Source organism: Parambassis ranga, unplaced genomic scaffold (assembly GCF_900634625.1).
Source record: "Parambassis ranga unplaced genomic scaffold, fParRan2.1 scaffold_22_arrow_ctg1, whole genome shotgun sequence".
Classification (NCBI taxonomy): domain Eukaryota; kingdom Metazoa; phylum Chordata; class Actinopteri; family Ambassidae; genus Parambassis; species Parambassis ranga.
In genome coordinates, this window is record NW_021144778.1 from 1,561,396 (window position 1) to 1,633,484 (window position 72,089).

The 72,089-nt window shown below is 43.0% G+C and overlaps 6 non-coding genes across 6 annotated transcripts; 3 read left to right on the forward strand and 3 right to left on the reverse strand.

Moving 5' to 3' along the window:
• Positions 1-954: 954 nt before the first annotated feature.
• Positions 955-1,045, forward strand: trnay-gua (transfer RNA tyrosine (anticodon GUA)). Its single transcript is given in 2 exon segments — positions 955-991; positions 1,010-1,045. It is a non-coding gene; the product is annotated as a tRNA-Tyr (tRNA).
• A 4,498-nt stretch (positions 1,046-5,543) lies between these two features.
• On the forward strand, positions 5,544-5,615 carry trnaq-cug (transfer RNA glutamine (anticodon CUG)). Its single transcript has one exon. It is a non-coding gene; the product is annotated as a tRNA-Gln (tRNA).
• Positions 5,616-13,414: 7,799 nt separating this feature from the next.
• Positions 13,415-13,496, forward strand: trnas-aga (transfer RNA serine (anticodon AGA)). Its single transcript has one exon. It is a non-coding gene; the product is annotated as a tRNA-Ser (tRNA).
• A 9,532-nt stretch (positions 13,497-23,028) lies between these two features.
• trnap-ugg (transfer RNA proline (anticodon UGG)) lies at positions 23,029-23,100 on the reverse strand. The gene has a single exon. It is a non-coding gene; the product is annotated as a tRNA-Pro (tRNA).
• Positions 23,101-38,330: 15,230 nt separating this feature from the next.
• trnak-uuu (transfer RNA lysine (anticodon UUU)) lies at positions 38,331-38,403 on the reverse strand. Its single transcript has one exon. It is a non-coding gene; the product is annotated as a tRNA-Lys (tRNA).
• Positions 38,404-58,225: 19,822 nt separating this feature from the next.
• trnag-gcc (transfer RNA glycine (anticodon GCC)) lies at positions 58,226-58,296 on the reverse strand. The gene has a single exon. It is a non-coding gene; the product is annotated as a tRNA-Gly (tRNA).
• Positions 58,297-72,089: the final 13,793 nt, after the last annotated feature.

Here is a 72,089-nt window from a genome sequence, read left to right on the forward strand (position 1 = left end):
GTTTTAAGAGTGACACCATCAGAAAGCTAACTAGTGTTCCTTCGAGCCGATATACAAATTATCCCAGTTATCTCCACATTGAGGGAGAGGTTGTGCTCTCTGCACCACTCGGCCAGAAGGTGCATCTCATTCCTGTAGTTTGTTTCATCTCCACTGGAGATGTCGTCCACAAACTTTAACGTGCAGTCATGGGTCAGCAGAGTGAAGAGGAGGGGGCTCAGCACACATCCTTGGGGAGTCCCGGTGTTCATTGTGATGGTGTTGGATGCTGGATAGTGCATTGGACTTAAACAGGAGAAGTGATTCAAAGGTTGTGGGTTCGGGTCCCACCAGAGTCAAAGTGCCTTTTAACTTCCTGTGGCACCGTCCTTCAGGGTGGATACCTGGCTGGAGTGGCTTCCCCAGGAAGCATACAATGCAGTGATTCTGTCCATTCCCAGGAAGTTTGCACATACTCACAGCAAGAACAAAGGGCTGTCAACCAGTCCCCCTCCGGCAGTTTCATAGTCGTTAGCCAGTCGTTAGACACACCTGCCAGATCATCACAGGTAGTTATGGAAACATTTAGTGCTATTGTTTCTAAGTTTGACCCAGACCCACCCACTGAGGTCTGCAACCACATATAAACCATGTTTCCCACCAAACAGTTAGAACTGATGAAGCTGCTTGGATGAGCAGAGAAACGTCTTCAAGAAAACTCTACAAGTCCAGACGCCTTGCCTCAAAGTATATATTCTATTCTATTCTAGTATGGTCAAGATGTAAAGTGGTCATACTACCACAAAGTCTTAAGCTGCATTCCAGGATGATGAAAATCTGGTCTGATTTTTTTCAGGTCTTTATGAACACACAAATCCAATCCCCAATCCTGACTTTCAAATCAAGCACAGATGACCCGTGTTTGAGTCAACTATGAACGCTCGGCTGTGCTCGGGCATTTCTTTCTCAGCCCACCCTTTGATAGCTCAGTTGGTAGAGTGGAGGACTGTAGTGAGACAATAAAACTGAAATCCTTAGGTCGCTGGTTCAAATCCGGCTCGAAGGAGAGGCTTTTAACCCTCGAGAGTTTCATCATAATGTCACATCATTTTTTCACCGATTTTTTGGCTAAAGAGCCGATGTGACATATATGTCACAATGATTTTTATCTGATTTGATTTTTTATCTGAAGTGCATTTGTCCAATACATGTGTTTACAACACGTTTATGTAATGAAGGATGTGTTATGTAGTCATTCCAATCCTTGACTGGTCAAATCTTACCTTTAGCAAGTCGATAGAGCCTTTTTAAAATTTGCTAGCTCTGCGTCTGTAAACACAAAATCACCTACAAACAAACCAGCCTGTTTCCTTAAGGACCCACGGTGACATAGGTGTCACCGGTCCTTTAGGACCCCAATGGTACAGCAAATCACTCATTAAGGAATATGACATGCAGTTTTTATTTAGTAAACAATGTTTGGCTTTTAATCTTAGTGAAACTGAGGGAAAATCGCTGCATATCAATTTACGATGAATGAATTCCTCGATAATTTGCATCCCTATTCTGACCTGGAAGATTGAGAAGATCGGACCAGTTGTATTTTGGAATATTTGAATGCTTTTTTGTGGAATACTTGATGCGGCCCAGCCTCACCCAGCCTCGACCCCCATCGCCCCTCCGGGTAAGTTGAGTTTGAGACCCCTGCTGTAGATCTTTGTTTAAAAAATGTAGTAGTGCTGTCAGGGTTTTGAGTCTGGGCTTTTATTTTGGTAGTTTATTTTCTGTTTGCATTAATTTGAGTTTTACTAGTTACTTCCTGTTTTATTTTGGTACTTGTCTTTTCCCTTGTGTTTCAGGTCTGGTGACTTCTCCTTCCTCATGTGTGCTCCCTTCCCCCTCATGTGATTACCTGCTCCGCCCTAATGTGCTTCACCTGTGTCCTATTGTCTTCCCGCCCTCCCGCCCTGTGTATAAAGTCTGTGTGTTTCCTCCCTCTTGTTGCCAGTTCGTTTTGTGAGTATTCCTAGCGACACAGCCGTCCAAGTTGCCTTTCCGCGCTTGTGATTTTCCCTTCGAGTTTTTCAGTGAGTTTTGTATTTCCCTGTGAGTGACCTGTTTCTGGATCTGACTACTGTTTTTGCCTTTGCCCTTTTGATACCTTTGCCTCGCGGACTGAACTCTTGTGTACCGACCATTGCCTGCATTAAAACTGTGATTTGCCTTATACTTCCGGCTCCGCTGCATCTGTGTCCTCCATTTTGTATCGGCCCTGACATTACGAACTGGCCAGAAATGGACACAGCAGACGTCGAGCCAGTCCGATCGGCGCTTTCTGGGCAAGGCCGCCGATTGAGACAGCAGGAAGAACAACTCGAGTGTCTCCACCAGGCTCACGTGGAATTATCGGGAACAACCGAGCGACAATTCGCTTCCCTGAGTGATCAGATCGGCAGGCTCGCTCACCAGTTACAACAGCAGCACCTTCCCGTAAGTCCAGCGGCTATTCCAGCGCACCCCGACGTCGCCGCTCCTCCGGCGCCAGTTCAGACCCCCATCTTCCAGATTCCTGTGGCTCTCCCAGAACGTTTTTCGGGTGAAACGGGTGATTGTCGTCCTTATATCACCCAATTCCGACTCCTGTTCGCTCGACAGCCCTCCGCCTTTCCCACTGATGAATCGAAGATCTCCTGTTTCATCTCTCGTCTGTCCGGGCGAGCCGAAGCGTGGGCTACGGCGGAGGTGGACAACGCCACCCCCAGCTGCGATACCTACGAGACCTTCGTTGCAGCTTTCACCCAGGTCTTCCAACGATCCCGGCCCGGGAGGGAGGCCGCTCGGTCTCTCTTCAACATCTCCCAAGGGAAACGCAGCGTGGTGGACTACGCTATCGAGTTCCGAGCTCTGGCTAGCGACAGTGGGTGGAATCCTACTGCTTTGGTGGACGCCTTTTAAATGGGCTTTCTGAGGAACTGCAGGACCGACTTATTTCCGTGGATTATCCCTCAACACTCGATGAACTAATAACTCTGGTGACGAGGATCGAGTATAGACTTTGGGATAGGAATAAGTCCTCCATATCTCATACAAAGACTAATAACCGGAACTCCTCGCTAACCCCCTCTCTACCATCTTCCACAGGTGATTCCCCGCCTGCTATTCAGGCTGAAGAGCCCATGCAGCTAGGACGGAATCGACTCACGCAGGCCGAACGGGACCGACGGATGAGGTCTGGTGAGTGTCTTTACTGTGGTCAGAGGGGTCATGTGATTAGAGAATGCCCGGTTCGCCCTCGCTTGTCAGTAACTGTGGGTAACCTGGCGAGCGGGGGCCCATCTCCCGCTAACTCCTGTACTCTAAACGCATCTATTGTTTTTCAGAATGGCACGCTCCCAGTTAAAGCTCTAGTAGATTCCGGTTCAGAGCAGAACCTCATTGATCATGAGCTAGCCAGGCAGGTAGGCATCACCATCGAACCACTCAATTATTCTGTTCCAGTTACTTCTCTCAATGGCCGTGTGGTCTCGTCTGTTAAGTATCGTACAGCTCCGGTTCACCTTATAATCTCTGGCAATCACCACGAACACACTAGATTCTTTGTATTCAATTCACCCAATAACCCAGTTGTACTTGGCCACCCATGGTTTGTCCTTCATAACCCTGTGATTGATTGGCCCACCAGCCGGCTCATCGGCTGGGGGGACCACTGCCATGCTACCTGCCTGCGCTCAGCTCTACCCCCTTCCAGTGACCCCTCTGGCCCTGCTAAGGCGCCGCCCTCACCAGATCTATCCTTAGTCCCACCCGAGTATCACGACCTAGCTGAAGTTTTTAGCAAGGACAGAGCTCTCTCTCTTCCTCCCCACCGTCCTTATGATTGTGCCATCGACCTCCTGCCAGGTGCTACCTTACCCAAAGCACAGCTGTATAGCTTAGCTAAACCTGAGCGAGAGGCGATGGGAAATTATATCTCTGAGTCCTTAGCTTCCGGTATAATTCGGCCATCCACTTCACCGGTGGGAGCCCCATTCTTCTTTGTGGGAAAGAAAGATGGGACTCTCCGACCCTGCATAGACTACAAAAAACTGAATGCTATAACCATAAAGAACTGCTACTCTCTGCCGTTAATGAACTCTGCTTTCGAGACTCTACAGGAAGCTCGAGTATTTACCAAACTGGACCTACGAAGCGCCTACCACTTGGTGCGTATTCGTTCGGGAGATGAGTGGAAAACAGCCTTCAACACACCTTTGGGACATTTTGAGTATCTGGTAATGCCCTTTGGTTTAACTAATGCTCCTGCTGTTTTCCAACACTTAATTAATGATGTTCTGAGGGATTTTCTGCATCGTTTTGTTTTTGTGTATCTCGATGATATCCTGATCTTTTCTAAGAACATTACCGAACATCGGCGGCATGTTCGACAAGTGCTCCAACGCCTGTTGGAAAACAGGTTATTTGTGAAAGCACCTAAATGTGAGTTTCATTCCTCCACAGTGTCCTTCCTTGGTTTTGTTGTGGCTGGGGGGAGATGAGACCTGATCCAGATAAAGTCAAGGCTGTATTGGAGTGGCCTACTCCAACCAACCGTAAACATCTTTTATTTTGGTAGTTTATTTTCTGTTTGCATTAATTTGAGTTTTACTAGTTACTTCCTGTTTTATTTTGGTACTTGTCTTTTCCCTTGTGTTTCAGGTCTGGTGACTTCTCCTTCCTCATGTGTGCTCCCTTCCCCCTCATGTGATTACCTGCTCCGCCCTAATGTGCTTCACCTGTGTCCTATTGTCTTCCCGCCCTCCTGTGTATAGTCTGTGTGTTTCCTCCCTCTTGTTGCCAGTTCATTTTGTGAGTATTCCTAGCGACACAGCCGTCCAAGTTGCCTTTCCGCGCTTGTGATTTTCCCTTCGAGTTTTTCAGTGAGTTTTGTATTTCCCTGTGAGTGACCTGTTTCTGGATCTGACTACTGTTTTTGCCTTTGCCCTTTTGATACCTTTGCCTCGCGGACTGAACTCTTGTGTACCGACCATTGCCTGCATTAAAACTGTGATTTGCCTTATACTTCCGGCTCCGCTGCATCTGTGTCCTCCATTTTGTATCGGCACTGACAAGTGCATGCTGTTGTTTACTGAAACTTGGCTAACGGTGCTAACACTGAACTCTAACGTTGCGCTAAATGGATTTCAGTTGGCGAGGACAGACAGGACAGTGGAGTGCGGTCAGAGGAAAGGAGGGGGGCTGGTAGTGTTTGTTAATGATGGTGTAATCCTGGACACATCACTGTCAAAGAACAGATCTGCAGTAAGGACATTGAGCTGTTAGCCGTTAGCATGAGCGCTGATTGATTAATGATCTACTGTAGTGCTGTGTGAGTCCTCAGAGGACACTTCTGTCTTCATTTGAAGCTGGTAGGTACAAACTGCACCACTGCTAGCAGGAGCTCCTTTGTTCTACACCTGGACATCAGCTCACTCATTTTAACAACTGACAGACTCCATTTCTGGAAAGACAGACCATCTGGACAAGACAGGTCTGGTTCTCTTCCAGTCAGGTTTACTCACAGAGGAGGTTCCATGGTGTAATGGTTAGCACTCTGGACTCTGAATCCAGTGATCTGAGTTCAAATCTCAGTGGAACCTTTTGTTTGAACAGTTATCCTGGTGTCCTTTCTACACAGTTAAGTCTATGGAGAAGTCCACAGTCTGTTCATTGGTCCAGCTGTAGTCATTAATGGACTGAAGGCCATGAAGGAGGCTGTGGTGCTGAATCCTGCTGCTTGTGCTGGATGATCCAGTTATAACATGGAATCCTCTGCTGTCCATGCTGCTATGTCCTGCTAGTACTCATTATTCAGGAAACAAGAACAAGTATTAGGGAGTGCTCTCAAGTGCTCTCTAAGCAAAATAAAATAGCTTTGTTTCTATGGTGACCCCACAGGCTGCAACAAAACACCACTACAGGTGCTGGTCATATAATTAGAATATCATCAGAAGGTTGATTTATTTCAGTAATTCCATTCAAAAAGTGAAAGCTGTATAATGCAAACATTCATTCCACACAGACTGAAATATTTCAAGTGTTTATTTATTTTAATTTTGATGGTTATAATGGACAACCAATGAAAACCCACATTCAGTATCTCAGCTGGATGGATGAGGATGGATGGATAATGTAGTGGACTCCCACCCAGCAGATCAAGTCCCAGAGGTTACAGCATCATTTATTAGCTGAGTTTCCCCTCAGGGAAGCTGCTGTTTACAAGCTGTTTACAGAGAGAAGCAAGAAAACAACAGTCAGCATCATCTTCCATAAAACACATGTGAGACAGAGAGTTTATGATCAGTGCTCCCCCTGCTGGTTAGGACATATGATGACATTTTTAAATGTACCAGTCAAAAGTCACTCAGTGGTTTGTCTTTGTTTTTATGACTTTCTACATTGTAGATTCATCCTGAAGACATCAGAGCTATGAAGGAACACATGTGGAATGATGCAGTGAACAAACAGTGTTAAACCAAGCAGAATATGTTTGATGTTTGACATTCTTCCAAGCAGCCAGCTTTTGCTTTGATGACAGCTTCACACACTCTTTGCATTCTCTCTGGTGGTTCTGAACTGAACCACCAATGCTGACATCTAGTGGTGGAATCGCAGGTTACAGAATCAGAAATTACTTTTTTTTATCGTCGAGGGGAAATTCTTGTTTGTTACAGACAAATAGAAGAAAAGATAATTGAAATATGAAATAGAAATATTGAAATACCTAGACAGCATTTAAATCCCTGAGTTGTATCTAAAGAACATATTTACTATTGTGTAAAAACCTTTACACAGTAAAGAGCATGACATGAATGTACCAGTATGAATGTACAGTGTCTGAGTGACTGTTACAGTTCAGAGTTCAGTAGTTTGATAGAGACGGGCCGGAATGACTTCCTGTCTTCTCACCTGCTCTGTGGTGAAGGTGATCGGTGGAGGTGGGGAACCAGTAATTCCCAGGTGATGACTGTCAGCCGAGGGGTCAGAGGACGAGGTGCGAGCAGGGCCATCTGGATGAGCTGTGGGAGAGGAGAGGGCGGGTGACGTGGCTGGTCGTCGCTCAGCTGCTGAAGAGTCGTTAGCAGGGTGAACTGGGGTCACTAAAAAAACTGATACAGCTCATTGGCCCTTTCCACACTGCCATTAACTCCACCCCTGCTGCTCCACCTGTAACCAGTGATGGTCCTCATGCCACTCCACACCTCTCTTGTGTTGTTTTGCTGAAGTTTCCACTCCAGCTTCCTCCTGTACTTCTCCTTGGCCTCCCTGATTTTTATTCTCAGGTCCTTCTGTGTAGCTCTCACCTCCTGCCTGTCGGCCGCTTTGAATGCCTTCTTTTTTCTGTTTAAAATGGCTTTAATGTCCTTAGTCACCCATGGCTTGTTGTTGGGGTAACAATTCACTGTCCTAACTGGAACAACACTGTCCACACAGAAGTTTATGTATCCAGTAATGCACTCTGTGATCTCATCTGTCCTGGCTGTGGGGTTCACAGAGTGCCTGCCAGTCAGTCACTTCAAAGCAGCCCTGAAGTGTTGAAGCATCCTCATTCCAAAATCAATCCATCCTCCCCATAAAGTCAGAAGTTCTAAATGTGAGTCATTAAACTGTTCCTGTTTAGACAATAACAACAGATCATCATCTTCATCACCCTCAATAAGAACAGATCATCAGCTTCATCACCCTCAATAAGAACAGATCATCATCTTCATCACCCTCAATAAGAACAGATCATCATCTTCATCACCCTCAATAAGAACAGATCATCATCTTCATCACCCTCAATAAGAACAGATCATCACCTCATCACCTCTCACCAACCTCCCTTCATCTGCTTGGAGCCGCAGCCAGGCGGTGCCAGATCGTTCATATGGTGGCATATTAGTCATTCATTTATTGCCACATGTTTTCAATGAATGTTACATGTATTGATTTAATTTCTGCATTGTGGGTCAAATAAAGGTTTCCTCCATTTTAATTCATATTGATTCAGTTCACGCTGTGTTTATGTCTCCTTGTAGCTGACAGCAGCAACAACAGGGCTCAGTCTGTTTTACCACTGGATGTAGTGAAGTTTGTAGTTATCCAGAGAAGGACTGTGTACTTTATGATTTGTATCTTAACCCTCATGCGTTGTTCGGGACATTTTTGTCCTCTGAGAGAAATTTTTCTGTTTATTTTGGCCATAACTTTGTCAATATGTGGACAAATTGAATCATTTTTCCTCAATAAGCTTAATTTTACATAAATTTTGTTAATATGACTTTAAAATTTTTCATAGGTCAACGGTACACTGTGGGCAAATTTTACCCCCTAATGTGTTGTTCGGGGACAAAAACGTCCCCTAACTTTAACAGTTTTAAAAATATATTAGATAAATATTTTTTTGAAATTTTTTTGCATAGACCTTTTAATTAACTTCAGTTCTAATCAACAGTAGTGAATAAATCATTTTCCCCCAAGATTTTAACCCTTTAATCACCAATTTTATAAGGGGTGGTGCTGAAAATTGAAAAAAAAAACACAAAATGGCTCATTTTTAATAGAAAAGGTGAATGTGGACTGGATTCTTTTTAACCTTTATTACAGTCTTGGTCATGTCAAACATCAGTAAAAAAATTGACTTTATTGCATTATTAGTTTTTGCACAGCACTGGATTTTCTTTTTTTCTCCCATTTTGTCCCATAGACTTACATTATAAACACACTTTTTTTGACTGCACAGCCATGGCACTACATAATCATGCATTCTTGATTGTTGGTGGTTTACCCTGTTGGTAGGAGGTAACATTTGTGATTTTTACAGTTAACAACTTAATTACCATATTAACCCTTTACCTGCAGGCCTGTGCTCATGTACTGTAGTTTCTGGCTTAAGTATATGGAGTTATAGGGAGTATTTTAGCACATAATTGTGTGTCTACACACTGTGTGTGTATGTTAGAGAGGAAGAGAGCCATTTGCACACTGTCAGGGAAGGAAAGTCAGGAAAATAAAGTTACTAAGTAAGTGAAGTGTACCTAATTCAGACGTACAACGGCGATGCATAAGCATGTAAAATGAAAACATCCAGGAGTTCTGGCGTCTGAAGTTGTGGATGGGTAAAATAGCTGTTTTTTTTTTTTAGCTTTCGGAAAACACGTCCTCCAGTAGAGTGACTTTACTTTTAGGTTAGTGTCTCAGTTGAGAGCACTGAATTAGTCTAAGTGAAGTCTAAGTGCCCCTTTTCCATGGTGTGTTGCGCTCCACACGACCATACGTACATGTGCATGTTACTAAATAGACACCATAGATAGATAACTTGATAACATAATAAATAATCATTGACTAACCAAATCTAATCTACAGTTTAGTCCCCTACTAAAATTAGTATTAAAAGTAGTTTAGTAAAGTAAAGTAAAGTAAATTTGTTGCAGCCCTAAAAGTAAGTGCCGGGCCCTTTGATGCTGAGAGGTTCAGACTAAACAAAACAAAAACACTAGTGGACTTGCATGCATCCTCCTGGTCATTTAATGGTGACAAGAGCAGCAAGCAGCATGAAGAGAGGATTCACCTGTGCATGAGTGAAGGATTCACTTGTGAACGAATGAAGGATTCGCTTGTGAACAAGTGACGGATCTACTTGTGCAACCTTCACAGCTTCACAGCCTGGCCCTTCATAGAGCCAGGCTGCACAATCATTTCCAGAGATTGTGCACAAGTGAATCCTCTCTTCATGTTGCTTTCTGCTCTTCTCACCATCAAATGACCACAAGGTCACATGTAAGACCACTTGCCTTTTTGTTTTGTTTAGTCTGCACCTGTAGACATCAAAGGGCCACACATGCATAGCAACACTTTCTTTGTTTTTGTTTACTATGAAGACTCTGTGGTTGTGTGTACTCACAGACAACAAGATCAGTGTGCAAATGGCTCTCTTCCTCTCTAACATACACACACAGTGTGTAGACACACAATTATGTGCTAAAATACTCCCTATAACTCCATATACTTAAGCCAGAAACTACAGTACATGAGCACAGGCCTGCAGGTAAAGGGTTAATATGGTAATTAAGTTGTTAACTGTAAAAATCACAAATGTTACCTCCTACCAACAGGGTAAACCACCAACAATCAAGAATGCATGATTATTTAGTGCCATGGCTGTGCAGTCAAAAAAAGTGTGTTTATAATGTAAGTCTATGGGACAAAATGGGAGAAAAAAAGAAAATCCAGTGCTGTGCAAAAACTAATAATGCAATAAAGTCAATTTTTTTACTGATGTTTGACATGACCAAGACTGTAATAAAGGTTAAAAAGAATCCAGTCCACATTCACCTTTTCTATTAAAAATGAGCCATTTTGTGTGTTTTTTTTTCAATTTTCAGCACCACCCCTTATAAAATTGGTGATTAAAGGGTTAAAATCCTGGGGGAAAATGATTTTTTCACTACTGTTGATTAGAACTGAAGTTAATTAAAAGGTCTATGCAAAAAAAGTTCAAAAAAATATTTATCTAATATATTTTTAAAACCGTTAAAGTTAGGGGACGTTTTTGTCCCCGAACAACACATTAGGGTAGTGTTTGCGAACAATGCATGAGGGTTAAGAGGAGATTTGCATATTAGGGATGAAATAAATACAGCATGAAATATAAATAAATAAATAAATAAATTGCAAATGTCCCTTTCGGGGCTCCATAAATGTTAATCCTAAAAAAGGAACATCCAGTGTGGACTTGCATACACAGTGAACATAAACTGCTATAATAACAACTTTAAAAACAATCAGACTAATTCCACTGTGATCCTTAGTAGCATTATCCGTAATAAGATTGTCAGTGAAGAAAACAAATTTCTCAGGTCTTTATCAGGACAGCAGTCAGGTCCAGCCCTCTGGGGGGTTCTGCTCTCAAAGGTGATCTGGAAGCTGACAGCAGAGAGAGGAAAGCTTTAAATGTACTGCTACAAGCTGATTGGCTGCATGAGCAGCGAGGCAGCGCCTGATTGGTGGAGGAGCTGACTAGAGAGAGTGTCAGTGCATCAGTCATGTGACTTATCAGCTCTGCTCTTTCTACCTTTTGTGTTCAGCTCAGTCCAGCTGCTGCACACAGTGAGGAGCTGTGACTGCATCCAGCTCATCCTGCTATGAACTGTGAGTCTGAACTTTGGGGTCGACCCTGCAGGATCCTGCAAAGGCCCAACAGCCTGTTGTACTGATGCACAGGAAGCCTTTCCACAGTTGAAGCAGGCAGTGTGTGTGTCTGAAGCAGTGTATTGTGTGTGTGTGTGTGTGTCTGTATATGTTTGTGTGCATGTGTCTGTGTGTTAGTGTGTGTCAGTGTCTATATTGTGGCCCTGTGTTGGCCTCTCAGGGAGTGTTGTGTTGTTGCTGCTGTCTCTCCCCTGTGTGTGCAGGAGGTTGCTGGGTGGAGCTGATCCTGAGCTTATGCAGCTCTCCTGTGCTGACGAGCTGGAGACGGTTTAAGAGTTCCCAGTCTGCTTCACTCTCTCTCTCCCTGTCTGGCCTACTAGGAGGGCTGCTCTCTCTCCAGCCTGCTGCAGGCATGGCGGTGTATTTTGTTTGCACATTTCCTTGTTAGTCAATTGTTGGTATACAACTGTTCTTTCTTCAATAAAATGGTCAAACGGTTAAAGTTGTGTTTGTCCTCCCCAATGTGTCACACTTTCTGAGCCAGTGTGACAATATATGTGTGTGCATGTCTGTAAGAGTGTGTGTATGATTGTGTGTGTGTGTGTTGCGTCTATATGTGTGTGTGTGTGTGTAAGAATGTGTTATGTGTGTGTTTCTGTATGTGTGTTTGTGTGGTGTGTCTGTAAGAGCGTGTGTGTGTCTATATGTTTGTGTTATGTATGTGCGTGTGTGTGTGTTATGTATGTGCGTGTGTGTCTGTGTGTGTTATGTGTGTGTGTGTGTGGTCAGCCTTCATCCTTCCTGTCAGCAGAGCAAAGCTGTATCAGTGTCTCATCCAGGTCTCAGCTCCTCAGGCTTTCTTCAGAAGAGCTGTCACTGTTGGAGTATCTGTTGCACAAGTGCTGCACATATCTGATCTAAGTTCTTTCTGAATCCTCACATTTAAAGTTACAGAGAACTTTTACAAACTCCCTTCTTGTTGGCTGCTACAAGCCGACAGCCTCCACACATCAGAGGCCTGCACACCATGAGCTTCCTGCACTTCCTGCTGTTGATGACAGCTCTCTCTCCGATTGGGAGATTAGACTGATGTGACTGTGACATCATGACGTCACTATTCAGAGCCTGCTGTTTAACATGGTGCTTACAGAGAGACAGCAGCAGCAGCACTCTGTGAGCCAGGTCCACTCTGCTTGGAGGAAGTAAAACAGCCTCATTTCATCAAGATGGAGACACTGAAAGAACACAACCAGCAGCTGTGACACATCAGCTTTTCCTCTTAATCTACTCAGTTCATGGATGTTCTGACACACGTCCTGCCTCGTGCTTCAACAGGAAGACTCATCAAGTTGATAGCAGCTTCAAAATAAGTGTGTATAAGTATTAAAACACTAAACTGTGACTTCAGTGAGTCTCCTTTATTTGAACTGATTCATAAAATGATCATAAACACATGACAAATGAAATCCATTCAAACTCTGAAGTTCACCTCATCATATCCCAGTGGCAGACAGAGCAGGCCCCCTGAGTGACAGCAAAGCAGTGAGCCCCCTGCTGGTGATCAGCTGCATGTACCAGAAGCAGACAGAGATTTCTGATATGATGTTAAAGGTGTCACAGAGGAGGATCCGACTGTCTGACCTCTGATTCTTCTGTCAGCATCAGACACATCACAGTTTGATCAGTTTTCAGATCACACACAGCAGCATCAGTAACACTGAGCAGACATTACACACTCCATCAAACACACACACACTGCTCACTTATAACAGGGATAATAAGTAAAGTTCTTTACAATAAATTCACATTCACATTTTATTATCACTTCACACATGGCACAGTATATATGGCAGAGAGTTAAAGGTGGAATATGTAGTCAGAGTTAATACCAAATATTGACACTAGGTGGCAGCACTTCAGCCTCCATCCACTGCTGCACTACCAGCACCACTCTCAGTGCTTTTTGTTTCCATTGACTGTACAACATGATTCAATCCATGTTATTTATATGACAAACTATGTGTAGTGTTTCTATGTGTGTAGCTGACATGTTGCTCAGCTTCCATTGGACACATATACTAGATGGAAGCTGCAGCAGGATTGGCTGATGACTGATCACAGGTGTGAACAATCAAACCTGCGAATGAAATGGAAAACAAGTAAAGGAGCACCAACACCAAACTGGACAGGACAAACTGGACAAGACCATGCACTCATGGACAGAACCAACCTGGGTCGTCAGACTCTTCATCGTTACCTTTTGCCGGTTGTTGTGGCCGAGTGGTTAAGGCGATGGACTAGAAATCCATTGGGGTTTCCCCGCGCAGGTTCGAATCCTGCCAACAACGGTTCTTTTCATCTCCAAGATCACTTTATGCCCCTCCATCGTTTACACTTAACAAGTCTGATGTGTTAACAACGAGCTCTATGAAAAAGGTCATCTTGACCAGTCAGAGTGCTGCCATTTATATTGACTGTCTGAGGACCAAACCCTGGCACAGTCCATCTGACACTTCCAAAAACTATCATTTTAAAAACGCTGGACCGAGAGCAACTGGTGTGCAGTGAGGAGGCAAAGGATAAAACGTCCCAGCACATTTCAAACCCAGTTTCACCCTGAGGCAGAGACTGCTTCACCTTAAGGACAAAACACCTGGGGAAGGCAGATCTCAAGGTACTACAATAGTCAGAATGATTCATCATGTGGTGACCAGATGAAAAATCTCATCTCTGGCTCAAGACTTGTTGAGATAGCATAGACAGACACACTCTGAGTCTGTCCACATCAGTGTCAGTGAAGATTTCAGATTGTTTATTAAGTATTCATCCTTGAGATTTTCCAAACTTGTTGTGGACAGCACGCTTTTCATGTCAGGATGGCCGAGCGGTCCAAGGCGCTGCGTTCAAGCTGGGGAACATTCGTCCGTCTAAGATGGGGAAGAAGGGGGGAGAAGAAAAGAAGAGGAAAAAGAGGGGAAAAAGGGAAAAATGAAAAAAGAAAGGAAAGCTGTGGAAACATATCTAATTTATGTACGTATTTCAAACTTTTGAAATACTTAGGATTTTACTTTGGACCACAGCTTGGATTCGAACCGGCGACCACAGGAATGCTAGTGTTGATCTGCATCTGCTACATTTTTGGCATCATTTTTACAAATGGACATATGGATAAACGTTTTAACAGTCTGCCTAAAGTAAACGGAGTGTTGCTATTAAGCAGGGACTCTCCTGTGTTGTACTCTATTTACCCTTGTTGCATAATACAGACCACAGACACATGAAATGAGACTGTTTCGGGTTTATTAACTCAAAATCATATTTTCTTACATCCCAAATAACGCTGTAATCCGACCCATATTTACAAATAAATGTCCCTTCAGTCCCGATCAAAAAGTAACAGGCAAACAAACAAAAAACTCCTCCTGGTGAACCCCACACAGGATCCTCTCTCTCCCTGGGCGATCCTTGTCCATAAAAACAAATGGTTATTGTCCGTATTTTTTTTTTCGAATCACAGGTCCCTCTTACTCTCCCCGTTTTCCCGTTTTCCTTCTCCTGTCTGCCACCGCTGTCCTTCACGTCTCTCTCCTTTCACCCACAGCATGTCAGCTGGCAAAATAGATCACCCAACCCCCCACTGTCCTCTGACACGCCGTGTACCACAACATATAATATAAAATATAAAATAAAATATTACAAAGAATGCCGTAGCTTTAAGCAGCATTAAGGGACAATGTTTATTTACAGGAAGACATTTCTATATGGCCATACACCATAAAAATCTAAATAACTTATGTGGTAGTGCTGTGGTAGTGCTTAAACGGTGCTGTGGTAGTGCTTAAACGTGGGTGGAAATACTTTGATTCTCAGGTTTGGTGTTTAAACACTGCACCTTAAATAACATTAGTAAGCACCGAGTGGCAAAAACAAAATCCACTTTGTGTAACGACCGTAACTCAACAAATCTATCAATCTATAAAAACGTCAACACAGTACAAGAGTTTACATGACACACAAACGTAAAATAGTGTCACACGGCACTGTAGCAAGTGTTTAATTACCGTACCGACTGTTTTTCTCGCTAGCTAGTGCAGAATGAATGACGACCGGTATGCGCCATACTGATTCTCTGCTCCAACATTTGTCCACCGTGATTGGTCAAATGTTGGAAATGTTGGACAGTGGGGAAGAAATCCGCTAGCTGATTGGGCGCACCTCCAGCAATTGAAGGCTTGTGATTGGCTCTTGTGTCCAACATTTTCCAACATTGTACGGACGATCCTTCGCCAGCTGGACTTCGGATCAGAAGATTGAGGGTTCGAGTCCCTTCGTGGTTGAGGTTTTATACAGGTATGAAATGAGCCAACTTCTATCTGTGGTTTATCCGCAACTCACTTCCACTGCTAGAACCTTTAGTGCAGCGGTCCCCAACCTTTTTTGCACCACGGACCGGTATCATGTAAAACAATACTTTCACGGACCGGCACAGAAAAAAAAGTGCATAAAGAGACAACTTACTCTTATGCTTAATTAGTGGGAGCCTTTGAGCTTTCTCAGCAATGAGGCGGTCCCATCTAGGGATAATGGGAGACATGACACCCGAAGTGTGTTTCTTATGTCCAGTCCACTCCGTAATTTTGTTCTGGCCGTCATTAATTGCTTCAGTCGTTCTTGTTCATGTTTTCTTCCATGGCTTGTCTTTTAATGCAGGGTGCTCGGTCTCGCAGTTTTGAAGGCTTCGTTGCCTCATTTGTGAGTCTGTCGCCACAAATCACTCAGAGTGGACTTGGTGTGTGAGAATCACCTGTTGCAATAAATCCATATTTTAAATAGGACTCCTGATATAGTCTTTTAAATGCAGGTTTCTTTTTCTTTGAAGGGGTAGGCTCCTCTTCTTCTGTCTCCTCGTTAGGCCTTTCCCCTTTCCGAAGAAGCTCTCCAAAGACATTTGTTTTTTATTCATTGTTGCTGCTTGTGGGCTTAATTTTGGGGTGCCGTATCCCGTGACCGAGACAAGCGTCTGGGCAGGTGCTTAAAGGCACAGGCGGATAAATCTGATTGATTTATAAATGAAACAGCTGTCAGACTCAGATAATGAATAATATATGTTTTGCTCAGTCTTTCTGTGCGGCCCGGTACCAAATGACCCACGGACCGGTACCGGTCCCCGGCCCGGTGGTTGGGGACCACTGCTTTAGTGTGTCTACTACACTACTACGCCAGTTTCCTTCTCTCCTGATAACTGTCTGTCTTGATGGGTTCCCTCAGTGTGCAGGGTGATGAATGGGAGTCATATTCCCATTATCGCTCCTGAGGATATCCATGCTGACTATTTTTTATTTATTCAACATCTGTCCAGTCAGCAGTCTTCCCCATGATTGTGTCTGCTTTGCAGGTGTTTTGAGTTCATCATCTGATCACAGTGTGACATCATTAGTTTATAATATTGAACTTTTCCACAATATTCTCATTTATGGAGATGCACCTGTACATGGTGGCTGATTATGACAAACTAATGAAGTGCTACAAAAACTGGAGAAGGACCAAATCATCAACCGCAAGCTCTACTTTCGACTGTATCCTGGGGAAGCCACTCCACGCCTGTATGGACTCCCCAAGATACACAAGGAAGGTGTCAGGGTTTCAGGTTTGAGCCAGGGCTTTTGTGTTGAATTTGGTTTGTTATTTTTGTGCTTGTGTTACTTCCTGTTTTATTTTGGTGTTTCCTGTTAAGTTCTGTATCACTGACTCTCCTCTCGTTTCAGGTGTCTTGACTTCCCCCTCCTTGTGTTCTCCCTCCTCCTCCTGGTGATTACCTGATCCTCCCTCATGTGTCACACCTGTGTCTAGTTGTCTACCCTGCTCCCTTTGTATTTAGTCTGCGTCCTCCCCACACTCGGTGCCAGTTTGTCTCGTCACCTTGGGTAATGTGGGTGCACATTACCAGCCTTGACCTTGTGATCCTCTAGTTGCCTTGCCTTCCTGTGTTTTTTGGACTCCTCGCCTTGAGATCTTGTTTTGCCGTTTTTGTGTATTCCACGTAAGTGCGATTTTTGTGTTTGATCATTGGACTCGTTGCCCTCCTGGCTTTTAATAAAGACTCTGCTTAAGAGTACTGCACCGCATACTGCACCTGTGTCCTCTTTCACGCTGAGTCCTGACAGAAGGAGTCCCCCTCAGACCCATCGTCAGCAGCACAAACTCAGTCACATACAACGTGGCTAAGCACTTGGCTGAACTCCTGACACCACTGGTAGGTGACACACCACATCACATCCACAACTCACAGGACTTTGTGAACAAGGTGGAGAAGATCCAAATGGACCCAGATGACACCATGGTCTCATTTGATGTCACCTCCTTGTTCACCTGCATCCCTACATCAGAAGCCACAGAGATGGTAAGGACGTGCCTCACACAAGACAGCACACTCAAGGAGAGAACCAACCTAACGCCAGACCACATCTGTGACCTGCTGGACCTCTGCCTGACCACCACTTATTTCCAGTACAATGGGAACTTTTACAGACAGAAGCACGGCTGTGCGATGGGATCACCTGTGTCTCCTATTGTGGCCAACCTCTACATGGAAGAAGTGGAGAGAAGAGCCCTGAGTTCCTATCCTGGAACCACCCCACTGGTTCAGATATGTGGATGACACCTGGGTCAAAATCAAGACTAACGAAGTGGAACGGTTCACAGAACACATCAACGCAGTGCATAACAACATCAAGTTCACTCGCGAGGACACCAAGGACAACAATCTGGCCTTCTTGGACTGCACAGTACATATTGAGGAGGAGCCTCAATATGGAAGTGTACAGGAAACCCACACACACGGACCAGTACCTGTTGTTTGATTCACACCACCCACTGGAACACAAACTGGGAGTCATCAGGACCCTGCAGCACAGAGCACAAACTGTACCAACCAGCTCAGAGGGGAAGAAGAAGGAGCAACACCACATCAGGAAGGCCCTGCAAACATGTGGCTACCCGAAGTGGGCACTCATCAAAGCCACAAAAACAAGACCCCCCAACAACAAGAAGAAGGTCAACACCAGGCAGAGAAAGAACATCTCCATTCCATATGTGTCAGGAGTATCAGAGAAACTCCGCAGGATCTTCAACAACCATGACATCCCGGTCCATTTCAAACCGATGACAACACTGAGACAGAGACTGGTTCACCCGAAGGATAAGATTCCCAGGGAGAAACACAGCAATGTGATATATGCAGTCCAGTGCAGTGAGGAATGCTCTGATCTGTACATTGGAGAAACTAAACAACCACTCCACAGAAGAATGGCTCAGCACAGGAGAGCCACCTCCTCAGGACAAGACTCAGCGGTTCACCTCCACCTCAAAGACAAAGGACACTCCTTTGAGGACAACAATGTTCACATTTTAGACAGAGAGGAAAGGTGGTATGAAAGAGGAGTCAAGGAAGCCATCTATGTTAAGCTGGAAAAACCTTCCCTTAACAGAGGTGGTGGCCTCAGACATCATCTTTCTACCACATACAATGCAGTGATTCCATCCATTCCCAGGAAGTTTGCACATACTCACAGTAAGAACAAAGGGCTGTCAACCAGTCCCCCTCCGGCAGTTTCATAGTCGTTAGCCAGTCGTTAGACACACCTGGCCCAGTCAGCCAGAACATCACAGGTAAGTATGGAAACATTTAGTGCTATTGTTTGTAAGTTTTTTTTTAAGTTTTACCAAGACCCACCCACATAGGTCTGTAACCACATATAAACCATGTTTCCCCACCAAACAGTTAGAACTGATGAAGCTGCTTGGATGAGCAGCGAAACGTCTTCTAGAAAACTCTACAAGTCCAGACGCCTTGCTTCAATCTTCTCTACGTATGATGACCTGGATGACTGAGAATCTTCATCAACATGCTGTGAAAATGAGTCAAATATAAAAACATGAGACAGTGGGGACCTTGGGTGTCTCCTTCAGCCACAGACTTTTGTCCAGACAGGGGTCAGACTGTATAACATCAGTCCATCTGTACTCTAACCTCTGTACTTTATCACCATGTGTACACCCAGTGACACTGATGGGGAAACAGTACAGTGTTTTTTCTCTTAGTGCAATAACATCCTCACCTACAGTGTAATACTCAGAGTTTTTCATGATATCATAACAGGACATAATACATCTCTGTACATTTCTCATCTGTATATCTGCATATCTTATGGTTGCTTTGTACATGTCTTTATTTCTACTTTATCTATTGGTATGCTGCTCAGGACCTTGTTTTCATGCTGCTGTAATGGAATGGAAGGAATGCTGACAACCAACATAGGTCATAGCAGCAGTCCTGGTGCGGTCATGTATCAGCTGGGGTGTGACGCAGTGGCTCCGTCAGTAACTATGGGCAGTGTGTACGCACCCAGACACACATCATTGGAAACCAGCTTTAATGAGAGGTGAGGGTTGCAAAAGTCAGAACAAGAGCCTGTTGACAGAAAACTCTAAAGGAGAAGGTTGCCATGTTAGAAAACGAACGAGACTTTCTGCAGAAAACCATGACCATGACATCCACTGGTAGGTCATCTGTTCTTTGAACTCAAACGTTTGAACTAGTGCCGTCACATGATTACAAATTTAATCACATTAATCACTGCGTTGCTGTATATTTATTGTGATTAAATATCACTCATTTGTTTAACCTATACTCATTGGATGAACTCAATTAAATTGAGTTTTTCCATCCAATAAATACTGGTAGCTCCAACTCAAAACAAGTTAATGCAATATAATGTATTTGAATTGGACCAACATGATTTTTTTCATGTTGGTCCAATTCAACCTAAACATATCAATTAAATTATTTGTGTCAAATAGAGCTAAAATAAAGTACATTAGTTTATTAGTAATTAAAGTTATTTGTGTTTGTCCAACCTAAAGATATAATAAAATTATTATTATAAAATTACCTTTATATTAACCTACCACCCCTTAAGAAAAACATGACACCTGGTTGAGGTCCTTTTATTTAAATGCAGCAGAAATAGAAACAGTAAGGTGCATAACATTCCTCCAGGACATAAACCTTTGCATTTCAATATACCAAATTAAGTTGGATGAAACCCCCACATCGCTGGGCTCCTGTCTTCAGAACGTGTAAGCTGCCCTCCTATAGGGTTAAAAAACACAAACACACATAACACTCATGTTGATCCTGAGCATCACATAAACATGTGAATCTTTCATTAATATTGAAGTTCCTCCTTTGTTCTGGGAAACTTACAGAAGCTTCTTTGAGAAGTGGTTCAGCTGGGCCATGAACTTCAATGCAGCGGCTTTCTGGTGATCTGCAAGTCATCATTCACCTTGAAAACAGTAGTAGTACAAACAGTATTGTTAGTTGTAGTTACTCTCACACAGACTTGAATAGCTATAAAGAAATGTGAGTTTTCATTTTACATTCATTAATTACCATGGACAAGTAAAAATGTGATTTAGTAGTAGCATAATCCATGTATTAAAGTACATCTGCATGTAGGCGGTGTATGTGTATGATAAGCTGCAGATGCATAAAAGTACCTGGTTCCAAACTGCACTCTGCACACATCCACATACAGCATCCTGTAAAATAAAAGAGTCAGAAAAGAGTCAGATCTCATTGACCAAATAACAATGAGATGCTGTAATTGATTACCAAGTATATAATTAGCTACAGTCATTAAGAGCATAAGATGAGATTATATATTAGAGGTATGCATGTAATAAATATGTTAAAGATGTTATGCTGCAGCAGCCACTCCCAAATTTCACAATGAAATTTCAAATCTGAAAATCCTCTGAGGTCCACCCAAAACTTTAATCTGGAATCTCAACCCATTTTAATCAAATATTATTTAATAGGTATTTTTTAGGTTGAGTTGGACCAACATGGAAAAAATCATGTTGGTCCAACTCAAATACATCACATTGAGTTGGGGCTACCCATATTTATTGGATGGAAAAGTCTCCCACAATTTAACTGAGTTCATCCAATGAGTTCTTTTTATTTTATTTTTATCTATAGCGCCAGATCACAACAAAAGTCATTTAATGGTCCCTTACTATAGAACACATTTATACCTTTTCCTTTTACTAAACAAAGTCATTTCAGCACGTTTACAGGTCTCCCCTGCTCTGTGTCGTACGGCGCAGTTCCAGCCCGATGCGCAGGGGAGCAGGCACCCACCAGCAGACAAAAAATATATAAAAAATAAAATATATTGCGAAAATATGCCGACTGCTTCACTTCAATAAATCACGACTGTATTGTTTCACATTAACTACACTTAAGCACTGGCTGTACCCCTGCATACAAGTGCTGCTTAGGCTAACACAGAGCGTTAGCTCTGGGCTAACGTTAGCCTGTCAGCTACACTACAAAAGTAAAGCCAAGCACCTTTGGATTGCGTTAGCTGGCGGCGAGCTGTGCTCTCAGTGTATTAAGGATGAATTCAACGTGCCTGTGTAGAAAACTCCAAGTACTAACCGTGTTTACCACTTACCTCTGACAGCTATATGACGCGACCATAGACGTTAGCTACAACGAATGCTAACTAATCTTAGCTGCTTGTAGCCTGTCTACCCCCATGTGAACAATGACTGACACTTCTTCTTAAGCTCAATGTCCATTTATCTTAAGGCATGCACATTGTTTCACATAAAGATAATAAACTTATTGAATAGAAGACAGAAAACTTACCAACAGTAGTTTCAAGCCGAGGCAGATGGCGGGTAGGACAGAGGCTGATCTCCTGCTCATGCTCTTGCTCTGCTAGTTAAACTCATTCGGTTTGAGAGGGCCACGGGAGTCAAAGCAAATATATATTTATGTTACATCTGCTAAACATATTTGGGTATTGTTGGAATTAATAACATTTTCATAAGACAAACAAAATAATGTTTCACCTCTAAGAGGGGCTTGAATCAGTTTTTTGAGTGCAGTGAGTCTGCTCCCCTATGTCCTCAACATGTGTTTTTAGCATTACATCCCAGTCAGTGGTGTCAAAGCAGTCCCTCAGACCATCCTCTGCCTCAGCTGACCACTTCCTGATTGAACGTGTGGTTTTAGACATCCTTTTGACCAGGGGGTGTACTGTGGCTGCAGGTGAACCAGAACCATAAACGGGGTGCTTTGTCTGCAGTCTTGCTGTTACTGTGTGTATCTTCTCATAGGCAGCTGATGCGTCCACGCTCGGTGGGGCGTAAACACAGAGCACGATCACATGACTTAGTTCCCTCGGCAAGCAATATGGCCGCAGGCTAACAGTTCCAAGTCCTGACAACACAGTACCTTTTTCACTGAGACATGTCCTGGGCAACACCAACCTTCATTCACGTAAGTGATGAGCCCCCCACCTCTGCTCTTCCCACAAGCGTTCGTGTCTCTGTCGGCTCTCACAGCAGTAAAGCCTGGTAGATCCACGTTAGCATCCGGTCTCATATCAGTGAGCCACGTCTCTGTGAAGATGTATAAGCTGCACTCACAGTAACTCTGTTGATTGTTCAGCGCAAACAGCTCATCCATCTTATTCGGTAGTGAGTTGACGTTCATTATTATTGCCGAGGGGATCGCTGGCTTAAAATGTCTACGTGCAGCCTCTACTTTCACTCCTGCCTTACAGCCCCTGTACTTCTTCCTCAGCTCTCCCTGGACCTTGTGCTGCATTCTGACGTTAGTCCTCAGTGCAAAGACTTCTTCTCTTGAATAAACAATATCATTTGTAGATTGCTTCTAGGAGTTTGAGCAGACTGCTGTTTACAGGGTCTAAGTTGGACTAAGTTGAACTTGTTTGGGTTAAAGACAATTGCTATACATGTAAACATAAGACAGACCTTCAATCTACTGAAGTTGAAAGATGAGGGCTCGTCTGGGAATTGAACCCAGGACCTCTCGCACCCAAAGCGAGAATCATACCCCTAGACCAACGAGCCACATGTGACCTCTTTTTTTTCATGTTTCAGTCAGTGCAAGAACAACACAAAGCACATGTTCTTCTTAGTTTGACATTGGTAAAGATATGTACAAAGATTTCTGGTTAGGAATATATAGTGTTGAACAGGGACTTGAACCCTGGGCCCTCAGATTAAAAGTCTGAGTTCCTTCAAGATCCACCCACAGAGATCCTAAACACATATAACTCAGATTCCCAACCAGAATAGTAGCAGAACTGAAGACACCACTTGGAGGAGTGTCTTCAAAAACCAATCCTTGAGTCCAATGTACCAACCAGCACACAGTAAGTGAAACAGGCATGTCCACGCTTCAACAATGAAAACACAGATTGGCCGTATGGGGATTGAGCTAACCGGCCCTATTGACTAACTTGACTGTTATTCTGGAATTCTGCCTATCATTCCGGAATACTGATGTCTATACTGGAATGCTACCGCTTATTCTGGACTTCTGCATTTCATTCCAAAATTGTGACTATCATTAGGGAATGCTTTTCATTCTGGAATGGTGTCTTTCATTCCGCAAATCTGCTTTTCATTCTGTTATGCTGACTTTTGTCCTGGAATGTTGCCTTCCATTTTGGAACACACGCTTCCATGACATCACAGGCCACTGTCGGGTTAGGGGTTTAATCCAAGACTTTTGTCTACCATTCCGGAATCCTTCCTATCATTATGGAGTGGGTGGATGGATGTCTATTCCAGGATGCTCTCATTCTAGATTTCTGCCTTTCATTTGGGAATGCTTTCTTCCATTCTGGGATGCTTTTCATTCCAGAATGATGTCTTGCTGACTTCTGTTCCACTATACAGAGTGTTATTCGGGAATTCTGCCTATCATTCCGGAATACTGATGTCTATTCTGGAATGCTGCCACTTAATCTGGATTTCTGCCTTTCATTCCGGAATTTTGAATTTCATTCTGGAATGCTTTTCATTCTGGAATGCTGCCTTTCATTCTGCAAGTGCTTTTCGTCCAAGGCACTGTGTTAAGGTTGCGGTCTCCACTGGAGGACAATCCTGAGAAAGAAACTGGTACACCCAAAGGATAAAACTCCCAGGGAGAAACACAGCAATATCATATATGCAGTCCAGTGCAGTGAGGAATGCTCTGATCTGTACATTGGAGAAACTAAACAACCACTCCACAGAAGAATGGCTCAGCACAGGAGAGCCACCTCCTCAGGACAAGACTCAGCTGTTCACCTCCACCTCAAAGACAAAGGACACTCCTTTGAGGACAACAATGTTCACATTTTAGACAGAGAGGAAAGGTGGTATGAAAGAGGAGTCAGGGAAGCATCTATGTTAAGCTGGAAAAACCTTCCCTTAACAGAGGTGGTGGCCTCAGACACCATCTTTCTACCACATACAATGCAGTGATTCCATCCATTCCCAGGAAGTTTGCACATACTCACAGTAAGAACAAAGGGCTGTCAACCAGTCCCCCTCCGGCAGTTTCATAGTCGTTAGCCAGAACATCACAGGTAACTATGGAAACATTTAGTGCTATTGTTTGTGAGTTTTACCCAGACCCACCCACATAGGTCTGTAAACCACATATAAACCATGTTTCCCCACCAACAGTTAGAACTGATGAAGCTGCTTGGATGAGCAGAGAAACCTCTTAGAGAAAACTCTACAAGTCCAGACGCCTTGCTTCAATCTTCTCTACAAACATGCCAAAGCAAACAGTTTTTTCCAACAATGTTACACACTGAGTTTTGAAGGTCTTAACCACTAGTCTTAAGTTGGAATGTTTACGACACGTGTCAAAACTTGTAATTCACGTGTGTTATTACCCACAGACTCCCATGTTAAAATGTCCAACTTCACAGCAGAAATGAACATGTTTACAGCCTGGTACAAAAAAACATTCTGGTCTTAAATGATAGGTTCTCTTCTAGTGTCAATTGTAGGGGGGATGAATTTTTATTACAACTCACTCGTTTTGAGTGACAGATGGTTGCCATATCACAGCACGAGTTTCCTCTTTCCACGATCGCCCGCCCCCCTAAACTCCACTAGTGCTCCCCCTCTTTGTCTCTGTCCATAGTTTTCACTGTTGAACTTAAAACACAGCACGACGAGGAAGGGATTTGAACCCACGCGTTCAGAGCACACGCGAAAACACGCTGCAAAACTCGAACAAGGTCATAGAAGTGCTGACTGTCATGAACTTTACTCCTCAGTCTTTGAAGGAGAACTTGTTTCTGTCACAACTTTTGCCTTAAACATAAGCATCCGTTGTTCTGGTAGACTAGAGCTGAAACACAATGGAGTCTGGAGAGAACTGGGTGGATACTCTTAACTGGACCCTGAAGACGACAGTTGTAATATGTCAACAGCTGGACTGTGGCTGCCCAGTTTCAGCAGGAAACGAACATCAGTCCTCAGAATGATCTGCGTGGGAGCTCATACCTTCCTGTGTTCAGTCTAAATCTACAATGAAGGGATGTGTGACAGCGTCACAATTTATGACCACGTCAGTCTTGGAACTCACTTGTTCAGGTAAAATTGTTAAGTTTCTAATATCCTGGTTATAATTTTATATAATTAGTATAATATAATTAAATAAAAATGTCTCTACTGACCAAAATAATATCAGATTCAGGAAGTGAAGGAGTTATATGTGAGCTCAGACATCACATTTCACTGAAGTGTTTTCGAGAGAGAAAAGAAAGTTTCCAAAGGAACGGCCGTGTTGGTCTGCTTTAAACTGCCCGAGCAGACAGCCCAAAGTGAAAGTCCAATCAGAGACTGTAGGAGCCATGAAGTCAAGGTGTAATTGCCTTTGTTTGTCGCTAGATGGCAGGTTAGGGTTGGTGGGTAAGGCTTAAATTAACACAGGTGATTCAGGTGGGCAGATCAGACAGGTATGGGAGCTGGGAGGTCGTACGGTTTTTACCACTGACAAGTTTTTTTTTGTTTTGTAGTCATTCACCCAAAGATTATGATGCATCAAACGATTCATTTTGGAAATAACAGCGCCTAGGAAAACAACATCCCCTGCACCCAACCGAGTGGCTGAAGGCTGGTAAAATCGCCACTACAGAGACAGACAGGAAGAGTTTGAGCTGCCGATTCCTTTGTTGGTCTGTCACTCATAGTCACTGTCTGGTGGAAAGTCCATAATGTGTACGTTGGAAGCTGTGCAAGTCTGAGCTTTCTAAAAGCACCATATTGACACAAAGAGAACACTGAACACTGACACAGGATGTGAATGGTAGCTGTGGAATCATCCAGTCTGGATGCCATTTCTACGATGATGTTGATGCTGTGATAAACACTTGGAAAGACCAGACTAGAGCTGAACCACAATGGAGTCTGGAGAGAAGTGTGTAGCCAGGTATAAAAAGACCTGTTATTATTATAATAGTAGTTAACTGAGTTCACTTAAAGAAAAGACAGACTGTTTATTTTCTGTATTTTATTTGTTCAATCAGCAGATTTTTAGTTTTCCCATTGCAATTGAACGCACCACATAGTTCACGTAGTCTCACGTGAGGATACGCAGCTTCAGCAGTCAATCAGAGGGCACGCAGGTCACGTTCAACGCGTCGCCACGGAGATGAAGGGCGGGCGTTAGTTCCTCCGTTCTTTCCCATCTCAGCCAGAGAAACGAGGGCGGCTGTGTGCTAGCAAAGAGACAGAAAACCGGGACAAAAACCCTGGAGGTTACCTGCAAAAAGGAAAAGAAAGAGTGGAGCACATTCCACTGAAGGTCTGGAGTCATGTTACGGAACGAAGGAGAGAAGTTACGTCGGTAAGACAAGTGAGTTTTCCACTGGAAAGAAACACACGTGTCTGTGCTTACCGTCGTCGGCCATATTAACAGGCGAACCGCTTACCTTTCATCTGGAAGGCTGCTATGAAGTCCGACAGCGTCGTGCTTCGTTTGATATAGAACAACGGTGAGAAATGAGCCGTTTTAGCTGCTGCATGTTAGGTGCTATTTATTCCTTTGTTTTGTGTTAAAGAAAGCAGGGCTGATATTAGTGTGATAGGTGAACTGAAGTGAGTAGTAGCGCAATGGTTTGAACATATTTACAGTGTGGTTATCAGTTCATGCTGATGTATGTATGTATATTGATAAAGAGGAGTGTTTGGTTTTCTAATACCAACTTAAAGGGCAAAGAGTATTTTTATGTGTTTTAATAAATGTATGATGTTTTTGCACCATGCAAGTTATGCTGCTCAGCTGAGTTTCTAAAGTAACTAGAGGGTCATTTTTAGTGCATTTCTCTTTCACGAACAGGCCTAAAGTGTCAGAGTAAATTAAGATAAGATAAGATAAAACTTTATTAATCCCGAAGGAAATTCTTGTGCCAGAGGTATCAAGTTACATTACATGCAGTTAAGTACAGAGTATAAGTATAAGTGTCACTATAATCCAAAATCAGAGTACAGTACGCAGTATGAGCACAATATATGATACATGGATACAAATATGGAGATGTAAGGTGCTAAGTAAACATAAATATAGACAAGTGGAGGGAATGACAGTGATGCCTGACATGATTATCTAGCTTCTCCCTACAGAAAGGGGAGGAGTTATACAGTCTGATGGCCACTGGCAGGAAGGACCTCCTGTGGCGTTCTGTGCTGCTCCTTGGTAGTCTCAGTCTACCGCTGAATGTGCTCCTGTAGGACAGCAGTGTGTCCTGCAGGGGGTGAGACGTGTTGTTACGAATACTGAGGAGTTTCCTCAGTATCCTCCTCTCTGTCACCTCCACCACAGACTCCAGCTCCACTCCCAGCACCGAGCCAGCCTTCCTAATGAGCTTGTTGAGTCTGTTGGTGTCGGCCGTCTTCATCCTGCTGCCCCAGCACACTACAGCGTAGAAGATGACGCTGGAGACCACCGAGTGGTAAAACATCTGCAGCATGGTCTGGCAGACGTTAAAGGACCTGAGTCTCCTCAGTAGATACAGGCGACTCTGTCCCTTCCTGTATATTGCCTCTGCGTTTGTGGACCAGTCCAGTTTGTGGTCAATGTGGACACCCAGGTATTTGTAGCTGTCCACAATGTCCACGTTGGTACCCTTGATGCTGACCGGGTTAGGGAGTGTCTGGTGCTTCCTGAAGTCCACCACCAGCTCTTTTGTCTTTGTGACATTCAGCTGCAGGTGGTTCTGTCCGCACCACTCCACGAAGCTGTCCACCCAAGCGGCAACCTTCGGGGCTCAGACTTGAAGCCCATGCGGAAGTGTCAAAACTTGTAATTCACGCCGCAACCACTGGGGGCTGGCTCCAGAAGAGAGTAATTTCCCATAGACTCCCATGTTAAAATGGCCGATTTCACAGCAGAAAAGAACATGTTTACAGCCTGGTACAAAAAACCACTCTGGTCTCAAATGATAGGTTCTCTTCTAGTGTCAATTGTAGGGGGGGTGAATTTTTTTATAACTCACTCGTTTAGACGTTACAAAGTCTTGATATTATGCATAATTAAGGGCGTGGCATTGTTGAGTGACAGGTGACAGAACAGCTGTTGCAGGTGGCTAGCTGTTAGCTCCGCTCTCGCGTTAGCTTAGCACCCCTGCAACAGGCATCGCAAGCTTCCGGATGACTATCCCAGTTGGTGTCAGCTGATGTTACTGACCCGCAGTTGTGTTTGTTGGATATTGTCCATCGCGTCTACAAATGGCTTGCTGTGCTGTTAACTGCACCAACAGACCATGCAAAAGGTCTGTGCTCCAGTATTTTCGGTGAGTGACATTAGATTTTTAATACATTTATTACCAGGCAAGTGTCATGCTCTAGCGTCTCTCAGTAAATACCTGACTATCCATGTAATCGCCTCAGGTTTAGCTTTAACGTGAGACTGGCTCTTCAGGCAGAAATCTGTCGCAATTAATATTGTGAGAACGTCATATACACATGTTAGAGTTTAATTCATGAAGATCTAAGATGTTAAAAACGTCCATAGTACCGTAGTTTAAATGGGACTAATCAGGATATTAATCCTACAGCATATGACCCAAACCAAAGCTTTCATTGGTACTTTTTTTAAAATCAGGTCTAAAGATAGTTTCAATTTGTAAACTATATAAATACTGTTGCCTACCGAATCAAACCTTTGCACATATATATTTTAATAAATTATGTCAAGCTTCATCATCATACCATGGGCTGATTTGTCGCATGAAAGGCGTTTAATAAATTAATTACTCTTTTGCTGATGCCAATTATGGCGAACAGATCATCCCGTCGCTCCGCTCACCTGTTGTGAATGCACACCACCGGACATTAGATATATTAATTCTGTCTCTCATGAAATAAAATGTGTAAATTCAAGAATCAGTGCTCACCTGTTTAACATTTAACCCCAATCTGCGTTGATATTTGCAATTCTTCATTTGTATTTTTATTGCATCCCTCAGTGCCAAGAAGGGCATCTACGAATGAATCTTTCTATTATTCTGCTGTGATAATGCTGTGAAATAATAATGTTACCACATATTTATTTGCAATGTCAAGTTTTCCTCTAGGTGATCCAGATAGGCTTGACAAGTGGATGGTCAACATGAGAAGACAAAACTGGACTCCCAACAAGTCTTCTCGTCTGTGCAGTGAACACTTCGAGACTTGTCATTTCACCAGTGACTCCAGGGTACAGACACCTTTTTCATATTGTGGCTTAAAGTGATCATGAAATCTATGTTAATGTATATATAATTCAGCCAAACAATATTATCATTCCATTGTAGTGAGAAGTTTCATGTGTGGCCCAGTATTCATCTATCAGCTCCAATAATTCATTGAAAAAATGTTTGCATTCTATACCTATGAAGGTTGTGTTGTTTTTAAACACATACATACATTATCTACAGGACTACAATGTGTAAACATCTTTATGAATATTGGTCACATCGTATTCACTGTAATATTGTCATACATCTTTACATTTTCATCTGATGTGTTTTAGGGACGGATCTGCCTCAAGAACAGTGCTGTACCTACTATTTTCTCTTTCTCCAAGGGCAAAGAAGAACTACAGAAAGATAAAATACTGGTACCAGTAAGTATAAGTAATGAGTTAAGTGAGAATCCTATTGCTGATAGTACTAAGAAGGTTGCAAATGTAGACAACAGAAGCAGTGCCACCAGCCTTGCTACTCTGACAGCAAATGTGTGTGACAGTGTTGGTTTGGATAGCAGCATTCAACAACAACAAGTCTCAGCATCTGGTCACTCTTACACCGCGCCATCACAGCATTGCATTCAGGGTGATCACTCTTACATAGTTACAGAGTCTCCAAGAACACTTAAAAGAAAAGCTACTGTGGCAGAGGGAAAACTATGTGTAGCTCGCAAAAAGCTCAGGTTAAAAACCCAGGAGACAAGGAGATTGAAAAAAAAAGTTGTTTCATTGAAAAGTATGACAACATTGCTTCAGAAGGAACTCCTTATATCTACGGAATGTGCTTCTCTTCTTGATGCCCTGAATGATATTCCCAGGGAGATGTTAAAAAAAATTCACCAGAAGAAAAGGCCAGTGTTTTCTGAAAATATGAAGCAATTTGCAGCTACACTGCACTTCTACTCTGCAAAGGCCTATGACTATGTCAGAGATAAATTTCACTTGGCCCTGCCTCATCCTCAGACTATTCGGAAATGGTACAGTACTGTCTCAGCAGATCCTGGTTTTACCACTGCATCATTTACAGCTTTGAAAAGCCATGTTGCTGAGAAGAAGAAGGGGGGTAAACCAACTGTTTGCTCTTTGATGCTGGATGAGATGTACATTCACAAGCAGAGTTCGATGGAAACCAGATTCATGGCTATGTGGACATTGGTGCTGGTGAGATAGAAAATGTTGTGGCAACCCAAGCACTAGTTCTCATGGTTGTTGCTATTAATGAGTCTTGGAAGATTCCCATCGCATACTTTCTCATTAACAGCATGACTGGAGAAGAGAGAGCAAACCTCATCCGTGAGAGTCTTATTAGACTTCATGAGGTTGGAGTGAGGGTTGTCTCACTGACATGTGATGGTCCCTCCCAGAACATTTCCATGATCAGGGAGCTTGGTGCAAAATTGGATATCACAGACATGAGATCTTATTTTTTCCATCCAGTAGATTGCACACAAAAGTCCATGTTCTCTTGGATCCATGTCATATGCTCAAGCTTCTTCGCAATGTTTTCTCCACAGTTGGAGTTCTGGTAAGGGAAGACGGCCAGTAAATAAGATGGCAGTACATTGAGGAACTGCACAAGCTTCAGGACAAAGAAGGCTTGCGTCTTGGTAACAAACTGAAAATGGCACACATTCAGTGGCGAAATCAGAAAATGAAAGTCCATCTTGCAGCCCAGCTCTTCAGCAGCAGCATAGCTACCGCTCTGGAGTATTGTGAGCAACAACTCAAGTATCCACAGTTCAGTGGATGTGCAGCCACAGCTCACTTCTTGCGCACAGTTGATTCTGCTTTTGACATTCTAAACAGCCGCAATCCGCTTGGAAAGGGACATAAAGCACCTATCAAACCAAGCACCAAAGAGCGTGTCAGGATCGTTTTAAAAGAAACAGAGTCTCTTCTCCGAGGGCTTAAAATACATGGAAAAGACAACAGTCTTGTACATGTGCATGCCACACAGAAAAAGACACCCATCTATGGTTTCATTGCTTGCTGCAGAAGTGTGATGGCCATCTATGAAGACCTGGTAGAGCAGCCAACTGCTCTATGTCGATACCTTCTGACTTACAAACTCAGTCAGGACCACTTGGAGCTGTTCTTCTCTGCAATCAGAGCACGTGGAGGTTACAACAACAACCCCAATGCAAGGCAGTTCCGAGGGGCATACAAACGCCTCCTTGTAAGGCACCAGGTAAAAAACGGCACAGGTAACTGCCTCCTTCGTGACAGCACAACCATCCTTGACTCAACACCTGCATGTGTGAACATTGCACGTAGGGTGGATGTGGAGTCTGTAGAAGTTCTTGTGGCTGAGGATGATACCTTCTCTGACCTTCCTGATGTGAACTACCTGTCTGAGTACAAGGAAGCAGCAATTTCTTACATCACTGGCTTCATTGTGAAAAAGATGAAGCAGAAGATTACTTGCTTGCTTTGCTCACAGGCACTGACATCTGACGAATCACCACATCCATTTGTGGCATTGAAAGACAGAGGTGGCTTACAGAAACCATCACTGGGCATCACTGCAGTTTGTCAAACAACAGAAAAATGTTTTCAGCATCGTCTAAAAGCCAATAAGGGAAAGACTCCATATGGAAGAGGAACAACAGAAGCCATTGTCACCCAGGTTCTTTCTGATTGTGGAGGGAAAAACCTTTTCCCACAGCTGAACAGTCACATGTTTGACATGTGTGTGGAAGCAAACCATGTCCATGTTCTGGTGAAGATGGCTTCTGCATGGTACTGCAAAGTGAGATTAAATCACATAGCACGACAGGAGACAGATAAAATAAAAGAAGGCAAGATTGTCCGTAAAAGACTCTCAAAATTAATTCATTTTTATGGAGATTAGGGAAAAGGGTTTGGGTCATATGATTTGTCAAATGTCATTTAAAAAGTGTTCTTTCCGATTCTCTACTTTACAGATGTTCTAACAATCAAACTATTCATTTTTGTGATTCATTAAACTATGTGTAGGTACAAGTAAGCTAGGTTTTCAGGCATTGTACTTCTTAAGTTAAGGAATAGTTTTGTTGTTGTTAGAACTATTACAAAGGTATATAGATACGTTATTGCTTACAATTACATATTACTTTCATAGTTCATTTGTATCATGTATTTTGTAATGTATACTATATGTTCAAGTGTTGTGTTGTCCTACAGTCTATTTATTTCTTCCTTAGTGTCTCTGTTATGTGTGTCTGCGTGGTTTTAACTTCTTGCATGTTTGTCTTGTGTTCCCACTCCTGGCCTGCACCTTGCCGTGGTGAGTGGGCTTTTATCCAAGACAGGCCACATAAATGTTCTTTACTGTTCTTATCCTGTTGTCTTTCTTGTTTAGGTCACTAACTTTAAAGGAATAGCAGTGTATTTGTAAGGGTGTGCTTTGGTTGTTTTTTTTTTCTTTCCCATCATGTGTGCCAGGGACTCTGCAGTGGCTACAGGGCGAAGTGTCAGAGCTGAGTGGATTTACATGCGACATCATCACTACCTGCCTCTCCTTCTGTGATCACGGTGTTCCACTGGTAGCCAGTTCTTCAGTTACCGTCACGTGGCAGTTCTGTGCTCATTTTCCCTGTGTCCCGCTGTCATTCAACTGACCATTCTGTGTTCTTGCAGGACGGCAGTCTGACCTCCTCTGCTGCAGAGTTGCCCTGCGTCCTGCTCTCCCTGATCTCTCTTGTGGACACCTACAGTTCTGTCACTATTATACTCACCTTTCCCAGAGTGGGCAGCATTTTGCCTGACTGTGTGTACAATGACCATTCATTAAGTCTGCATTTGGTTCTTTCTCTGTTACAGTTACACCGCATTCTACCAATATTATGTGTTTGTTTACATGTTGATGCAAGGCATCTGGACTCGTAGCGTTTTCTTGACTCAAGAAACTCTACAAGTCCAGATGCCTTGTGTTTACACTTTCCTGTGACATTACATTCTTAGTCAGCAATGAAGACAGAAGATGTGCTAAAATAACATGCATTTAATTATTACAACATTGCCTGTGTGAATAAAAAAGGTAAATGTAACAACAGAGTGCCACTTTCCGTGTGCCAAGCGAGAGTCAAAGAACTGCAGAGGCACTGAGGTCAACAGTGTTATGGCAACAGATGTAATGAATCCACATACACACACACATAGTTAGTCTAAACTTAGTCATATTACTTAAAAACATTTCCCTTATTGTGAAATGAGCTACATCTGATGAAATGGCCCTGGACTGTTGTGTCTACTGTGTGGATGCTCAATGAAAAGCTCATGCAAATTTCCTGCAAATTGATACTCACAATAAATGTAGCCATAACACTGTTGACAAACCTCATGGCCATGTCAATTGTGGCTGGTTTAGCACCAGCCTTCCATTAACAGCATTTGGTAATGGAGGAGAACAGAAACACACATGGAAGGGTGCTGAAGGTGAAGTTGGTGGAAGTCCTGCTTTATCCTATTCACCAACTGCACACTGTTAACCACACCCATGTCGTTGCCGCTACAATGGATGGTGAGGACATCTGGCGCTGTTCTTCCTCTGGGAATGATTCAAGAAAGGCAGAATTCCTCTTCACCGGAGTCCACCCTGAGCCAAACTGGCACACACGAATATGAGGGAGGTTCAGGTTGCTTCCCACCGTCTCTGCATCTCTCTGGGCACCACGTCGGCCATACCTGTCTGCAATGATCCACACAGTGTCTATGGGGAGAAAAATGAATAATTAATGAATCAGGTAATGACAGTCGAATAGTTTATAACAGGTCTGTCTTAGTTTCAGTTGACAGTACTCCTGTCATGTCAATCACTTCAAAGTAGACTGGTACTCAGTACAGTTTCTGCTGCGTGTGGCAGGCATGGTGGAGGTAGCCAGGGTAATCTCTCTCAAACTAATTGTCTTAAAGTAATGATCATCTTAGTTTACAGTGCACTAGCATATAACTTATACATACAGCACTGATGGTGAATTTATTGTAAACTACTATTCACCAATTCCAATATAAACTATGACTTAGCAATTATTTTTTACTGTCAATGGCCAGCATTGAGAATTGAATAGCAGATGTTTAATTTCTACTTTTAATATGATGAACTAATAGTCTATTAAGGATGCAAACGAGTACTAATAACCATATTTGTAATCGATTAGACTTCGATTTAATGTAAAAATATACAATTAATTTTATGTTGAATATCATTAATTCCACTTGCACAATCGGATGTTAACTTACCCCTCTTAAATGAACTGCAACAGGGAACAGTGGGAAGCCAAGTGAAGCAAATCCTGGTAGTTAGCCGGCTAGCAACTTCCGCCGAGCGCGATTAGCCTGTGCTAAACATGCTAGGTTTAGCTCTCGCCGAGTTCGGAGCTAAGTGGGTGTGTTAATACCGCCCGCCCCTCTGACTCAGCCCCACCTCTTTGTCCATTTTTAGATCCGGGAGGGGGGGGGGGTACATGGAGTGACGCACTGTCAAGATGGCTACGGTTAGAAACGCCCACCGGGCTTCCAAACAGCTCTTCAGAACGCTATGGGGAAGCTCTGTCCATAGTTTTTACTGTCAATGTGTCCACCACACTCATATACTCCGCCTCCCGACCTCTGCTGGTACAGCCCACAATGGCAGAGTCATCCGAGAACTTCTGCAGGTGGCAGGACTGTGAGCAGTGTCTGAAGTCCGATGTATAGAGTGTGAAGCACACTTTTATACTACTTCTAAACCTGAACTCAGGATGAGTAATGTTCTGTTATTGGCACATTGTTTTCATAGTTCATAGTCATGATAAATCATATTTTGAATGTTAATGGTTATTATTGAAACACTGCTCACATGAACAGTAGTGAATGTTTGAGCACTTTAATGCCAAGTTCTCAGAAATGATATACTTAGATGTACTGAATGTTGTACAACTGAAAGTTAGATTTGAGATTTGAATAGAGATTAAGATTAATGTCAGAGTTACATGGAAAGACTTATGTTTCTGACATTTGATGTCCTGAATGATGCATCTGAGAATTCATGGTGTTGAATGTCATTTTCTGACCTGGTCTGTAGGTCAGGGTTTTTTTGAGGACGGATGTTGTCCAGGACCAACATCTGTGCTGAAACCGATGGCGAGCCAAGTCCCCTGAAGAGATTCCAGCACCGAGTAGATATCCACGTATACACACCCATTCACACTTACATCACAGAACAAGCATCCTTGGAACAAGGTGAACTGCCGTAACTCTACAACCCATATACCTGAGACCATTGTGATTTTGGTTTAAGGGCCCCAACGGGAAATCTGTCATTTTTATAGTGTGCACACTATTTCTTTTTCTTTTCCTAACTCTTTGAGTTATTTGATATTTTTGTACAAACCAGACAAATGATCTTGTCATTTGTAATAATATAAGAGTGGCTGCTCAACTGTTCCTCTTGTGTCTGCCTCATTATTGCTGCTCAGCACAGTGGCTCCTGTCCAATTTGGTTTCTTCTGGTTCTGGTCCAGATTTCATCATTATTATACTGTAATTCACTTTTATACTGTTAGAACTGGTTACACATGACGTGTTAACTGCATTGATTGTGAAAAGAATTACTGCAGAGTGGTTACCCTGTTCCACAGTCATCAGAACTGTACAAAAAAATCCACATTAGTATAATATGTAATACATTAATACAGCAGGGCCGTGGGTTATTATTTAATATCCAAAAAAATAATTACAAATAATTTGTGGGGGGGGGGGGGGGGGGTAGTTAAGTTATACTCAGCTTCACTCGTGGCTTCGAGTGAACGCAGACTAGATGGAGGAGGCGGAGTGACGTGACAGAAGCCTGAAAGACTCCACGAGGACAGAGAAATCTGTTCGTGTTCCTGAGGTGGCAGAAATAAGAACAAGATCCGTTTGGACCGGACTTTTCATACTTCATGAGAACTAAAGTAGAGCAGGTAGGTGTCTGGTGATGTGAGGTAGCTGAATATCTGTAGGGAGCACAGACTGCTCTGTAAACACCAGAGGAAATGCACTGAAGAGTCATAATAAAGATTCAGTGCTAACTGGCTGTGTAGCATCGCTGCCCTTGTTGGTTTTAGCAAATCTAACCTGCAGTAATTGCCATGTTTGATGATGTTATGTATTTATTCTTGCTGTAACTCAGCACTGACGCTTATTACTTCTCTGGTGCACAGAGCAGGAAGAGAGTGACAGCCAGCCGATAGTTCCTTACAGGGTCCGCCAGGAGGCCTGCATGATGTGTTTAGCATCTTATCGCTTCCACAAATTATTAATATTCTCCCTTTTGATGCGTAACTGTCTACAACTTTGCCTGGTGTCAGTGTTTTGCAGCCAGTCACGTCAATACGATAGATAGCGCATGTTAAGTTTAACTGACCACACGTCCGATGTTCCCTGAAGGCACCATGGCCGAGCTAAGGCCTCAGCCCAGAGCGCGCTCTGCCTCAGCATCATTGTCATGCTGTCAACAGAAACAACAGGTCAACAGCCCTTCACCGTCTCTGATTGGTTCAGACCATGATATGAGCCTGACGTGTGTCTGTTGTTGGACACAGGGAGAGTCACAGAGAATGTATTTCCCTCTAACAGCTGGTCGCACCGGCACAAACTCAGATATTTTTTCCCCATCGGGTGACATTGCAAAGAGGAAAATAAATATTCAAGGAACTTTCTGGAGTCAAAGCTTGAATCACAATAAAACTTCATGAAATGGGGATTAAGACTTTTCAATACTTTTTAAGGGCCTTCATTTTCCCACAGTTGATTTATCAACTTTTAATACTTTTTAAGACCCCGCGGACACCCTGACTTCAAATGTCACTTTGTATAACAACTTCGTGCAGTGAAACTGAAAGTTTAATGTGTTTTATTGTGTCAGCCTGAAACCATTCAACCATGTAGTGTGGTCGAATGAGACTACACTAGTGTGCATGTGCATGGAGATCCAAATCCCAAACAATCCATGAACCAATAACACACACCGCAATTCATTTTATTCACCACTAGATGTCCGACTCCAGCACTGTGTCAATGAAGCCTCGAGTAATGAACCTTTTTCTTGAATCAGGTGCCGAAGCTTCAACAAAGCCTTGAAAACCCATCACTAGCTGTAGGTATTATCTGTAGGACACAAGAAACAGATGCTGAATTAACTATACAATGATCGGATTGTGGGTTGGTTAATGTGACTTGAATGTTTAAGCGCTAATGTGTGATGGTGTGTGAGCTCTTACCTTTTGTTGTTGCCAGGGGTGACAGTCAAAAGAGTCCCTCTTGTAACAAGCAGGCATTTATAGTTCCGGACCAGTCCACTCAGGAAATAGGTGCAGGGGGGGAGGGTATCGTTTGATTGAAGGACAATTTTAGTTATGAGTTTTAAAACAGCTTTTAGCTTTTAATAAGAAGGAATTCCATGTACATATGTATTGCATTTGGTGTGAGGTGTATGGTGGGGTAAGTGTAAAATGGAGGGAGAAGGAGAGGCAGCAGCTATGTAAGGTAGCCATTTTGAATGAATGTGTGCACTTCCACCTCCTTCTCAAGACTCCTACTTGCTGCTACACACCAAACTTTCTGCCCGAACAGGGACTTGAACCCTGGACCCTCAGATTAAAAGTCTGATGCTCTACCGACTGAGCTATCCGGGCTCTACATGTTGTTTCAGAGACTAATTCTGTGCGCACAGGTTGACTGAAACAGAGAGCAATCATTAAGGATGAACTTCCTGTGTGTGCAGACCATTGACAGTAAAAACTATGGACAGAGCTTCTGTGACATCACCCGTTTGTTTCTGAAGAGCTCGGTGGGAGGTTCCAGGACGTTGATGACCGCCGCCATGTTGGCAGCGTCATGTCCGCCAAAACTCCAAATATGGACAAAAAGGGGGAGCACGAGCGGGGTTTAGGGGGGCGGGCAATCGTGGAAGCAGGAAACTCACGTTGTGATACGTCAACTGTCTGTCACTCAAAGCGGCAACGCCCATAATTAGGCGTAATTTTAAGTCAAAATACCATTGAAACGAGTGAGTTGTAAAAAAATTCACCCCCCCCCCCCTGTACAATTGACACTAGAAGAGAACCTATCATCTGAGACCAGAGTGGTTTTTTTGTACCAGGCTGTAAACATGTTTTTTTCTGCTGTGAAGTCGGCCATTTTAACATGGGAGTCTATGGGAAATGACTCGCTTTTGGAGCCAGCCCCCAGTGGTTGTGGCGTGAATTACAAGTTTTGACACTTCCGCATGGGCTTCAACTTTGTGGTCCTATACACATAAAGAATACATACTTACATACTTATTACCTTTATTTACCTTTTCTATAAAGCTAAACACAACACTATGCATGTGTGGCCCTTTGATGTCTACAGGTGCAGACTAAACAAAACAAAAGGCAAGTGGTCTTGTGTTATGCCTGAAAAGGGAAGAGCTGTCAATAAGAGGGACGGCTTTTGCTTGACACCTTCCCATGCTTTGGTCCAGCAATACTTAAAAAGTCACAAAGCTCAATTAAAGCGTCTCTTGGAAGTGTGTACAAGGAAGAACCAACTTCTAACTTCAAAGCTTCCAGGTCTGATGAATCCATTTTTTTCTAGGTTGTGGGCAGTGTTAGTGTGGTGCAGAACCTTTTCCTGGGAAGAATAGACAATGCTGCTCTCCTGGCACTCAAAGTTGACCTCGGGTTGCAAGCGGGTCTCTCTCTGCACAGTCGGTCAATCACCACGCGCTCTGTCCACTCCGGCTGAAGATGTGAGGGGTTGGATAATGATCAGGGACGTCTATCTGAAACAGCCAGTCCTTGCCACATCCATCCCAGCGGTGCCTCCAAAATGTTATGCCTGAAAAGAGAAGAGCTGTCAATAATAACACTGACACGCGATTCTTCCTGTCTGGCAGCTTTATGCAGAATTCAGCAAAAATAATTATGTACAGAGGTACAAGTGCTGGAAGTACATGAAATGTACATATACACACGTTCGGTTTCATCTTCATCTGTCTTAAACAGGTTAGTCTTCAAAATAATGTGTTCAAATCAGTAAAATAAAGGTTTAGCTGAAAATGCTGCACTAATATAAATAGAATAACATTCCATTCAGAAATAAACAAATGCATTTTCATTTCACAGTCACACATGTAACCAACTTAACCTCATAACTTCATATAAGCGTACTTACTCTCTGGTTATGAGTCTAGCTTTAAGGTAACACAGACAACATGGAATTAGCGTCTGTTAGCAACATGCTATTACATGTTTCTCTCGCTTTGTGAACACTTGTAAAACATAAACACATCTAACAACACTGTCTGCAGTCACTTAAGATACTAACAGAACTAACAAAAGTGTTTAATCATATAAGGCCACAGTTACAAGAGTTTCTTTACCTGAAAAGGGAAGAGCTGTCAATAATAACACTGACATGCGATTCTTCCTGTCTGGCAGCTTTATGCAGAATGAAGAATCGCCTGTGAGCTCCCCTTTCCTGCCTCTGCAGGCATGAGCAATCGATCAGGACCAGGCCAAGCGAGCCGCAGGCCACAGATCAACCGTTCAGGCAAATCTTCTCTTATCAGTTCACATGAAGCACAATTTTCCCCACAAAACCCACAAATTCTATTTGACAGATTCCAAGAATCAGGTACAATCAATCCATCACACTTTTCTACTCTCTTTAGATTATAGCTTTAGATTATATTATTTCTTGGGCTCTATGCTCTAAGTGTCTTAAAAATATGTGATTTCCTTTATTTACAGTGGTGCATGTCATGTGACTTTTCGTATGCAACATGTATGATAATGTTCTGTCTCCTCTCGTTTCCAGACTGTCTGGAGGACACACAGAGTGGACATGGGTCACAGAGTGCTGCTGCTGTTTGTGTCTCTGCAGCATGGGCAGCTGCTCCTGCTCCACTCGTCACCGGCTGATTGTTCACACCTGTGATCAGTCATCAGCCAATCCTGCTGCAGCTTCCATCTAGTATATGTGTCCAATGGAAGCTGAGCAACATGGCAGCTACACACATAGAAACACTACACATAGTTTGTCATATAAATAACATGGATTGAATCATGTTGTACAGTCAATGGAAACAAAAAGCACTGAGAGTGGTGCTGGTAGTGCAGCAGTGGATGGAGGCTGAAGTGCTGCCACCTAGTGTCAATATTTGGTATTACTCTGACTACATATTCCACCTTTAACTCTCTGCCATATATACTGTGCCATGTGTGAAGTGATAATAACATGTGAATGTGAATTTATTGTAAAGAACTTTACTTATTATCCCTGTTATAAGTGAGCAGTGTGTGTGTGTGTTTGATGGAGTGTGTAATGTCTGCTCAGTGTTACTGATGCTGCTGTGTGTGATCTGAAAACTGATCAAACTGTGATGTGTCTGATGCTGACAGAAGAATCAGAGGTCAGACAGTCGGATCCTCCTCTGTGACACCTTTAACATCATATCAGAAATCTCTGTCTGCTTCTGGTACATGCAGCTGATCACCAGCAGGGGGCTCACTGCTTTGCTGTCACTCAGTGTAACAATGGAACTGTTAGAATGATGGTGCGGCTCACACAGGTGTGTGTGGTTGAGGTTAATCAGTGCAACAATGTCAGCTTCTCTCTACAGACTGTGAGAGAAACAGTCTGACTGAAGACAGGAGGAGGCAGAAATGTCACTGTGTGGATGTCAGCTGCCAGAAAACACCACAGAAGAAGAAGAAGAGGCAGAGGAAGAAGAAGAACAGAGAGGGGAAAGTGTTTGTGGTGACAGTGGATTGGAGTAAAGCTCAGCTGCTACAACAGAACAGTTTGTGAACACATGTGTAGCCACCAAAACTACACCTGGTACAACAAAGGATCACAGTGAGTGGAGGACCAAGGCTGGAACCAGAGGACCAGAGCTGAGCTCTGTGGGCCAGAGAAGTCCTCCTGATTGAAGCTGAAATGAAACAGTCAAGATGTGAGTGAAGTCCAGACTTTCTGCTTTAATTCAAGTGTTTGGACAAAAGTGTGGCATTAACCATTCGGGAGCTGTAGACATTTTCATACACACACATTTCTGCTGGCTCATATATAATGGAACAAAGGGCTGACAAGCAGCTGCATGTCCAGGTGAGTCCTGTTCCTGGTTCCTCCATGACTAATCCAGCAGATCAAAGTCCTGGAGGTGGTTCTGAGTGCTACATTTACATTTGGTAGCTGTTCACTGGAGCTCTGAACCCTTCATCAGGTGTGCCGTGTGGAATGATCCCATCACACTTCATCGGTATGAAGCGTGTTATTGAGTTATGGTAAATACTTACATCTATGCCAGCCACTTGTGTGGCAACATGTCGTCCCAATCTCATATTCATGCAGCCATATTGTGTTCTATATACAGCTATACCCTATATATATATATATATATATACCTTCTTACACTGCAAAGAAGGAATTTCAAGGAAAGTAAAAAAAAAACTTGTATCAAGGAAATGAGTCTTAATGTTTGTCCAGAAAGAATATTAATCTCATCAAGCTTGTTTTACATTAGATTTTATATCTCATTTTAGGAAGGTATGGTAAGTTTTTCTTGATATTTCAGCTAATTTTGAGGTAAAAAGAACCAGAAACAGATGAAAACATGTTTTATAATAAATCCCAGTGGAGCAACAAGACTTATTATAAGAGTAAGAGCATTCACACAACTCCTCAATTTAAGAAAAACTAAACAAGAACAATGAACACTTTTTATTATTATTATTTCATTGCTGCCATCTGTACCTGACAGAATTGGTTCATATCCAGCATCTTGTTAAAATGACAGCAGACTGGTCTATAGAACATACAAATAATACAAATAACATGCTGAAAATGTGCATTGTCCACAAACAGAACAAAATGACCCAAAATGGCAAAAAATGAAATGACCCTTGCTTCACCTGCACCCTGAATCACAATGTAGCAAAGAACATGCTTGTTCAGTATACTGCAGCATCAGCATTTGACTGACTGTTGATCTGTTATTTTCATACAGAAAGAACAATCACGAAACAACGAAAACCACCGAGGCAAACCGATTAAAACCTGCACCTGTTACAGCCTCTCAGATGAGGCTCTGTGTAGCCCAAGCACAGCTGCCAGGTAATATTTTGTGGGGACATGTCACATCCTTGTGAGTAGAACTATAACAGGGAGTGGAATCTAACAGATCCTCAGATGTTATGAGTTCAGTTGCTTGTGCCATGTTTGGCCTCTCTATTGAATATGCCATGTAATTTCTATCATAGCAGACAGTATTATGCTGCTGCAGCTCAAAACAATATAACCACCAGTTAATTACATAGATGTTGCTCACGAGTCCAAACTCAGGTAAATCACTGGAATTAACAGCAGTTACAAGTAATGTCTTCTCCGTACATATTTATTACCATTTAGATGAATCCATTCAACAGACACTGCATTGTTTGTGTCATCATTTCTGAGGAAAGCCCTTGTTTTTCTTTCAAATATGACATGCTGCGTATTTCTGAAGTTGGTCCCGATGCACACTCATTGAAAAACATTGGGTGTTCAGGATGACTTACATTTTGACAACACTCATACATTTGATTATGCCTTACTAAAGACCTTTGCAGCCCACTGTTTGAAAAAACAATGTATTGATTCAAACCTCATGCACATGTGACGGACCATCGGTCCCAGGAGTTCTATCTGCGATGGAGCATGGATCAGATATAAATATTGTTATCAGGGAAAAGACATTTCAGATGTTTTAAATGCTGTTCAGTCTCTTTAACCTGCTAATTGTCTGTAGACCAATGACAGGAGCAAACAACATCTGAACACTTTCTATGAGTTCAAGGATGAATTTGTAGTACTCAGTATCTGTAGCTGTATCAATAATAAATGAACAGTCATTTGGCCTGAGGATTGCTTCAGTTTACTGTCACTTGAAGCTAATGTGCTGTAAGCTATAGGGCTTGGTTTGTGTCTGACATCAAGCGGAGAGTAGGGAAATCCAGTTAATGCAGTATTGAGGGCATCCAAGTCTAGTTGACCTAAAAGAACTGAATGTTTAACACACACTTTATTTCTGATGGAGCAATGCCTTCAAGAATTACATGCATCATATCCTGAGGTGTTTGTTCAATCAAGTTAAAGGCTGGAAATTCTACCAGCTTGCTCTTCCTGTTGATGCCAAATGTAGTCTTTAAACTGTTCCTAAGATCCTCTGTATTTGCTTCTCAATGTCACTGCACTGCCGAACATGTCTTTCTAGTGTCCTTAGTTCAAAGTTGTCTTGGTCAAAATACATTTGCGTGTCCTTAAATGAACATTCACACTGCCGGCACTTACTCTAGGCGAAACCAACAGCCTCTTTAAATCCACAAAGCTCATGTTGTGCTAAGGTGTCTCCACATATCGACACTAATGCTCCAGATATTTCACGTTCACCAGCTGCAGTCTGAATATTAACACCATCATATAGCATTTTCAAGTCCTCATACAACCTGCCCAAAATTCCATCCACTCCACAATCAGACAACTCACTCTTCTTTGCAACAGCCAGTAGACGGATGCAGCAGGTTTTGATCTATATTTTGGATGAATGTTTCCTAATGTATAATAAAACATCAGCAACTTATTCTGGGAAGCATGAGATCCACGTGCATTGCAGATTTCAAATAATGATCTGTAAAGCAGAAGGTGGGGCTGAAAATAAAGGCTGTGATTTCATGAGCTCTCCATCTATGATGTCATAGAGAGAGCCACTTCTGTATTTTTGTGGCTCATCTATCAGTTCTAACACTTTTGGATGGGACAATAACTGTTCTGAACTTGTAATCAGAGGTATGTAATGAAAACATTCAGGAACTGTGGCAATAACCCTTTTTGTCCCTTTTTTCTGCAGCAGGCGGTATAGCCAACAGAAAGCTCTGACTCCACACACTTGACATTGTTCTTAATCACATTGTCCTGCCTGTATGCTGTCCAAACAGATGTGAATGGATCCTCAATCCGGTCCAATACTGCCAACGCTTCCTTTTCAAGTTCACTTCCCTGATGTTGAAATACAGTTTGTAGCTGACTCCTCAGACTAGTCACCAACAGAGCTTGATATTGCTGCATTGCTGCCAAGACATCATTCACACCTCTGCAGAACAGACAAGAAATAAGAGCAAATTAAATACAAGCAGTCCATGTTTTTAATTTATTAGCATGCAATCTCTATTACAAAGTGTTTTATATTAACATCCACACAATGATGCTATTTAACTCATTATTAAGGCATTCAAAGTACATTCAAATCCTAATTAGATAGCAGAGAGCAAATACAAGGAATTATTAAACATCACATCTCATAGAGAAATATGCTGCAGCTCATTGACTAATAGGGTCACTGTAAATGTATTTTTTATTTTCAATATATATACACAATATTTGAAACACAATGTTTTCAATTGCAGGCATCAGCCCAGATGTGCACCATTCAGTGAGAGTTAGGCTTGTCCTTGACATGCAGATAATCAACAGAGCCACAAATCAAAACAGATGTAATAATGTTGTATGTAGACAGACCTGTGAAAGATGGTGCTTTCTCTTGCAGTCAACATAACAGCAGTAGCTTGTCTGGTCAGACGGTTACACCTGATGTCCTCCTTAAAAAGAAAATCACTGTTCCTCCACACAAAACATGATGCTGTTATTAAACTGGACAGGACTCACCTCTGACTGACTTGATGCAGAGAGTCTACAGGAAGACATGACCCCCTGTTTCCAGCACTGCTTCATCCGTTCGCTCACTGGTTTCCCCCGTCGCTCAGCTGGACTGTATGCCCACACGGTTCTGTTCACCTGATGAAGCTGCTGTTGTCTTCTCTCCCTGTGAATGGTTGCTGCCATGTTCAAGGTGTTCGCGGTGGTTTCTTCCAATGTGACCATAGTGAGTTGTAGACTCCATATTCTTTGGTGCATCCATCAATTCCACAAAGTCCGGACTACGACTATGAGCAGTATTTATATGACTCAGTAAAGACTTGAGAGTGAGAGCTACAAACACAAAGCAGATAACACAGCGCCAAATCATTCCCTGTTTTTAGCCTTAGCTAGCAGCTAGCTGCCTGCTCTGCATGAAGCCGACCTGCTGACACGTCATGATGAAGGTACGTACCACAATTCCATGTCTTATAACAACAGAAACCACTTACTATTTATCAATTATCCAGATATGCCGATATATTATGAAGCAATATGACCTTATTTACGTGAATATAGTTTGTAAAAATGCAAATTAATCGTATTTAGGCTTAGTGTCCCTCCCCGCTCCCTCTTGGAATATGGTACATTCCACCTGTCGCGCGTGTTTTTCCACTTGGAGTCCGTGAAGCTAAACTTTAAGCTAGAGGTTACCTGCTGCTGCTGTGAAATCATAATTCTCAACAAACTGTGGATGTCAGACTCATAAAATGGACAAACTGGACGAGGTTACACCTGCCACAGTCAGAGGTATGCTACAAGGGTTACTTTGATGTTGTGCTGGTGTTAATGGTGAGTTAATGTAGTTAGCCTAGCTTAACAAGTTGTGGATTCGCGGCTAAAGTTTAGCAGCTAAAACACGTAAAACGGGCTAATCTAGTAATAGCTTATGTCTCATTGAGCTGTGGGGCCATTCTCTCAATGTCAAGGACTGTAAACACTGAAAATACAGCAACAACTGGTCATTTGTAAGACATGAATACATGATGTTAAGTTCACATACTACTCTTGAAGTAGAAGTAGCAAGAAATAAAAAATGTGGAAACAGGTGCTGACAAAATATCCTCACCTACTATGTAAAAATCTGAAGGAATTTAATGATAACCTCTGTTTCTTGGCCCTGACTAACTTTTCTGTTTTACAGCTGCTAATATTGGAGAAGACTTGATCCCATCGCTTTCCCGAGATGACGTTAAAGACCTCTTTCCTGGTCCTGAACATTTCTGGAGGCGCCGGGCTATATGGCTTGTAGTGAATCAAAATGAAAAGGTCAGATCTGTCTGTCACAGTATAACAGGACTGATAAACAGCACATGGTTCAATATCACTATCTGTTTCCAGATACCCTGCCAAACATGAGGTGCATGCCATCAGTATAAGTTTTTTTTCATTTACTATGTATGCCTTGCAGGAGCATGTTGCCAAAAAGCTCATGAAGAGACTCTCAAATGTGAAAAGTCCAAGGAAGACCAAAGTTCCACCTTCCAAGAAACCACGGCAAGAAGTCAGTTCTGCAGATTCCAGTGCATCCACCATTATTCTGGAACATTCACCTGTTAGTTCCATGGGCATCCCAGTGTCACCTAGAGCCAGCACCCCAGTGCAAAACGGGACAGCAGTGATGAAGAATGTATGAATTGTATTAAATATAATTTTGGCTGAGTTCATTCATATGGCACATTCTGGACATTCAGCAGCTTTGGAATGTTTCACTATGTGTCCAAGAGTGTCTGTACTCTGGTCCAATATTTTACTTTTATATCAAGTAACACAAACATTAATGAATTAATGCTACCACTTACTCAGTTTATTATACTGACAACTTGCTTGTTTGGATATCTCATGTCCTCTTTCCATCATAATGTCCCTGTAATGTCTTCAGCTTGTTCAGTTGATGTCTGGACAGCCAGAAAATCCAAGCAGGACACTACAAGACCCTCCAAGAAATGTACAAGTCCAAAAAGCCAAACAAAGCTGCAGTAACTCAATTGCTGAACCTTGAATCCGAGTCTTGAAGACGCTTCATCACCTCTGACGTCTTAAAGGATTCTAGAGGCTTACCCTTGTTTCAGGGAACTGGATCACGTAAGTAATGTTGGTCCCACTTAGTTCACATGGCTCAGTTTGTAGCCTGACATAAATAGCATAATGTTCATATGTCTCACACATTATAGATTTGTTTGGCCTGATGGTGAATCATTTTAGATAGAATGTTAGACTTTTTTTAATTCTTCACTGAATCTGTTTTTCAGGTGCTTGACGAGCTGCTGCCAATTATCCAACCAACCAACTTCCAGCACATATCAGAGATGCAGAACAGATGGAAAAGCTTCTACTCAAAGGTCCAGTTTTATGGTGTAATGAAGAAGGCCATGAAGCCTCCAAAAACTTTGAATGGAGGTGAAGTCATGATACATTTAGTTCTTTTTACATAATAATGTCTCAGTTATTTATGTTACAGTTACTTATAGTACCACGTTGTATTGTGCCTTTTCCATTCAACCAGTGGAGCATATCACAGCTGTCTCCAGAGCCCTGCCACTGCTCTGTCCGTCCAGCACTATGCCACCAAAGAAACTGGGCTCAAGCAGCCAGGCTCTTTTCCATGTCCTTTCGGTGAGATTGTTCATAATATATTCCTGTTTTTCATACATTTTATATTTAGTTTAGTTACTTTGAGATAAACTTTGATCATTTCCAAAGTTCCAGGGGAAGGGGAAGTGTTTTCTACAGTGTGCTTAATGTAGTACTGACTTCATTGACTCTAGCTGTGCTGCAGTCAGCATTTGCAGGGCTGAATGCTAAGGGGATTTATTGTGACCATAGAATTTCTCTAATGTCCTCATCCAGGTCAAAGTTCTGTTTTTCTAATCTTCTTCATTTATTTGTGTCATCCAGACTTCTGAGGATCCTGATGGGTTCATGCAGCAGCGGGGCCTGTCTTCTCCTGTTCTGCTTGTTTCTGAGGACAACTGCATGATCGCCGTTGGAAACACTCCAGTGAGCAGCTTCACCATGGACAGACTTAATGAGGGACTTCTCTACCTCATGGCATATTACTATGCCCTGCACATACCCAAAGTGCATTTCTACACTCCTGTCAGTACTGCAAACAGAGGTACACAACCATTCAGTCCATGAGCAGGATTTGACCCCCCACTACAAAGAAGCGATTGGTGAGTGGAAGTCCTTCCCTGAGTGAGTGAGCCCCTTTGTTTGTAGAAGCTTGTGTTTGATTTTCAAAGAAAAGTTCATCACATTCGTCACATTTGTTGTTGATGTTTTTTGGAATGTGGAAGTGGTCCTGTTTTGAATTAAATACAATATATTGAATTAAAAACTTTTGGTGTCTTGATTTAAGACCACTTCACTTATATTTGTTATACTGTTTTAAGGAATGATGTCTTATTTTAACTACATTTGTGCAGATTAAGGTGTCATTTCCTAAAGGTAATTTAGTAGATAGACTTAAATTCTAATTTTACGTTACTTAATCTTAAATTAGTGGTTTTTCATTTCTAATTATTAATTGAAGGTTTTCTGTCATGTTTTAAGTTGCATTTTCGTCTTACAGAGCCAAGAATTTTGTGCCTATTTTAAGAATTCTTGTCAATGTCTGGAGTACATCTTCCAAATCACAACGGTTACAGCACCTCTGATTGACCCCACACCCCTGTGAATCACCCAGGAAGGGGAAGACCTTAACACACATGGAGGAGGCACATGTTAGCCCCAGTGGCCTAATGGATAAGGCACTGGCCTCCTAAGTGCAGAGGACAGTGAATCAAACCAACCTGTGTGAAAATGCATCTCAATGTTTTCCCTAAAGAAGCAAAGTCCACATGTCGGTGTGTCTCAGCAGCTCACTGTTCATGAGCACTATGCTGCACGGTGAACTGATATATACTCTAAAAACTGTAAGCAGGCTCTACTCAATGCGGTGAAACATTTTTACACTTAAAATATTAAGTAAACATGAAACTAATTATTTAAATATACTAACAGAACTGAGTAAATGTAAGTAGAAAAGTATATCTGTGGATGCTCTCATTCATCAGGTCAGAGTCATTTCCAAGAGTTTAAATCGAGGCAGCTGGACTCCAGGACTGTTTTTGAAGATGTTTCCCACTCCCCCGAGTGGCTTCTTCAGTTCTGCTACTGCTCTGGTTGGAATCTGAGTTTTATGTGTTCAGGACCTCTGTAGGTGGATCTTGCAGGAGCTACCATGACTAAGATCCCTATAGTTGGTTAATGGTCAGTTAACAACCAGAAAGTGTGTCTGGGCCATGTGCAGGACTAGTTGACGGCCCATCGTTAGAGATTGAATGTGAGTGAAGTCTGCTAGGAAGGGATGAAGGGACAGAGCTGTGAACAGGTGAGAGCTGATGCAGCATCACTTATTACCTGAGTTTCCCCTCAGGGAAGCTGCTGTTTACAAGCTGTTTAAAGAGAGAAGCAAGAAACCAACAGCCAACAGAGTGAAGGAGCTCCATCCGTCTGATGCATGTGCAAGGTAACCTCACCTTCTTGTTCTGGTGTCTCAAGGTGTTGGTTCAGGTATGTCAGCGCTGAAGTTACAACATAATAACTAAAGTCAATGCAATTATCTTTAAATCTTTAAATTGTGATTATGTGACTTAAAAGTGGACTATTATACAACAAGCCAAATGTGTTTTATTTACTTCATTTTGAAATAAAAAATATAAATAATTAATAATGGGTAGCAGGGTAGTAGGCTGCGTCATCCAGAGGATTCCAATTCCCTGAATGGGAAACAGCTGGTTTGGGACTTCCACATGCTTTCCTAATGGAACACATGATGTGTTTGTGTAACACTGGAGATGTTAGCTGTACATGTGCAGAACAAAGACATGACCCACAGCAGACCATCATGTTTAAGGAGCAGCAGGAAGTCCTCTTCTTAGTAACATTTAGGTGAATGGGACGGCACATTTGATGTTTGACTTCATCTATGAACACATGTCTGCAGCATGTTTACTGCATTTGAACTGTTACTAATGTCATGACGCCAGCTGTGTCAGCTTTGTTTCCCTTTAAGTCCTCCATCTTCCTGCTGCATGTACTTTGTTTTGTTCTTTGTTGCTGCCTCAGCAGTCTGAATGTGGCTCCTTCCTTCCTGAACTCTAACTTAACCACTAATAGAATTCCACCTGCTGTTTCTGTCACTTCTTTCATTATGAGTTAAGACTCCAATAAGTTCCATTAAACTCACAGTGATGTATGCAGACTTCATAGTAAAGCCTTTCTTCTTCATGCCTCCTCCCACCTTACCCATTAAGCACATGTGTTTGTTACCAGCAGCAACATGATTGTAGTAAAAAGCTCTTTGAACACTGTGCTCAGGGCTCTTGGTAGTTTCTGCTTCTTCTCCTGTGCTCCTCCAGACACTCCCAGTCCTCCCCTCTGACTGAGCTCACCTGCTTCCACTCCATGTTGATCGGCTGCCCTGATTGTTCTCACCTGTGTCCTTGTGTATATAATCCCCGAGCTTCTCCTGGTCCTTGGTCAGTGTGTGTTCCACTCTGTGTGTCCTCTTTGTTCCGGTCTCACTCTGTGTGTCTGCAGTTGTTCTCCTGGACTCACAGTTTTTTCCATGTTGTTTGGATTTGCAGTTTTTTTGTCAGCATAATTAAAGACTGTTGTTATTTTTTAAGCGCTCTGTGCCTGAGCATTTGTGTCGCATCCACGACAACCCCCTGACAGAAACTGATTCTCAATCAGTGTGGCTGACTTTTTGGGGCAATATTATAACAAATACTTATGAGACATCATATAAGAAAGATCAGTGCATCATGACTTCAGCTCCATTCAAAGCTTTAGGAGGCTTCATGGCCTCCATCACTCCATAAGACTGTTCCATCTGTTCTGCATCTCTGATATGTGCTGGGACATGGTGGCTTGGATGTTTCACTGCAGCTCATCTAGTAATAATGTGTAACACATATATGAACATCAAGCTGATCATGTCATGCTAAACTGAGTCCTTGGAAGAGAAAACTGACATCCATGCTGGACAATGAGTCCCACCCCCCGCAGGACACCCTGTCAGCACTGCAGAGCATCTCCCAGCTGTAGACTGTGTCCTCCTCGTCTTTACGCTGGTTGGATGGACTGTAGTTGTACTTGATTATGTCTCAGAATGCTGCCTTTGAAGGAGGTGCATGCATGTTGGTGAAGACGGGCATCCAGTTCGTCTTCACCACATGCCACAGCCTTCCAAAGGCATTCAGTCCATCAGTAAACTGGCTAATAGGCTTGGAGGTCCTATTATAAAAACAGATTTATATTACTGTTAAGTAGTGTGGCACCATCGATATCTTTGAAACAGGGATGCAGTAGCTGACTCCATGAGAACATACAAGAACTAATTAGCTAACCAGCTCTAAATGCATTCGCTAGTTAACTAGTGCAACGTTTTGCCTTACTAGTGCAAGAAATAACATTTAATATCAAGAAATGAACTGAACTGATCCAGAGTCTGAGAGTGTATGACTGGCAACAATTAACAATTTCACTTTGTAGATTAAAGCAACATGTGCTTACACCAGAATCAGTCCTGTCAGCTGATATGAACAGGACCCCCCCCCCCCCTCCTCCTCCTCAGGTTCGGACAATATGTAGAAGTCCTCTATAAAAACACATAAATTCATTAAGTATGTATTCTTTATGTGTATAGGACCACTGTCCTCTGTGTACTCACTCACAAGGTCAGTGTGCAAATGGCTCTCTTCCTCTCTAACATACACACACAGTGTGTAGACACACAGTTATGTGCTAAAATACTCCCTAGAACTCCATATACAAGCCAGAAACTACACGAGCCACTAGTCCAACTCAATACTTCCAGATTTGTAGAGATCATATACATGCTACACAACTCAATGTGTGAGTAATCCAAGTATTCAGCATTACATTTTAGGGCCTGTAATCTGTATTCAGTAACTGAATACTTTTTAAAAGTATTCTTCCCAACACTGTTAGTAACATACGACACCAAGAGATGGACAAAACAGGCATTCACCTGGCAGTCCCCAAACACAGTGGAAATGAAATAAGGAGACAGACAAAATAATACACTGCAATGGAACTGAGAGGAGGAACTACAGCTGAGTGAGCATACGATATAGAAGCTAGGGTACCGTTTCATCACAAACCAATGTATATGTTCTGGGCAACAGCATTTATAAAATATGCCTATTGTATTATAATATACAGACGGATTCTTGGAAATGTGTGTGTGTGAAAGATGATGTCACATTTTTGCGTCATTCCTTTTATTACAGCAGTAGCCCCTACAGGTGCATTATGAGGCACTTGTCTGTTGATGTTGGGAGGACTGTGAACATGAGAAATCAATCCATCTCTCATACTATCCAGTATAATTTATGATGTTGAGTGACTGAACAAAGCAGCATCTGCAGGGATTAATGAGGTTTTTCTGATTCTGCATAATATGCACTTTAGGACAGATTTAAAATGGTGGTCAGCCTCCACTCTATGAACCAGCTATTCACATTTCTTATATACATTTCTTGTTTACAATCTTCCAGTTTTTTTCATTTGACTCCCACAGGCTGCATGCACTCCCACCAGCCTCCTGGGCTTGAAATCTGCCATTTACAAACAGTAAGCGCCAGAGAGGAGGAAGGAGACGGCAATACCTCAGAAACAGCTCAGTCATTTCAGGGTAGGAGACTTTTCACAATTCCAATTAAGTCATTCAAATGGAAATATAATGAAATATAAAGAAAACAGAAACCTAGTTTGAAGGAAATATTGGCATTTGTAAGTCATACAAAATGTATGGTTTGTAAAAAAACTATAAAGCAAGGAGCAAAAACAAGTAAACACAGCGCTCAGAACCTGTGGCTGCGCCTGGCGTGTGGAAACGATTCGGAATTAGAAAATTCTGAATACAAGTTTGATAGAGCAGCATCTAATGAGCGTTTTAAGACTAAAATGGAGTCTGCAGCTTGAAATTTCTAGGAGGAGAAACATTTGGCAGATGACACCGAAATTGCTTAATATTGGAAAAAAACGTGAAGTTGACCCGGAATGTCCTCTGGGAGATGAACAACAGATGAGCAACGGCAATCAAACAAAGAAGAAGAAGAAAGAGGGTGAATAACAAGAGTTGATTGCCTAGCAACAGCAAGTTGCCTAGCAATGGAAATCAAACAAAAAAGATGAAAGAGGGTGAATAACAAGTGTTTTATTGCCTAGCAACGGCAATCAAGTGTACTGTACTGTAAGTGTTTTATTACATCTGAATGGCTGCTGCTGAGTCTCTGAGAGCTTTTATCAGCGAGCGGCTAACTGCTGCTGCTGCTGAAATATTGGGAGTGTTTGAACAAACTATCGTCCAGTACGAGGGAGAGCTGGACCGTCAGCGCAAACTGCTGGATCTGCTCCTGAAGCCTGAGATCAAGCTACACAGAACAGGTATGTAAACATGACAATGTCACGGAACAACAACGGCTCTGTGTGAAAAGAGTGACATTCAGCACATAGTGTTTCTGACAGGAGGACACTGACTTCATGACTTGGAGCTACAAATGTGTCCCTCCAGCTGTTCTCTCTCTGCTTTAGCTCCTCAGAGCTCTGTGCTTTGTTTATTTACCGTTGAAGTTACCGTCAGTTAGCATAAATAACATAAGGCTGTTTAGTTTGTTTAATTAGTTAGCAGCTGTGGAATTATATAAGGGTACCTACGCACTGACATGATATAGAGCACATATGTACTCGATTGTATATGCTTACACTCAGAGAAAAAGGGAGTTTTTACACACACATACACCCTTACAGAGAGTTAGGGAGGATGTTTACATTACTGGAGCCCTTTTGTTATGGTGAAGGTGGACGTAAGATAAAGCATCCAACAGAGGGGGATAGAGAGTGTTTCACAGTCATAAATAACAGTTAGACCAAGTATTATAATTGGTAGGTGGGAATAACAGGGCAACATGTCCCAATATGGGAATACCAACGAAGGTCTTGAAAAACTGTTTATATATTATGCAAATGTACCTCCACTTTTCAATAAAACGAGCCTGTGTCCAGGGAGGGGCAGAACACTTATGGACGGGAGTGAAGCAGACTGAGAGGCCTGTGGTCACTAGGTGTTCTCCCTTTTGCAAAAGGTGAAACTACAAAACCCAGGGTATTTTCTTTCACTCAATGTTCTGATTACAGAAGACGGAGTCTGACAATCCGGGGTGACCAGGGAAGGTCACGACATTTTGGGGGCCCGTCCAGGATAGAAGGTAATTATATTCTTCTCAGATCCGTCAATTGAACACAGGGGTTGATTACGAACAGACAGAGGACATGTGGCGCGCCAACAATAAGGTGAGCAGACCTTTTATATCTGCATTGACTACTCTAAAGTGTAACATGTCCCGAGTCTTAGTAGTAATCTGCCTGTAAATTATACGAACATTGACTGAAACAAAAAAAAAAAAAGAGGTTAAAGAATTCTTGTAAGAGTAAAGATAAAGAATAAGAGAAAGGAAAAAGGGGTTGCAAAATCCTGAGTGTGGCGACTCCACCGGTGCTCTGACGAGAGGCCGGAAAAGCTGGGTTTGAGTCCCGGGGCTTGAGGAACCCTAAATCACTAAAAAAAGAGAGAGGAAAAGAACAACAGGCAAACACATGGTATGAATGTTGGAACGACTGGAAACTGAAACAACGACCGCACTAGTTAGGCGGAAGTTGTAGTAAGTCAACAGGCTTCCAAATTACAGACATATAAGATTCTGGTGTCGTGGAAGAGAGGCTAGTCTCAAATCCACTGGACTGAGTACTAGGGACACAGCGTGCCATATTTCTCAGTCGGCCTGAATCTAGACAGTGAAGAACACTGTTATAACTGTGAGCCGTCTAAAAGAGAGACGGCAAGAACAGATGAACTGTGAGTAGTCGGACCGGCTACAAGAACAGAGGAAAGTCCTGTGAGTTCAAAAGCACCCCTTACTGAGACACACAGCTGAGAGTGAAGCTGTAACACACACACATACTGAGCGCTCATATTACGGGTAATGCATGAATGAGAAATGTGGATGAGTGCCAGGGACGTGTGAGCTGAAGCAGCAGCACTGCTGGAAACCTAACTGGTGCTAATGTAAAGCAGTGGTCTGTTGAAGTAGGTTCACTCACGAACTGGATTAGTTTTTTCTTCTGATGTGTACATAGTTTGGTAGAGGACATAGAAACATTGTAACTGCAGTTTTGTAAATTTGAACTTAAACTATAGTTTTGTAATTCCTACGTGAGCACGAGATTAAGACTTTAATGACTGACGACATGGACTTAAGTGTGCACCGAGACATGACTGACGACGGGTGGGGTCCGCACAGCCCACTAAAGACGGTAGAAGAACAGCTGACGGTCTTAGGCGGAATACTGAACCAGACTTATGACTCTAAGACTGCAGCGGCAGATGTGATTCTTATGAAGGATGCTGTAGATAAGTTGTTGGCAGAAAGATGTTGTGAAAGTTGATGGTGAAAGATAGAGGAAGTTTGCAGAAGGAGTTCCAGAGAAAAGGGGGAGAGAGAGTAATACTGATGTACATCAGTGTCCTCTTAGACAACATGGAAAAAAGACACCCGCAGTGCACACAACATGCAGGAATAGCTAAGCTAATTCAGAAAACTGAACACATGGTCATGGGACACCAGCTGTATGTACTCACAACACATAGTGTAGTCGCATATGTAAACTCAGAGACATTCACACTCACCCCACTGACACAGGAGGCGTATGGAGGGGACCGGATGGACGACCCATACTGCCACCTGGATTGAGACAAACTGCCATGGAAGAAGCATATGGGCTAGGCCATGTGGGGGTAGCTCAGATGTTAAGAAATCTGGAGCACTGGTGGCACCCCTACATGAAAGACATGGCTCAGTATGTAATTTGAACATGTGATCAGTGTAATAAATACAATCCGAGACCAACCATCAAACCAGAAGCAGGACACTACCCACTAGAGGCCAAGACGGGCAAAGAAATCATCATTGACTACACTGACATGATTAACTCTGTGAGGGGATTCAGATACATTTTGATGTGTGTTGATGCATACTCAGGATGGCCAGAAGCCTGTCCTGCGAAAAGGGAGGACAGCAAAACTGTCATTAAATTTCTGATTAACACCTACATCCCTAGACATGGTTTTCCTGAAAAAATCAGATCTGACAATGGAACACATTTCAAAAACAAAGACCTCCAGCAGGTGGAGGCTATGTTGGGACTGAAGCATGCTTTTGGTACTGTTTATCATCCACAGTCTCAAGGAAAGGTGGAAAGGATGAATCAAACCTAAAACAAAAATTGGCTAAAATCTGTGCACAGACCAAATTTATATGGGTTCAAGTATTATCTATTGTATTGATGTTCTGTTAATAACGCCATATAATCTACACCCTATGAGCTTCTTACAGGTCGACAGTTTCCTGGACCAGCTGGCCGGCTGAGACTGAAAGAGTATGTAGTATGATATTAATATAAACCATAATGAATTTAAAGCTTTGGTGTTAGTATTTAGCCGAGTGGGTACTCCTGAGGGTCATCAAAAGGAAGTGGTCGGAGAACAAGGTGGACAGGTGAGGTGCATGTGAGGTGAACTGCATGTGAGGTGGACCTCACATGCAGTTCGGCTGAGAGGAAAGGGGGACACCTGGTTCCACTGGAGCCAGTGCACAGCTGCAGAGGAGCCTCAACGATCTTTACAGGACGTCCACGCTGATCTGAGGGCGCAGAAGTCTGAATCAGCTGATTCAGATACGGATCCTGTCACAAAAGGGGCAGAATAATCCCCTGACAGGAATCCAGGATCCCGGGTAGTCTAACCCCAGGGATCCGAAGAAAGAAAACACATCCTGAGGACGAGAGGACCAGAGAATCAGGCGGGGCGCTGGATGATGAGGCAGACGGACAGGAACACATACATGAACTGATAAAACACAATTTTGAACATTCTCACTGTAGGACAATTTTCATTACATTTGAGCTGTTAGGAGCATCTGGGGGCGGGAACAGGGAAAGACCGACCGATTAAAATACCCCCACATACTACCATGTTTCCCACCAAACAGTTAGAACTGATGAAGCTGCTTGGAGGAGCAGAGAAACGTCTTCAGGAAAACTCTACAAGTCCAGGCGCCTTGCTTCAATCTTCTCTATGAATATGACCTGGATGACATGTAAACATACAGTGTGCTCTTTGTAATCTGTATTCTGGCTCTAAAACAAGTGCCCCTTGTGAGGGTTGAAGTCACAATCTTCAGATTATGAGGCTGACTCGCTGCCTACTGCACTAACCAGGCTCAGAAAGAGGTGAAACACGGTCTTTTCTCTTTTTCTTCTTTAAATAAAGACATCTACAGTGCTCATGCTGGCTACTGCACCAACAAACATTCCTAATTTAAATCAAATGAATGTGTTCTATAAAAAGGCTCTAAAGGTAAAACATCTCAGTAATTCTTCCTGACACCTTCACTACCAGTGATGGTAAGTGCTCTTGTTTCAAATGTGATGTGCACTGTACCACTGAAGCTCGTCTGTGAAGTGTAGAGCCTCTGTGTGTATGTCACAGTGATGTTAACAGAAGTCAGATAGGTCTGTTAACACATATAAAAACAACATGCTGAACAACAGCATAGATGTGAAGGTGAATATATGTCCCCTCACATGTTCCTCAGTTAAAAGTGTCATTGCATTGGCCGGGAATCGAACCCGGGCCTCCCGCGTGGCAGGCGAGAATTCTACCACTGAACCACCAATGCTGTGAAAAGCTGACATCTAGTGGTGCCATCGCAGGTTGCAGCCTCCTCATTCCAAAATCAATCCCTCCTCCACATAAAGTCAAAAGTTATAAATTCGCCTCATTACATGAGCGGTTGTGTGTAATGACGCGGCTCACCAGCAGAGGGCGTGTGACGGAGCAACAAGCAGGAAACTACAGGGGAGAAGAGACACAAGCATCCACAGATCAGAACAGACACTCAGCTCTTCTCTCTGAGACCATGATGATACCGTCACATATCATCACTGCACATGTTTTTGGCTGCACGTCTGGAAATGAGAGGAGACAGAACATTATCATACATGTTGCATAAGTAAAGTCACATGACATGCACCACTGTAAATAAAGGAAACCACATATTCTCAGACTCTTAGAACACAGAGCTGAAGGATGAATGTAAGACAGCAGTTTGTTGCTCTCTGACTTTTCTGCCATGTTCAGTTCGTAGCTGCAACACAAGCACAGTCAGAGTGTAGTTATGATCAGCTGAGAGCGGGAGGCGGTCCTTGAACACACCATGAGAACCGCGGAGACTCAATCCAAGGCAGCTCCTCTGCAGGCTGAATGTTCCGCTCGTGTTTTCTGTGTGTGGATGAAAGAGTCCAGATGAGTGTGGGAGCAGCGCTGCAGGCCGACAGTGAAGGAGCTGCTAGCGGACTGTGTCTCTTCATGTTCAGCTCATGTGGAGCTCTGATGATCTCTGCACTTTGCTGCTGGAGAGAGTCCGCGCGCTGCGCAGCGGCTTCTCCCTCTTCTTCCTCTCAGAGATGAAGTCAGACTATCAGAGCTCCATCAGAAGCTGTTTTCCAGCTGAGCCGCATGTTGCTTCAGAGACTCAGAGGACAAACCGACATCTGCTGACGTCACTTTGTCCCAGAGTCCGGCTGTTGCAAGTAACACAACTTGTTTGGAAACAGCTGCTCATCTGCTATAAAGCAGCCATCCAACCTTCTACCTATCCTACCTTCTGGTTGCCATGGTGAGGGTCAGGACTCGTCACCATGTTTTCTTTGTTATGACCACAGGACGGCACACACGTGCCTGAAAAAAACGTCTCGAACTACCCTAAACTTCCACACAAACATGGAGCCAGGATGTGTGAGCGCTCCGTCCGTTTGATAAGATTTAAACCGTGTTTTATCTGTTAGGTGGTTTAAACGTGTTTCACTGGTGCAGCTCCGCTCTCATCTTAACGATGATTATCTCGGTGCTGTATTTCAAAGACTGTTTTAACAAGAATTTATAAAAGACTCTGGTGGCTGATTTTGGCTTTAGTTATCTCCAGTTTCTTCTCTGGTCCTCAGGTAATTTTAATTAACACCTTTGGAAGTGTTAACAACATGGAACAGACCTCTGAGCTTTTGGGGCTGTTGTCTGCTCTGAATCTGTAAAGATGAGAATGTTTGGTTCTATTTCCAGACATCATCATCATCATCATCCAGTAAGAACATAAAATAACACGTGCAGCCGGCTGAGATTTCTGTTCAGCAGCATCTCCTGGTTTTGGTCCTCAGAGCTTTGTCCGTGCTCTGAAGGGTCTCTGCCTGCAGTGTGAGTCACACTGAGCTGTGCTGCTAACAGACCCACTCAGGCTGCTGCTGGCATTGATCACTCCGCTCCAGCTGCTGGCTGAAGAACGGCAGGAAGTTAATCGACCTCTGCTGATTGGATCAGAGAGCTGGTTTACATGGTAGATGGGTTCTTTCACAGGAACATCATGGAGGTCGTCGTTGGCGGTCTGGACGGGACAGAAGTGTCCCACAGAGAGTCGGTCCACCTCCTGTTCATGTCAGAAGCTGGCTGCAGTTCCCCTACAGGGCGCTGTGAGACAGTCATCTAGTTACCTGTTGGCCAATAGTGTATTGATCATATATTTATATATTTTAGAACTGGATTATCTAAATGACCTTTTATCTGCTCATGGCTGCTGATTGGTCAGTTCACATTGGACCGATGGTGACAGACCTCCATCGGTGGTTCATGTGTCTATGTACGGGCTGTGCTGCAGATTGACTCTGAACAGTCTGGACGGCGCCCCCTATAGACAGGAACTTCTCTCCATGCTGGAGTTCTTTGGACAGCAGCTTTCAAAGAATACTCAGCAGCTGATTGGATGAACCAGCTGTAATTTAGTACACTTGTCATGACCCTTTGTTTGGTTGGGTCTGTTTTCATTTGAACCCTTGCTTTCCTTGGTATGTCTAGTTATTTTGGTGTGTTTGTGTTTTCCTGGGTTTGTCCTGCTTCCTTGTGTATCCTTGTCTGTTTTACTTCCTGGTGTTTTCCCTCCTTCCTCCCGCCCTGCATTGTTTCACCTGTGTCCTGTTAACCCTTGTTCATCTGTATCATGTATTTAGGTCTTGCTCTCCTCTTTGCGCCTGTTCCCGTCTGTGTTTCTGTCCTCCATGTTTCCAGTGTTTATTTGGTTTGTTAACTTCTTCTTCTTCTTCAGAGCTTCAGGCTTGCTGTCAACAAGTGGAAAATACGTAAAGATCTTGTGTGTTTTACTCACAGCTTTGTGATGCTGCTGTCTCCTCTGCAGTAAGCTGTGCAGGGAGACAGGAATTCAAAGAACAGAGGTGTTGGTGCTGTTTTTCAGGCCGTCTGCAGGGTGATAAGGTGCTGGCTCCTGGATTAATACAGGGTAAATTAAAATGATCAGACTGTGTGAGAGAAAATTTAAAAACAGCCTTTCCTCTGGAGTAAACCTCAGAGTCTCTCTGGGCCACACGTCTGTTCCTTCTAAGGAAATGGTTTAAATAAAGTAATAATTCACACTAATAATTGGAGGAAGGTTCCATTTAAAGTATGGTGCTGCTATTTTAGTTTCTAGAAAGATAATCGGGGTGCAGCTTCAGTCTTTCTGTAGGAATACTGAAGTTTTAAATCTGGTGTCTCCACAGACAGGAGGAGGGAAACATCTGTAACCATGGAGACGGAGGAGCTGCTGGCAAAGGAAGCACCCCCGTCAAAAAAAAAAACCTGTCCAAGAGCTGTAAGGAAACGCCACGTCTGTGTTAGCAAACTAGCTTAAATATGTAACTCAAAGATACCCACAGGTATGCCAGTCAGAGGAGAGCTCACCTGTAGACGCTTGCTGTTAATTTCTTTGGTATTGATACATGTTCTGTTTCTTTTCTGAATGCTGGCTTCATGCAGGCGTCACATCCTTCTCAGCTGATTTCCACCAGAATTGAGAGCCGGGCTGGTTGGAGTGGAAGTCTGAAGCATTAAAATGACAGAACCTTCCTGTTAGCGGTGATGCTAACAGTCCTGGTGACCACTGTGTAAAAAAAGGACCAGTGTGGGTGGAGGGGGTGTTCCTGCGTCACTCACTACCAACAACAGGTATGTACACACACATCATTCCAGCAGCTGGAAATATGGAGGACACGCTGACTGTGAGCTACTGTCTGTGACACATTAATAACATCAGTGAAAGCAGCTACAGCCTAGCGGTACGTCCACCTGTCTGTGGAAATATCAAAGCTGTTGTGTGTTTAGAAAGAAGTCACACACAGTTTTTTATTTGCATTTTTTACTGTGTGAAGCCAAAAAAAGTCTCCAGGCAGGCGACATTAGCCGCCCTCCTCCTCCTCCTCTCCCCTCTCTGCCTCATGTTTCTGTCAGCTCACATTGTGTAGAAGCCCGTCAGCGCTGTGGCTGAGAGGGAGAGTCCACCGAGTCAGACACCTCTTGTTATCTTGGGGACTGAACTTGTGGGAGTTGTGGCTGTCAGGACTCACAGAGCATGAGGCCGCCGAGGGCAGCCGGGGCGCAGAGAACAGGCTGCAGGCTGCTTTAGTCCAGTTCACACTGTGAAGGGCCACTCCATTAGCTGTCATATTTATCTGGTCATCAGTGTTCCCCCTCTCATTACTGTTGTACAGTGTTTTCTCACCAGCCTCCACCTGCCAACAGCTACACCTTTTGGAGGAGAGTCTGAGCTGCCAGTTTGCTGCCTGTGATAAACAGAGCTCGGCTGCTTCATGCTTACATCCTGACGTCTTTGATCAGAAATCTCATTGTGTGTCACACAAACAGCGTTTTTAATTAACGCCACCAAGGACAGTTTGTTAGCAGGTCCATCGAATCAAAGTGTTGGTGGAGCTGTTTTCTGTTGACCTGTCTGTCCTCGTTCTGTCCATCATTGGAGTCATCCTGTCTTAAATCTGAGATGATGAGTAATTCTTGGCCACAGAAACTCACCTGAAACTTCCTGTCTTCGTTCTGATGCTACATTTTAATTAGTGCAAAGTGTCAGTCCTGACACAGAAAGTTAACCTGACCCGGAGGCCTTTGGAAGCATTTCCCCACATCATTTTTCTCATTACCAGGCTCTCTGTGGAGCCTTCCTCCAGACGGAGGTGCTGCATTTTACGTAGAAACATTTCCGTCAGTTCAGCAGTGAGAGTAATGGCTTCTGGACCTCATGTGTATTAAAAATAAGCAAATGTACAGTGTAGTATGGCCCGTCTGAATGTACCAGCAAGGCTAAAGTTATTTCCAGCCATCCTTTTTTTTTTTTTTACGCCTGAAAGAACCTTTTCAATCAATTAATGAGGAGCCACTGACTCAGTTTGTCTTCACCTGAGGGGACCAAGCAGCAGGTGATGCTGAAGTAATTATGAAGTAAGACGAGCACAAAACGAGAACTGCAGAATGAACGGGGAACAAACGCCTGGATGTATCCTGGTTGTGTGAACAGGCTGTTTAGAGAAATAAACAGAAGCTCGGCGTCCTGCTGCGGACCCTTCTCAGCTTAAATGGACTCAATCTTTCACTTATGGAGGGCAGATTAATTTATTAGATATTACAGTTAGCCAGCGTTAGCAGCGTGGCTAAATTACAGCTATGCTAGCTGGGCTGTTGATGTCCTTGTTGTTGTTGTTGATGGATGGAGCATGGACACCTCATCACTGTTGTTGTACAAATCATTTGGCTGGCTTGGCTCACCTGTTCCATATATATATATATATATATATATATATATATATATATATACAGTGGGGAAAAAAAGTATTTAGTCAGCCACCAATTGTGCAAGTTCTCCTATTTAAAAAGATGAGAGAGCCCTGTAATTTTCATCACAGGTATACCTCAACTATGAGAGACAAAATGAGAAACAAAAATCCAGAAAATCACATTGTAGGATTTTTAAAGAATTTATTTGCAAATTATGGTGGAAAATAAGTATTTGGTCAATAACAAAATGTCATCTCAATACTTTGTTATATACCCTTTGTTGGCAATGACAGAGGTCAAACGTTTTCTGTAAGTCTTCACAAGGTTTTCACACACTTTTGCTGGTATTTTGGCCCATTCCTCCATGCAGATCTCCTCTAGAGCAGTAATGTTTTGGGGCTGACGCTGGGTAACACAGACTTTCAACTCCCTCCAAAGATTTTCTATGGGGTTGAGATCTGGAGACTGGCTAGGCCACTCCAGGACCTTGAAATGCTTCTTACGAAGCCACTCCTTTGTTGCCCGGGCGGTGTGTTTGGGATCATTGTCATGTTGAAAGACCCAGCCACGTTTCATCTTCAATGCCCTTGCTGATGGAAGGAGGTTTTCACTCAAAATCTCATGATACATGGCCCCATTCATTCTTTCATTTACACGGATCAGTCGTCCAGGTCCCTTTGCAGAAAAACAGCCCCAAAGCATGATGTTTCCACCCCCATGCTTCACAGTAGGTATGGTGTTCTTCGGATGCAACTCAGCATTCTTTCTCCTCCAAACACGACAAGTTGAGTTTTTACCAAAAAGTTCTATTTTGGTTTCATCTGACCATATGACATTCTCCCAATCCTCTTCTGGATCATCCAAATGCTCTCTAGCAAACTTCAAACGGGCCTGGATATGTACTGGTTTAAGCAGGGGGACACGTCTGGCACTGCAGGATTTGAGTCCCTGGCGGCGCAGTGTGTTACTGATGGTAGCTTTTGTTACTTTGGTCCCAGCTCTCCGGAGGTCATTCACTAGGTCCCCCCGTGTGGTTCTGGGATTTTTGCTCACAGTTCTGGTGATCATTTTGACCCCACGGGGTGAGATCTTGCGTGGAGCCCCAGATCGAGGGAGATTATCAGTGGTCTTGTATGTCTTCCATTTTCTAATAATTGCTCCCACAGTTGATTTCTTCACACCAAGCTGCTTACCTATTGCAGATTCAGCCTTCCCAGCCTGGTGCAGGTCTACAATTTTGTTTCTGGTGTCCTTTGACAGCTCTTTGGTCTTGGCCATAGTGGAGTTTGGAGTGTGACTGTTTGAGGTTGTGGACAGGTGTCTTTTATACTGATAACGACTCCAAACAGATGCCATTAATACAGGTAACGAGTGGAGGACAGAGGAGCCTCTTAAAGAAAAAGTTACAGGTCTGTGAGAGCCAGAAATCTTGCTTGTTTGTAGGTGACCAAATACTTCTTTTACTGAGGAATTTACCAATTAATTCATTAAAAATCCTACAATGTGATTTTCTACATTTTCTTTTCTTATTTTGTCTCTCATAGTTCAGGTATACATATGATGAAAATTACAGGCCTCTCTCATCTTTTTAAGTGGGAGAACTTGCACAATTGGTGGCTGACTAAATACTTTTTTTCCCCACTGTACATTAAACTTTCAGTTTCACTGCACGAAGTTGTTATACAAAGTGATTAAATGTAATTTATATTTTATTCAGTTGTAAGACTTGATACAGGGTCTGTTTGTAATTTTAATACTTTAAATTAAATAGCTACATGTGTAAGAACCCTGCAAATAACCCTGAAACCACTGCTTTAATGTGTCATTAAGCATCAGGTCTGTCACTGCACCAGAGAATTACTGCTGGGTGGAGGAGAGTGGGGCTCCCTGCAGGACCAGCTGTCTGTCCTGGAGGAGGTGTACTGACCATCATCACCTTTGGAGGGTGAGGATACATATTTTATAGCTTTTCATATTTTAAGCTGTTTTGGAAGCCGCTCTGTGGAAGTTATTTTTATTTTTGCCCTTTTTAAAAACATCTTTAGTAACATGGCAGCCGCCGATCGTCAGCTCTGCAAACCCTGATGGACGATGTGGTGGACAGAGGAGACAGACACCCCCCTCCCCCAGATGATGTCCCACTCACAGCCAGAGGACTCCAAGGTCTTCACCGTGGCATCATCCAGTCCAGCAGCACCAAGGACTCCTGCTCAGCCAAACATTTATATATATGTTCTTTGTGAATAGTATTTTCTGCTGATCTTTATAAATAATAAACTGCACATTTTCATAATGCCCACTGGTAAATAGTTAGAAACTCTCTCTCTCTCGTCAGGTTATTGCTCCTCACGTTTTATACTATACCACAGTAAACAGTCCAGAAACAACATTCAATCAAAACGTTTAGTTTACAGCGCCTCGTATCAACAGGACGTCATATAAAACTCTTTTTTTTATAGCATTTTAAAAATCCCTCGAACTACTGCCCTTTACTTACATTTAAATGTGAATTCGGCACTCCTGCCAGTGCCGCTCGCTTGGTCCGTCATTTTACTGTTGAAAAAAATGGGCCCGCAAAGCATCTTGGGATATGTAAGGCCACGAAGGATGGTAGCGATGCATCCTCCGAATTCAGGCAAAAGGAGGACGCATTTGAAGGACCCTTCGAATGTTGGCGAATTGGGACAGTCTTCGCGCAGCGTTGTGACGTAAGCGGCCTTAAAATGCGCACTCCGAAGGATGCAGACCCTGAAATGAGACACAGCTATTGACATAAGAGGCTGGGAACAAAACCTCAGAATGAACTCCAAAGTAAAAAACCCAAATGTACAAAATGAAACCAAGGAAAAACACTAACCAAACCAAAATAAATCCAAAGAGAGGAACAGGAGGACGAACTGACAGGGAGGACATGACGGCAGGCAGCCACAACACACAGGTACAAAGAACAATGATCCAAAGAGGACAAAGGGAGCACAGGACTTAAGAAGAGGAGGGAAACCGAGACACAGGTGGAAAAAATTAGGGAGGAGCAGGTAATCACAGAGGCGGGAAACAGAAGGAAGGTAAGGAAGAGACACATACAAAAGAGGTCAGGGCAGGAAGGATAATAATACAATCAGGAAATAAGAATAACAAAAGGCAGGCAAGAAAAACCACAAACAGAGAACAGAAGTGACATCCACAACAGTCCCAGGTTAAAAGCTGTGATGAAGCACTAATATTGTCCCAAACACAGCAGAACTTCATAGAATTTAATGGCATTTATTTGTCAAGGACAGCAGACTGTCTCTTATCACTATTATGCAATTTCCCCATTGTGGGACTAATAAAGGTTTCTTAATATTAATAACCACTGATATGAAAAATATGTTGATGCTGTACATAAAGGCCTCCAAAAATATGATGGTATGTGAAGCAGCTTTGAAGGAGTCAGATTCTCTTAAATTAAGCCCTTTTTGTCAGCACAACAATGTCATTATCATCTTTTTCTAACTTGATAGCAAACAGTTGTTTATTTACACAGCCAGCTGTTTTGGAACATCATTCATTTGGAGCTGTGTCTCTGTCCACCTGGTGAACGTAAGCCCAATATTTACTCTCCTTTGGTTCTATGTTTTTTTTTTTGGTTTCTACATCTGCCTCTCTAGCTGCCAAATGCTCCATATGTTCACCAGGCAGTTGCCAATGCTGTCTGTCAGCTCCTGCTGTTTGCTGCTGAGTAGGTAAAGGAGGGAGTTTAGAACCAAGTCTCTGAAAGCAGCCGCCTCCTGTGGTTCAACATAACACGGTGAAATCAGCAAGAGTAAATCAAAACTGTAAAGTCGTGCACTGTTATTTTAAAAAATGTCTTCAATAGCTGCTTGATGTGAGCGACCATTAGGTAAAAAATAAACTTAGCCTGTCAAACTCTGAAAATTGTTTCATGATGTTCAATCAGATAACTGATCCGCACATAAATAGTAGTGTTTTAATGGTACACTCCTTTTACCAAGGAGAAAGTGCTTCATTTTATAATTCAAAGGTAATTGACACTAAGTGAGAGAGAGCTCATGGTCCCAAACAGCACCATACTGTATGGTGGCTGGGACAGGTCTAGCAATCCAGATGTGTACATCATAACTGCGAGCCTAAAACATACATGCAGACTGCATAAGAGTGGAATAAACAGATGATATACATTTACAGCCAGGTACTGTGACAGTGTTGTTACATCACTTTATACATTTATTCATTCATTCATATTTATACAAGATTTACAGAAATCACGAATCACGAGGGATGGTGTAGTCGGCCATGTTGGGAAGACCAGAAAGCACACAGCAGCTCAGCTCGCTGCGGCCGACGTTCATGTCACAGGCCTGAGACCACTCATTCGTCTCACTGTCATAGTACTCAACCTTAGAGGTTCTGCCCCCGACAACAAAGAGCCGGTCCTCAACTACTTCAATGCCAAAGTTGCAGCGGGGGGTCATCATGGAGGACACGTTGCGCCAGGTGTTGGTGTGAGGGTTGTAGACCTCAGCGGTCTGCAGACAGCCTGTTCCATCGAAGCCACCAACCTTTGGAGTCAAAGATGAGAAGAAGATGCATCACTTATCAATTCAATTGTCATAAAAAACTAGCTGCTTTAAACCGCTGATGAAAGCTGGTCACACATTTCTTTCATGCACTTACTGCATAAACATGGTTGCCGTATGCAATGACTCCTAGTCCTCTACACCGGCTGGTCATGGGAGAGATCAGGGTCCACTGGTTGGTCTCTGGGTTGTAGCACTCTGCTGTTTGCAGGTACTCATTCCCGTCAAATCCACCACATATGTACAGTGGGGAAAAAAAGTATTTAGTCAGCCACCAATTGTGCAAGTTCTCCTATTTAAAAAGATGAGAGAGCCCTGTAATTTTCATCACAGGTATACCTCAACTATGAGAGACAAAATGAGAAACAAAAATCCAGAAAATCACATTGTAGGATTTTTAAAGAATTTATTTGCAAATTATGGTGGAAAATAAGTATTTGGTCAATAACAAAATGTCATCTCAATACTTTGTTATATACCCTTTGTTGGCAATGACAGAGGTCAAACGTTTTCTGTAAGTCTTCACAAGGTTTTCACACACTTTTGCTGGTATTTTGGCCCATTCCTCCATGCAGATCTCCTCTAGAGCAGTAATGTTTTGGGGCTGACGCTGGGTAACACGGACTTTCAACTCCCTCCAAAGATTTTCTATGGGGTTGAGATCTGGAGACTGGCTAGGCCACTCCAGGACCTTGCAATGCTTCTTACGAAGCCACTCCTTTGTTGCCCGGGCGGTGTGTTTGGGATCATTGTCATGTTGAAAGACCCAGCCACGTTTCATCTTCAATGCTCTTGCTGATGGAAGGAGGTTTTCACTCAAAATCTCACGATACATGGCCCCATTCATTCTTTCATTTACACGGATCAGTCGTCCAGGTCCCTTTGCAGAAAAACAGCCCCAAAGCATGATGTTTCCACCCCCATGCTTCACAGTAGGTATGGTGTTCTTCGGATGCAACTCAGCATTCTTTCTCCTCCAAACACGACAAGTTGAGTTTTTACCAAAAAGTTCTATTTTGGTTTCATCTGACCATATGACATTCTCCCAATCCTCTTCTGGATCATCCAAATGCTCTCTAGCAAACTTCAAATGGGCCTGGATATGTACTGGTTTAAGCAGGGGGACACGTCTGGCACTGCAGGATTTGAGTCCCTGGCGGCGCAGTGTGTTACTGATGGTAGCTTTTGTTACTTTGGTCCCAGCTCTCCGGAGGTCATTCACTAGGTCCCCCCGTGTGGTTCTGGGATTTTTGCTCACAGTTCTGGTGATCATTTTGACCCCACGGGGTGAGATCTTGCGTGGAGCCCCAGATCGAGGGAGATTATCAGTGGTCTTGTATGTCTTCCATTTTCTAATAATTGCTCCCACAGTTGATTTCTTCACACCAAGCTGCTTACCTATTGCAGATTCAGTCTTCCCAGCCTGGTGCAGGTCTACAATTTTGTTTCTGGTGTCCTTTGACAGCTCTTTGGTCTTGGCCATAGTGGAGTTTGGAGTGTGACTGTTTGAGGTTGTGGACAGGTGTCTTTTATACTGATAATGACTCCAAACAGATGCCATTAATACAGGTAATGAGTGGAGGACAGAGGAGCCTCTTAAAGAAAAAGTTACAGGTCTGTGAGAGCCAGAAATCTTGCTTGTTTGTAGGTGACCAAATACTTCTTTTACTGAGGAATTTACCAATTAATTCATTAAAAATCCTACAATGTGATTTTCTACATTTTCTTTTCTTATTTTGTCTCTCATAGTTCAGGTATACATATGATGAAAATTACAGGCCTCTCTCATCTTTTTAAGTGGGAGAACTTGCACAATTGGTGGCTGACTAAATACTTTTTTTCCCCACTGTAGATCTGAATACAAAAAGGGGGGGGACAATAAGAAATTGTCATTTTTGTTGGCTCAAACTGGCAGCAGTGTTTTGTAAACAGATCTTTCTGTTCTCTGGTATGTTCCACTGTGTTCCACCCACCTTGCTGTTGAGTGCTGTGCAGCTGGCGTCGCTCCTCTGCTCATGCATGGGTGCAATTTGAAGCCACTGGTTGGTTTCTGGCTGGTAGAACTCAGCACTGCTGAAATGTGTGTGCTCACCATAGCCTCCCATGGCGTAGATGCACCCGTTCAGCACAGTCACGCTCACATAACTGCGGCGATAGTGCATCGGTGCCACCTCTTGCCATGTTCGTGTGCTCAGGTCAAACCTGCACACACTATTCATGGCTTTGGACACCTGGTCAAAGCCACCAACACAGTAGACATACCCACCGAGGTAGGCTGCACCATGACAGGCACGAAGAGGCTCAGAAAGGTTTGTAATGTTCATCCAGTGATTTGCACGTACGTCAAATGCCTCGATTACATTAGTTATACGTCTGCTGCTGCTGCTCCAGCCTCCAATGGCCAATAGGATGGCAGAAGGCAGACGAGGCTGACCGAGGATTCTGTCTTTGCATTCGATGACCTCAGAGACCATGGCCTGGCACCTCAAGTTGTCCATCACCAGCTTATTGGACAGCACATGACTCTGTATGTACTCTGTAGGCATCATGCTCAGCCTGACCTACAACAATACAGAGAAGAAAGAGGATATAACTTAAAAGTCTGTGTCAGAATAAATAAAAACACATAAAAAAATCATGGTTCCTAATAAAGAACATCACAATTAATACAACAAGTAAAACAATAAAATAATGGTCAGTTATTTGAAATGCTATTAGCAACCGGAACAAAGCCCTCTTTGAAGTCTTATCTTTAATATATTTTTTCATTCCTCTCATTACTCTCCTCCCTTCATCTGTCATAGTATCATTATCAGCTTATTGATTGTCTGAGTTGCATTAACCTGCACACAAAGCTTATGCAAATAGCCAGCATTACATGTATATGCTCCTTATTAGTTTATGTACTTGTACTGATAATAATAAATGATTATAAATGCTTGTGCCAGCGACCAGCTTTAACAGGAGGTTTTTGTTTTCTTATATTTTCATTTCTTGCTCTTTCATAGGTAGGTAGGAAAAAATCCGGTACACGTGTTTCTGTTCGCAGCAGGTTCAGCTGCAGGCAGAGCAGAGAGACCCACAGCACTCTGCGTCTGACCGTGCGCAAAAGCTGCCAAAGGTCCTGTCATGGTTTACAGAGCGGGATGTAAATAGCATATTTCAATAGAAAAATAAAATAAAAACACGGACATCAGTAACTTTAGCTTAACCTAGCGTAGTCATAAAGTTCAGTCTATCCTACTAGCATGTAATGAGCAAAGGACAAAGCAACACACGTTCTCTGTCCGACGGTGTGTGTCTGTGTGTGTTTGTCTGTGCATGCGTCTGTGTGTGTACGCACATCGGGCCTCTGCACAGACAGCAGCGCAGAGAGAAATGACATGCTGCCGTGCAGATATCACTCAGGTAGTCTGTGGTGCTTTCTATTATCACTCATCAGAACAGATGATATTGCACCTTCTGGCCTATAAAAGGGTAAAGGATGGCTGTACTGACCATCATCATGACATCTAATAACTGATAACCCTCTATTGGGCTGAGGTTGGCTTCAGTCACTGTCTTGAAATAGATTAACCTATAAAGTGAAAATTATAATGTATAATATAAAGTACCTTTGGCAAGAGAAGATCTGCGTATCCTTCTCGTTCCTGAGGTTCATGTGTGATCCACCGAATGATGGCCTCAAACACAGCTGCCTCCTGTCTCACATTGAGGTTGTCACGGCTGATGATGTCACTGACATCCTGGGCCGAGAGCTGCAGGAACTCTTCACCGAAAGCCACTTCCTCAAAGTGACTGAGGACATAGTGGAAAGCCTTGAGGTGCAGTTCAGGGGCGTGGTAGGTTTTTGTGAACTGCCAGATGCCGATGCAGTTGTCTGGGCAGAGCGTCTTTTCAAAAAAGTTGCAGCATATTTGCACCAGCTTCACTATATTGAGGTAATCAGCTGCCATGAAAAGCCTCCGTGCATTGGACTCTGTCACGTTAACAGAGCCGGTGTATGCAAACTCAATGATGAGCTCCATCATGTCTGAGGATAGGTCAGGAATAATGTAGACTTTCTTGTCATGTTCAGACCAGCGTGTGAAGAGAGCTCTGAAAGACACAGAAAAAGTTCCACAACATTATACACCACTTTGATGCATTTCAGTTTTTAAAACAGATACTAAAATTAGTCACTAAGTCACTGGTGGATTTACGGGTAACTTTATTCAACAGTCTAGTT